This window comes from Anopheles merus, chromosome 2L (assembly GCF_017562075.2).
Source record: "Anopheles merus strain MAF chromosome 2L, AmerM5.1, whole genome shotgun sequence".
NCBI classification, from domain to species: Eukaryota; Metazoa; Arthropoda; class Insecta; order Diptera; family Culicidae; genus Anopheles; species Anopheles merus.
The window spans coordinates 4339565-4411653 of record NC_054083.1 but is presented as its reverse complement, the minus strand read 5'-3'; the positions used below and the strand labels follow the sequence as shown (position 1 = coordinate 4411653).

Here is a 72089-nt window from a genome sequence, read left to right as displayed (position 1 = left end):
TAGTTTGTACATGACGTTGCCGCGCTTCTGAACTACCACTGCGGGAACCCATTTACAACCATTGCGATGATAAAGCTTCGCGTAAACCAGATCGTCCCTCGCAAAAACTTTGCTGGTATTCATAGACGATTCATACTGCATTTTGGAAGGTGGACGAAGAAGCTCAAAACATGTTCTAATGGATCTGCCAAACATTACATCCGCTGGAGACTGATGTTGCGGGTTTTGGAAGTTAGGAGTCGTCCGGTATGTTTGTAAAAATATATCTAGAGCTTCTTGCAGAGACGTTCTATTATTTTTTATCTTGGCCAGAGCTCGCTTGAACGTATCGACAAATCTTTCCGCCTGTCCGTTCGACTGCGGATGGTACGGGGCAGAAGTAAGATGATGAACACCACTACGCAGGCAAAATTCCTCAAACTCACTGCTACAAAATTGTGTTCCGTTGTCACTTACAAGTGTGACCGGCATGCCAAAACGCGCAAATAAACTCCTGAGTATTCCGATGGTAGCAGTCGAGGTTGTGCTTTGTGTCTTGATAATCTCAGGCCACTTAGAAAATGCATCCACCACTACTAAAAAGTATTCGCCATGAAGAGGCCCTGCGTAGTCTACATGGATACGTTCCCAAGGTGTTTCAGTATTTGGCCAATGTACAGGATTTGTGTGATTAGGTGATTTGGCCGCAAGGGCGCAAGGATGGCAAGCATTTACACAATCAGTAATATCATCATTAATTGTTGGCCAGTATACATAACTGCGAGCGATCGCCTTCATTCGCTGTATACCCGGATGTCCTCGATGAAGCTGAAGGAGGCAGCGTTCTCTTAGTCTTTCGGGTATGACCACCCTCTCTCCGAATAAAATGCAGCCTTCGATTGTTGAGAGATTATCTTTCCTATGATAGTATTGCGATAATTCGCCGCTGATGGTAGCATTTCTTGGCCATTCATTTTGCACGTATTCGTAAAGCTTCCTTAACAGGGGATCTGATTTTGTCTCACAAACGACTGCATCGAAGTTTATAGGAAAAGCCCCAAGGTTACTAGCAGCGATAGATTTCACCTCAGCTTCTAAGCTCACTGAAGCTATCAGAAAGTCTTCTTCCGGTTTTTCGTGCGCTCGTATTAATCGAGAAAGAATATCGGCATTGCCAAAAGATTCACTACGGACATATTCTATATCAAAGTCGTACGATAAAAGAGTAAGTGCAAATCGTTGTAGTCGGTTAGCCGTATATACTGGTATGCCCTTTTTCGAACCAAATATTCTCAACAGCGGACGGTCCGTCTGGAGTTTAAAACGTCTGCCATAAATCATTTTATGAAATTTGGTGACCGCAAATATGATTGCCAGACCCTCGCGATCGATTTGGCTATAGCCTTGTTCTGCTTTGGTGAGCGCTCTCGATGCGTGCTGAACTATACGAATGGAACCATCCGAATACTCGTGACTAAGAGTGGCACCCAGACCAACTGAGGATGCATCTGCAGATACTATTATATTCTGTTTTGGATCGTAATGTGTCAATAGCAAATTTGACGAGAGCAGCGTTTTGAAATTGTTAAATGATTGCCTGCATTCTTTGGTCCAACGGAATGGCGTATCAGCTTTTAAAAGGCTATCTAAGGGGTAGCGCAGTTCCCTCATGTTGGGCACGAATTTGCCATAATAATTTATAGCCCCTAAAAATGAACGAACTCCTGTCAAGTCTGTAGGCTCTGGTAGTCTCGTAATAGCCTCTATTTTTGCAGGATCGGGGCGCAAGCCGTTTGAATCAATTATATATCCTAAATAGTGAATCTGTTTTACCTTAAAAGCGCACTTTTCAGCCCGAATCGTAAAACCGTATTCTTCAATCCGCCTCAATACTTCTGATAGATTTGCATCGTGCTCTTGTTCTGACGAGCCCCCGATAACTATGTCGTCCATGTAACAGGATACCCCGCTGATTCCAGCTAACATAGTGTCTGCAAGCTGCTGGAAGACTGCTGGAGCTACCTTAATTCCCGGTGGCAATCTATTGTAGGTGTACAGTCTACGATGTGTGTTGACGGTGAGTAGTGGACGGTGGCGAGGGTCGACTTCAACCTGCAAAAATGCATCGGATAGGTCAATTTTGCTAAATAACTTACTGTGTGCTAATTTAGCAAATATGTCCTCCGGTAGGGGCAGTGGATATTTGTGAGGCCGAAGCGCTGAGTTCAATCCGGTAGAGTAGTCGCCACAGAGTCGCACATTCCCATTCGCTTTCCTGACGACAACCACTGGAGCTGCCCATTCCGAATAATCTACGGGAGAGATTATTCCTCTTTCCGCCAATCGATCCAGCTCCTTATCGACCATATCCTGCACCGCATATGCGACCGGTCTCTTCGGACAGAACACCGGATGAACACCTTCCTTCAGCTGAAGTTGGACACAAGTCTTGGTACATAGCCCCGTACCATTGAAGACGGCTGGGAATTTTCGCTCGAGCACTTTGGATACCGGTTCCGTAGAGATGCTGTTACAGAAAGCGTCCATCGGAATGGAGCCTAGATCAAAAAGCTCCACTAAATCTGCGCCAAGTAAAAGATGTTCCGCATCGATGACTCTGATGGTAGCTTAGCGAGTCGTATTTCCAATTCTAACATCTGTCTGAAACTCGCCATCTATTTGCAGGTTTGCTCCAGAAACCGATTTAGCTTTCACTGTAGAGTTGGCCAAAGGTGGTTTCCCTAATTGCTTCCACAGACTTTGGCTAATAATTGTGATATCGGATGCGGTGTCAAGTTGTAGTTCCACCGGCTGATCATTGATGACAACCGTGACGAATTTTCGCTTCTTCTGAACTTGGCAGACGTTCACTGTTACGACTCGAATGTTTGCATTGTTGTAGTGGACATATTTGCGACGTCGATTTGCGGTGCTGCAACATCCTTCACGATGGCCGATTTGATCACAGTCGCGACATTTATGATTGGTGAACGTACACTCACGCATCCAATGTAGCTCTCATCACAGCCAACAAGGATTTTTAGACTTGTCGTATTTTGCCTTCTCATTGTTCTCCCATCCCTGCTGTGTGCGCCTTCCATTGGTGCTCGACTGGAAGTGTGAATGAGACGTGCCCTCATACTGATTCCGCGGCTGGTACGGATAACGTCGTTGATGATTGCTTTTTACCGCTAGAACACGTTCACCGCAATCAGCAATCATCGCACTGTCCTTCTTAAGGTTAGCCACTCGCTGGCATTCGGCAGACAGCTACTCGAGAGTGATATCACATTTTTCCTCGATGCGAGACAAAAGGCGAGTACGGCTTTCAGCGTCTTCGTCTTCCCTGAGGCCACACACGAACACCAGGCTTTTGAGTTGATCTTCCGTCATTTTCGACAACTCAAAATCTACACAAGCACGGTTTACGCGGCAGGCGAAGGTCAGCATATCCTCCGAGCGTGCTTTTGTAATGTTGAAACATTTATAACGTTTGCTGAGAAGCGACTCCATTTTGCCAAAAAGCTTTTTTAGTTTGTCCACGATGGCGTCGAAGGTGAAATCGCGTGGCAAGCTAGGCAAAAGAAAATTTGTTAGTCTCTCGTGTTCCGTGGGACCCAACTTACGAATCAGAAGGCGAACTCTGGCAGCATCTTGGAGCCTTGAAGCATCTTTGGTCAGCAACTCTTCATAGCGGGCGAACCAGGCCTCGAATGTTATTCCCGAATCGGGTTCGAAACGGAATTCCACGAATTGGTTCGCAATGGTGTCCAAAATTTGTTCGGGGTTGCTGGGGGTTGGCTGCGGAGGCGGATCAATCTGCTGCGGCTGGAAAGAAACTTGCTGCTGACTCATCAGATGCTCCATTAATTTCTGCTGTTGTGCCATTTGTTGCTTAAGAAGCTGCAACACTTGGACTACCGTGTTTGCTTCATTACTAGATGGCATTGCCCCCGGGAATAAAAATGATGGCGCAGGGGCAACATTCTGCGATGGCGGTCCAGTTCCATTTTGTCCAGGAGGCGGATGATGCTGCTGCGAGGTGCTAGCGCCAAAATCGGTTGGCCAATGTCGGGATGCTCGACGCTGCTCATCCGCAGCGGAGTTTTCGGGGCTGTTCATCCTTCGCCGTTTGCGCTTAATTTTCACTTCAATTCACCAAGGCGTCCGAATTTCACTGCACTGCACTGTAGTTCTATGTGTCTATGTGTATGTATATATATATATATATATATATATATATATATATATATATATATATATATATATATATATATATATATATATATATATATATATATATATATATATATATATATATATATATATATATATATATATATATATATATATATATATATATATGTATCTCTATACTACTTTTTTTTCTCGTCGCCACTGTTGTGTTCGGATGTCCGTTCACTTATTTGAATAAACCACTGAACTAAGCACAACTAAAAAGTTACAAACGAAACATGCAAACTTTATTCCTAACACATTAAATATTTGTTGAAACGTAAAAACCTCGGCGCAGCCGCGTGACGGTTACCGCACTCGTTGATCACCCGAGAACCGAATGCCCCGAGTGAACGGCCGTCGTGCCCTAGCCGCGATGGCGCGGCCCTTTCGCTCCGTCACACGGTCGTCCTCGACGGACAGCTCGGGTGACGTCCAGGGCTGTCGCACTCTGCGAACAACCCAGAGCCACAATGTTGCGCGACGCTGTCCGTCTCCACAACAATAAGGTAAAGTATTCCAAATCCAATTCCATAAGGTAAAGTATTCCAGGGCCAACTTCTTGATAACGATGGAATTAGACCAGGTCCAGAAAAAGTGGAAGCGATAGTGAACATGCCTCCGCCTTATGACATTCCCACATTAAGATCGTACCTGGGTGCAATAAACTACTACGGAAAATACATACGAGAGATGCGTACCCTTCGTCAGCCACTGGACGAACTATTTAAAGAAAATTCTAGCTTTGAATGGTCCGAACCATGCCAAATTTCATTTGATCGATTTAAACCATATTACAGTCACCGCTTATGTTGACACATAACAACCCTCAATTAGATATTGTGGTATCAGCAGATGCCTAAAATATCGGCATAGGGGCTCGTATAGCACATCGATTTAAAGACGGGACAGAGAAAGCTATTTACCATGTACCACGAAGCTTAACTCCAGCAGAAACGAAATACAGCCAGATCGAAAAAGAAGCATTGGGTCTTGTGTTTGCAGTTACCAAATTTCACAGAATGATTTATGGAAGACAGCTTGTTCTACAAACTGACCACAAGCCCTTGCTAGCTATATTTGGATCAAAGCCGGGTATTCCACAATATACGGCAAATCGTCTCCAACGATGGGCGCTTACAATGCTATTGTATGATTTCCGTATCGAATACTGCAAAACAGACAATTTCGGACATGCGGACATTCTGTCCAGATTAATTCATTCACATGTAAAGGAAAATGAGGATTACATCATTGCATCGATCGAAATTGAAACCGTTATATGCAACACAGTGGAGCAAGCCATAGACCATCTACCGGTAACATACAAAATGATAGTAGACGAAACTAGCAAAGACGACACTTTAACAAAAATAATACAGTATGTTAATCACGGGTGGCCTAAAAGCAGCACTCAATCAGAACCACAGGAAGTCATGCAGTTTTTTGCTCGTAGAGACTCGATTTATTCTGCTCAAAAATTGTTGATATACCATGATCAAATAATTATTCCAACGAAGTTGCAGAGAAGAGTCCTACATCAGCCACACAAAGGGCATCCGGGAATTGATCGTATGAGATCATTAGCGCGCACCATCGTTTATTGGCCTAATATAGATCAACACATCACCACACTTGTGCAAAATTGCCATGCATGTGCTTCGGTAGCAAAAACTGACACTAAAACCAAGTTGGAATCGTAGCCAATACCAGAAAAACCGTGGCAAAGAGTGCATGCAGATTTTGCAGACCCATAAATGGCACATATTTTCTTCTAGTAATAAACGCCCACTCCAAGTGGCCGGAAATTATTCCAACTAAAAAAATTACCACATCGGAAACCATTTCGAAGCTTCGCAACATCTTTAGCCGATTTGGAAATCCGGAGGTCTTGGTAACAGACAATGGCCCTCAATTGACAAGCGATACTTTTGAGACATTTTGTGAGACAAACGGAATCATACATTTGAAAATCGCTCCATTTCACCCTCAAAGTAATGGCCAAATAGAGAGATTTGTTGACACTTTCAAAAGGGCATTGAATAAAATTCAAACCGGAGGAGAGGTAAATGTAGACGAAACACTCGACATTTTTCTATCTTGCTACCGGTCAACACCTTGTAAAAGTGCTCCGGATGGAAATTCCCCAAGTGAACTTGTACTAAAACATCCGATGCGGACGTCATTGGAACTTCTTCGTCCACCCACAAATTTTTCAACGAAGCAAAACAACCCGCAAGATCATCAGTTCAACATCATGGAGCAAAGCAAAAACACTTCGAAGTTAAGGATAAAGTATATGCCTAAGTCCACCACACCAACACTTGGACCTGGGTTGCAGGCAAAATTTTGGAAAGAATTGGTAGTGTCATGTACAACGTATGGCTGCCTGAATGCCAGCGCCTTATCCGTTCTCACAGCAACCAGCTAAAGCGTCGATATGACGATGTCAAAGAAGTTCCAGAAGTTGCAGAACAACCCATTCCATTGGACATCCTTCACAGTTCATGAAACCTGAGACCTGCCAGCAATCCAGCAACGTCCAGCATACGCCACCATCAATTGAACCGGAAGCAGATGATTTCTTGCGGCGTGAATTCTTGGGAGAACTTGAAGTATCAACATATCAGCAATATGGTGGGCAACTGCGACGGTCAAGAAGACCACAACATACACCAGCTCGTTATGCGCCGTACTAGCTTTACTAAAAAAGGAATGTGTTGGGTAACCGTCACATCTCTTCTTACCAAGTTTCGACATCTTAGTTGAAACGTCAGTTGTCCATTGTCATTTCGTGTATTCACCTCACTTTGTCTTGCGAACTCAACAATAAAGCACGTAATCAAACCAAACAGCCGGTCTCGTAGTACAGTCGACAACTCGTACGACTTAACAACATGCCCGTCATGGGTTCAATCCCCAAATTGACCGCACCGCCATACGCAGGACTGACTATCCTGCTATGGGGGGGAATCAATAAGTCACTGAAAGCCAAGCTCACAAGTGGGTACAGGCAGGCCTTGACCGACATCGGTTGTTGAGCCAAAGAAGAAGAAGAAGAATCAAACCAAACATATTTACATGTGGCGGAGGGTCTGAATGGCGGCCCTAGTGCATTTAGATTTTCCGCCAAGTCAGTCCAGAATCGAGTTTGATCGCCTTTAAACAATGCTCTGGCGATGTCTGGAGCAGTTTCCATCATATCAACCATTTTTTCATATTTGTTTTGGCACTCACCGATGACAGGCAAGGGTCTTCGGGTGATGTGTGAGTGTATCAGGTCAGGGCAGAGAGAGAGAGAGAGAGAGAGAGAGAGAGAGAACCGAGCGGCAAAGTGCATTATTGCACTGTGGGCTACCGCACGGCCAACAATAGGAAATAGAAACAAGGCATATTCCATATCAGCAGAAAGACGAAGTGTACTGTATTCGATAGAAGGGTGGCAATATCACAACAGTGGCGACGAGTTTAGTTATATTTTTTTTATTTATTCAACTGTTTTATCGAACCGAACGCAGAGTTAATTTATTTTGTTTCGTTATAACGTATTATTTATTCAAAGTGTGTTGGCCGTATACGCGTCAAGTCGTTTTTTTTATTTTTTTATTAATCGTTTGTGGATTGCGCCAAAAGAAATCGGTACAATTCCGCGTAAGCGTAGAAGGATGCTAAACCCGGACAAAATGATGGAGAAGAGCATCGACGCTTATCCCAAAATTGGGGTGGAAATGCAGTTTTTGGTAATGGGCAGCAGCAGCCACCGCAGAGCAACGTAGCGTTACCAGCTCAACCATCATTGCAAAATGTAGTCGGGGTGCCATCGCAGCAAGGTGCATCGACCTCGGGGCAAGACGCCGGGATGCTATCGCAAATGCTGCAATGGGTTGCGGCACTAAACTTGCGGTTGGGAGATTGAACAGTAAACTTGAAATGCCGTCAGGGCCCCTTCGATCATCTGTCACAGGCTCTAAAATTTTGCAAATGATTCGCCAGACTTGGGGCCCCAACGGCCATCCTTCCGGGGGCCCTTGTCGCTAGTACTCTGTCCATACGGCATACTATAACATGGCGATCTACGGGGCCCCTAAATCGGCGGGTCCCCAGGCGACCGCCTAGTCCGCCTACCGTTAGATCCGCCTACCGTTAGATCCGCCACTGAGTGAATAGTGCATTAATTGCCAACGAATCAGGAGAACGGGTCCTTGCAGTGAACAGCGGCGGCTATAGACAGAATCAATTTCAATCTAATCGTCAGCAGTACCAGTCCTACGGTCAACCGACTCAGGCGCATGCACGGGGAAATGATAACACCATGTCAGTACAAAAGCCGTTGAATGCGTGTTGGTTGTGTAGTGGCCCGCATTGGAAGCGTGAGTGTCCTTATAGGCCCCACGAATGTGCGGATTGTGGAAGATTGTATGGGCATCGCGAAGGGCACTGTCAATCGATTCCAGCGGCGTGGATACAATAAAAAAGGTACAAATGTGGCAACGCGCGTCGTGAACATAAATGAGTGCAACGTAGAAGCAAGGCAAAAGTATGTACATATCTTGATCAACGGAAGACCAATTAAGTTGCAGCTAGACATGGCATCAGATATTACGGTGATCAGCGAGGGCTTGTGGAAGGATATCGGACAGCCATCTCTGATAAGGGCTACGGTAAAAGCTAAGGCGGCCTCGCAGGAGTATCTTGAACTAATGGGTGAGTTTGAAGCGTTGTTGGCACGTTTGCCATGCGGTTTGTCAGCACATAAAATATTTGTTTATAAAGATCGGTTGTCACTTGACCATTCGCGATAATCCGGGCTGGTTATCGAACCGAGCACCAGGTGGCGTTAGACAGGAGGATAACACCGACAACAGAAGATAAACAAACAGGGGGAGATAGAAACAAGGCGAGAGGGAAATGAAGTTACGTCCGATAGAGAGAGAGAGAGAGAGAGAGAGAGAGAGAGAGAAAGAGAGAGAGAATACGAGAAATTAGGTCATGGTCGAGAACAGGGGTCACCAAGGGTCATGCTATCTCGGTACGCATTCAAAGAGCAGTACGCAAACGATCAGCTGAGAGACCGGACTATTTTTAAACCGCGCCTACACCCGAAGACTATTGTTCGCTTGTGAAATCGCCGTTACAAAAACCCGGAATAAAATTGTTGTGAATTCTAAAGCTTGTTGTGAATTCTAAAGCAACAAATTTTAAAAATAGTCAGCATTCAAAGAATATTCGATCCGTTTGCAAATCTACATTGTGCAAAATGCCGAAAGCCGCGAAAGGACACGATTGCATTGCATGCGATCGCAAGAATAGTGCGTCGAATATGGTGCAGTGCGATAAGTGCAACGGATGGAGCCATTTCGACTGTGCAAATGTTTCGTGGAGCGTAAAAAACGAAAAGTGGTCATGTGAAAAGTGCAAAGCCGCGGAAAAGGTCGACGAGTATCGTGCTGAAGGTGAAAGTAAAATGGTGCCCGGGAGTAAGCCTCAAGCTAGCTGCGATTTGGTTCATCAAGAAGAAACCAAAGCAGCCCATGGCGATGGCGATCAGGAGCCGACAAGGAAACCAATCCACACCGAGCAGCAAGAAGCGACCGTGCGAGAATCCGAGCAACGAGCACCAGAACGTGGATCGCGCCACACAGTTAGTGAAATGTCGAGAAGTTCATCCAAATGCACGTTGATGAAGCTTCTGACCGAGCAAAATGAAACGGTGAAGCGTCTCCTTGCGGAAAAGGAAAAGATGATGGCCGACCATTTGAAGCTGCAGATTGACTTGCAGCGTAGAATGGATGAACTCGAGAAACGGTCCAATCGGAGCGATGGAAAAAGTGCCTCTGAAATCTCATCGGTCGTTAGAGGTGAGATGAAGACCGCGAATTGGGTGCAAAAGCAAAATGCGTTCCTACCACATGCCGCTAGTAGCTGGGAGCCCCAAGCAACTATGCAGGAACACCTTACACCTTCGGCGAGTAACCAAGAAAGGTACAGTGATATGGTGAGAGACAAGTTACACAGAGAGAGGACAGTGAACTGTCTTAGACCAACTGCAGATCCGATTGCAGCCAGACAAGCATGGCCACGGAAATTACCTACGTTTAGCGGAACGCCTAGGGACTGGCCACGATTTTATAACAGCTACGTGGAGTCAACAGCAGCATGTGGATTTTCAAACGTGGAAAATCTAGCTAGACTGGAAGAGTGTTTGTTTGGCGCAGCACGGGATGTGGTTGAAGGCTGGTTGGATTCACCTTCATCCGTGCCGTTAGTAATTAAAACCCTCCAGCGTCTGTTTGGCAAACCATCCCTCGTGGTAACGGATATGGTGCAGAAAATCCGACAAGTGCATCCACCTAGACCCGAACGCTTGGACGACTTAATTACATTTGGGTTGGCTGTTCAACACTTATGCAGCCAGCTTAGTTCCGATGACCGAAAGCACTACTTAGCTAACCACGAGTTGCTGGATGAGCTTGTCGATAAGCTACCAGCGTCAAGGCAGTTGGATTGGGCCACATACAAACGAGCAATCCAAGCCAAACGCCAAATAGAGCCTACGCTATATGAATTTGGCCTATTTATGGAAGACCTGGTAGAAAAGGCTAGCGATGTAACAAAGTACATTCCTCCTAAATCCAACACGTCAAGGCCTGCAAGGAATTATGACCGTTCGCACGTCCTCCTACATGCACCAGCAACCAACAGCATCGAACAAGACAGGAATGTCAGTCCTTCAAGCTTCACCTCAAGTGCTAGAAACCAACAACAAGGTCCAGAGAGAGTTTCCTATGGGACAGGTGAATGTCTAGTCTGCCACGATCCAGCACATCGCGTTAAACACTGCGATAGCTTTAAACGCATGAGCCTTGAAGCACGACAAGCCTCCGTGAGGAAGTTCAAACTGTGCTATGTCTGTTTGGGAATGCATGCGTCCAATCTATGCAGATCCAGATACGTCTGCCAAGTTTCGGGTTGTCGAGAACGACACCACACGCTACTTCACGAGGGTCCACCAGATTCCACACCCACGGTAGCTGACTGCAGAGTCCATCAGATGAAGGAGAAGCCGTCTGATACCTTATTCCGGATTGTGCCTGTTTCAGTATACAACGGCACAGTAACCGTCGAAACCTTGGCGTTCCTGGATGAAGGATCGTCTCTAACACTGGTGGAAGCAGCGTTAGCGGAACAACTTGGGCTGAAGGGGGATCCGGATCCGCTAGAGCTTCATTGGACTTCCGACGTCAAAAGAAATGAAGCTACTTCTCGTCGCGTCAGTCTGCAGATTTCGGCAAAAGGGGGTGAGCGGCGCTATTCAATAGCGACCGCTCACACTATCAACAAGCTAAGTCTTCCACCACAAAACCCAAATTTAAAACATATGATAAGAAACCTTTACTACTTGCAGGACATTCCACTTCTCACCGTCGACCACCCCGTTCCACAACTGCTCATCGGGTTAGCAGACGTAGAATTGCTAAAACCGCTGGAAACACGTTCGGGGCAGCCTGGAGAGCCGATCGCCGTTCGCAGTGCGCTAGGGTGGGCCATTTATGGAACGATAAATGCAAGTAATAAGGAGAGATGTCAAAGCGCTCATTATCACAACATCCATCTGATTGAGGATAGCCACCGATCCTCCAGCAACAAAGAAAACAATGATCAAGAACTGAACGAGACCATGCGGCAGTACTTTGCGTTAGAGGAAAGTGCTGTGTGTTCCTTTAACAAGTTCCTGTCAGAACCTGAAGATGTGCGTAGAGCTAAAATAATATTAGAAACCACTACAACTAAGTGCAATGGCCGTTACACTACGGGCTTGTTGTGGAAAAGCGATGATTTCCGTTTTCCAGACAGTAAACCGATGGCGATGGCAAGGCTTCGATCCCTCGAGAGAAAATTAGAAAAGGACCCAGACCTGAAAGAAAACGTACATAATCAGATACGATTGTATGTTGAAAAGGGTTTCGCACATAGGGCGGAGGAGTCTGAGTTGAACTCGATCGAACAAGAAAGGGTCTGGTACTTACCGCTCAATGTAGTTGGGCATCCCCGAAAACCAGATAAAAAGCGTTTAGTGTGGGATGCAGCAGCCAAAGTAAGAGGAGTATCGTTGAACTCGGAGCTGTTGAAAGGGCCCGACCTGTTAGTGCAGCTGCCCACCGTTCTTTGCAAATTCCGCCAACGCATGGTGGCATTTGGTGGAGACATTGAGAAAATGTTCCAACAGATCCGTATAAGAGAAGAGGACAAGCACTCACAAAGATTCCTCTTTCGTTTCGTTCCAAACCATGAACCACAAACCTACATCATGGATGTCACAACATTTGGAGCTTCTTGTTCTCCATGCTCAGCCCAGTATGTTATGCACCGAAATGCGGAAGAACATGCCAACATATATCCAGAAGCGGCAGCCGCTATCAAACAAAGCACATACATGGACGACTACTTTGATAGTTGCGACACGTTGGAAGAGGCAATTAATAGGGCAAAACAAGTACAGCACATTCATGCGCAGGCTGGATTCAATATGAGAAACTGGGTGAGCAACAACAATGCTGTCCTCGAAGGTCTGGAGGAATCAACGAGCGATCGTGATCTGTTTATAAACTTCGGTCAAGAGGGTAAGCACCCACGCGTGCTTGGAATAATATGGGACCCCGTATCAGACTCATTCAAATTTTCTGCAAATTGGCATGAAGAGCTGAAACCATACATTGATGGCACCAAGAAGCCTATTAAGCGCATAGTTCTGCGAATCATCATGAGTCTGTTTGACCCATTGGGACTTGTGGCGCCAGTGCTCATCCATGGCAGAATGATGATGCAAGATCTCTGGCGTGATAACCTAAAATGGGATGATGAACTAAATGAAACACAGTATAACAAGTTTAAACAATGGACGGCACTCCTTCCCAGTATCCATTCCCTAAGAATCCCGCGATGCTACTTTGGAGTGAACACGTCAAACATCCATGCTCCCCTACAATTGCACATTTTTACCGACGCTAGTGAGTTGGGGTATGGCTGTGCGGCCTACTTCAGAAGAGAGACTCCTAGCGGTATACGTTGTGCGCTAGTTATGGCACGAAGTAAAGTAGCCCCCTTACAACACCTGACGATCCCCAAGCTAGAATTACAGGCAGCGCTACTGGGCGCAAGACTAAAACGCATGGTATGCGACAGCCACGACCTGGAAATTCGAAACGTACTTCCACACAGATTCTGAAGTAGTGCTTTTGTGGATCAGAACACCTACCCATGAACTAAAGCAGTTTGTAGCATGTCGAGTAGGCGAAATATTGTCACTATCAGACTCAAAGGAATGGAGACACGTCCCTACTAAAGAAAACCCTGCCGATTGTTTAACAAAGTGGGGGAAGGATACTATGATAGATCCACAAGGCAGATGGCTTAACGGACCTGCGTTTCTGTATCTGAATGAGAACAACTGGCCTGCGCAAAAACCGATTGAAGCTACAAACCAGGAACGAAAAACATGCTACATCTCAGTGCACTCAAGCCCAGCGTCACTTCATAGAGAGCTAGTAGTAGATGTATTCAGAATTTCCAGTTGGAAAGTTTTAGTACGAACTGTCGCAAATCTTTGGCGTTTCGTTTCCAATTGTCGGCGTAAAGCAAAAGGTCTGCCAATACAATCCCTTAAAGCCACCAAAAGGCAAATCGGCAGTATCAAACAAAAAATAGCAGCAGAACATACACCCCTAACCAGCGAAGAATACAAGAAAGCCGAACGATTTCTGCTGCAAAACGCACAGATGGATGCTTTTGAGAAAGAAGTTCAGGTGTTAGCTAAGTCCAACTTGACTCACGCCCCACATACCACTCAAAACGAAACTGCACCTCAAGTACCACGCAATAGCACGCTTTATGGCTTAAACCCCTTTTTAGATGAGTTTGGGATCCTGCGAATCGATGGGCGCACAGCCAAAGCTCATCACATTCCCTTCGATACAAGATACCCCATCATCCTACCGAAAACACACTACGTTACAACACTTATTTTGAGGGAGTATCATCAACGCTTTGGTCACGCTAACAACGAGACTGTGGTAAACGAAGTACGGCAACGATTCTACATAAAACACCTGCGATCCAGCGTGGCCAGAATCGCCAAAAACTGTCAACGATGCAAAATCAAGAAGACGCAACCATCAAAGCCACGAATGGCACCGTTGCCAGAAGCAAGGCTTACTCCATATGTACGTCCGTTTTGTAAAGTGGGAGTAGATTATTTAGGGCCGATCGAGGTGGTTAATTCGAGGCGCAAGGAAAAGCGTTACATTGCAGTATTCACCTGTTTGACGAGAGCGGTGCATTTAGAAGTAGCGCACAGCCTTTCTACTGAAGCCTGCATTATGGCGATAAGACGTTTCGTTAGCAGACGCGGGGCTCCCAGCGAGATATTTTCCGACAACGGGACCAATTTCGTGGGAGCCAATAATGAACTCACGAAACAACTGGCGGACATCAACTACTCTTGTGCCGAAACATTCACCGGTGTTCAGACGAGATGGATATTTAATCCCCCTTCGGCACCCCATATGGGAGGCGCATGGGAACAGATGGTGCGAAGTGTTAAGGAAGCTATGCTAGCACTGGATGACGGTAGGAAACTGAACGACGAGATACTTCTAACCGCATTAGCCGATTCAGAAAGTCTGATCAACTCCCGACCGCTTACCTATATGCCGCAAAGCTCGTCAAATGCAGAAGCGCTTACACCCAACCACTTTAGCCGATGCGATGTGGGACCGTTGGTTGAAGGAGTATTTGCCAGCCCTGAACACAAGGTCCAAATGGCGAGAAGATACGCGTCGGTTGAATGTTGGCGATCTTGTATTCATCGCTGAGGGTCCGCGGAAGAATTGGTTGAGGGCGAAGGTTGAGGAGACGATAGCCGGTAAAGACGGCAGAATAAGGCAGGTGGTAGTGCGGACGGCAAACGGCAAGTCACTAAAAAGACCAGTAGTTAAAATCGCTGTTCTTGATGTTGAGTGCGATTGCGATACAGTATAGGAAAGTTACCACCCTTCAAACACTTCATCTTTATCGTCACAGAGCAAACGCGCTGTTTATTTAGTAAATCCTTGAAAGCGTAAAGGATTGACGGGGTGGAGTGTTGGCACGTTTGCCATGCGGTTTGTCAGCACATAAAATATTTGTTTATAAAGATTGGTTGTCACTTGACCATTCGCGATAATCCGGGCTGGTTATCGAACCGAGCACCAGGTGGCGTTAGACAGGAGGATAACACCGACAACAGAAGATAAACAAACAGGGGGAGATAGAAACAAGGCGAGAGGGAAATGAAGTTACGTCCGATAGAGAGAGAGAGAGAGAGAGAGAGAGAGAAAGAGAGAGAGAGAGAGAGAGAGAAAGAGAGAGAGAGAGAGAAAGAGAGAGAGAATATGAGAAATTAGGTCACGGTCGAGAACAGGGGTCACCAAGGGTCATGCTATCTCGGTACGCATTCAAAGAGCAGTACGCAAACGATCAGCTGAGAGACCGGACTATTTTTAAACCGCGCCTACACCAGAAAACCATTGTTCGCTTGTGAAATCGCCGTTACAAAAACCCGGAATAAAATTGTTGTGAATTCTAAAGCTTGTTAAGTGAATTCTAAAGCAACAAGCGTTATTAACCATTGCTTCTAGGACCCAAAAGGCAGAAGTTCGAGTCGCATATGCTAACCTGTTGCTACTAGCAGCAGACGTCGTGGAGTCCTTTTCACTCGGATCTATCAAGATGGACCATTATTGTAGTAGCATCGATGCGGAAAGTGCAACTCAGATGACATGGGAGGAACGTTTTCCAACAGTTTTCCGAGGGATGGGTCTTTGCACCAAATCAAGCATAAAGTTGAAAGTGAAGGAAGGCAGTCGACCCATATTTCGTCCCAAGCGGCCGGTGGCATACACAATGCTGAAGACTGTTGATGAAGAGCTAGATCGATTAGAAACCTTGAACGTGATCACGCCAGTCGATTATTCTGAGTGGCGCCCCATAGCGGTCGTGCGCAAAGCGAACGGGAAAATTAGGATCTGTGGTGACTATTCTACTGGACTGAACGCGTGCGAACAGACGGCGTCCACGGGCCTGCCCTCGCCCGAATGCAGAGCCGATTGTATACGATTCTATCTTCTCCATTAACATGAGAGGGACAGAGCATATACCACGAACGTACCCGAAAGGTGTGCATGCTTCACCCATCAGGATCTAAAGGCAAGGACAAGGCAAAAGAGACATAGAAAAGTTTTCTCACGGCTACACATGTCCTTTTGATGCGTTGTCTATGCGTCTCGCTCGGTATCACAGCGGCATACGGCAGGTAAGCAGTACAAATGCTGTTACCTGATACGCACACATGTTTAACAAACACAACTATTCGGGTTGGCTCGGTAAAGGTCGGGTTAACCCGACGGAGTAGTTGGAACGTAAAGGCGCAGACTTTTTCATGATTCATGTATGACTTCGGCTGTTTTGGACTACACGTGTAGGCGCTCGCAACGATCTTCTACAATCACATTAGTATCCACTCCCTTTGCCTGAGGATATCTTTGCTAAATTGTCTAAATGCCGCATATTCAGCAAAATTGACCATTCTGATGCTTTTCTACAGGTCCAAATCAATAAAGAGTATCGCCCGCTGTTGACGATCAACACCCTCCGGGGATTATACCACTACAACCGTTTGCCTCCGGGAATAAAACTTGCCCCAGCAGCATTTCAACAGTTGATCGACACGATGCTGGCAGGACTGTCAGTAGTTTGTGGTTATATGGACGACCTTATAATCGGTGGCTTGACAGATGAAGACCACGATAAGACTTTGGGTCAAGTACTGAAGCGTACCCGGCAAACAATGCGAGGGTTGGTGAGGTACCTCTCGCTCTAATTTCTCTAGTCTAGTCTAGTTGCCTCGCTTCCTCCTATAGCGATTCTGTCGAGCTGAGCTTTCACGTCCCTCACCACCGATCTCCTTCCTACCCCTCGCCTAAGATCGTCTGACGTCTTGCCTGACACCTTTCGTTGTGTTGGTGCTCTGCGGCTGCTGTCACTGTAGAAGTTAGATTGTGTGTGTAAAAAAAACGTAAACAGTGTTGTTGGCCGATCAAGTGTGGTAAGTTTTTTAATAATTAAGTTCTTAATTTTACGTAAGTAAGTGCCATTTTAGCTAAAGTAAGTAGTTGAAGTCCTGCCCAATGCGTGCTGGCTCCGTCGGAAGCGGTACGTGCATGTACCGGCATAGAAAAGTGGTGTGGTGGACAACACAGCACAAGACAGTGGGTAAGCGTTATCCAGCGATTATGGTGATAAAGAAACATTATTTTAATAGACTATGACCTCTTTTAACTTGCAGATATAATACAGAAATGATATGGGCCTGCCGCCGGTGTTTGCCACTGTACGATGCATTGTATATGATTCGGTATGTTCGGTATGTAAGCGGACCACGAAAGAAGAAGAAGATTGTTTGGTGACGCTAGCGACTAGGATGCTAATCGTGGTGTTTATTCTTTTTTGCTGCTAAAAAAGAGGGAAATGTCGTTGCATGTGGATGGAATGATGAGGTTATGGGTGGTTCGGGTGATGAATGGTTGGGAACGGAGATAAATGAATTGGCGAAGCCAGTTTACCTCTTTCCATGCGTTGTATGAGGAATCAATTAAAATAGTCAAATCGTATTGAATTATTGGTCAATTTTCGACAATATCACGAAAGAAAAAAAAGCGACATTTTTTAACACATGAGTACATTATCTCATATGGCCGTTAAAACCAGCTTACATTGGGTTGAGATCAACATTGGAGTATCACACTTGATAAAAAATCAAATTTCCGGTACAAAATTATTCCTTAACTTTCGCTCGTTTGAAATTGGCTTCATAACCGTTGATCGTCATGGCCATCAAATGGCCACATTAGAAACAGCACGGAACGGTAACCACCAGCATAGCACAAATATTGCTTCAACCCCATAATTGATCGGCTCTCGCATCGTCAAGGTCACAGGTAAAACCAAATACACTACATATATATGTACTAATCGCCAATTCAGAGATACAACTACAACCCTACCATATACCAGTATCAGCTGTTGATCTATCGCACATAAGCGAGCGGCGCGTGCAAATAAGAGGAAGGGGCCTGAAGGAAGAGACGACAGGGGAAGGTACCGGGAGAGAGAGTGTGTGTGGTCAAAATTTTTGGCCATTTAAATTTTGTCCATCAACACCGTTGCATTTCGGAGCTTTTTTCTTGCCCGAAAGAGATAGCCATACACTTGACATACAGCTGTCTCGCTCATATGACACTTCCAAGGCTCGCAAGCTCTTTATTGCGAGGGCCCTGGAGCAGTGAACTTGTATGGCGTGCGAGCCCTCGCGCCCCTTCGCAAATCGCTGTCACTTGCACTGCGGGTATAGAAGAATTCGGATTTACACTACGGGCTGATAAATGCGTTTTTAGAATGTGTCAGATAAAATATTTAGGGCATGTAAATGATGGTAGAGGAATACGCCCTGATCCGGAAAAGATAAGCGCCATACAAAACTTACCGGCACCCACTGACATCGCAGGAGTTCATTCTTTTCTTGGAGCTATGAATTACTATGGGAAGTTCATACCGATGATGCGGGATCTAAGATTTCCACTCGACAGCCTTTTAAAAGATGAGAAGCAATTCAAATGGACAAAGGAGTGTGAAGCGGCATTTATGAAATTTAAGGAAGTACTATCATCAGAACTTTTACTAACGCATTACGATCCATCCGCAGAAATAATAGTGGCAGCAGACGCTTCATCCGTTGGAATCGGAGCCACTCTTAGCCACAAGTTCTCCGACGGTAGCATCAAAGTTGTGCAACACGCTTCAAGGGTACTGACAATGGCGGAATCCAACTATAGCCAAATAGACCGCAAAGATCTGGCCCTTGTTTATGCGGTTACAAAATTTCACAAGATGCTGTACGGCCGTCATTTTCGACTCCAAACTGATCATCGTCCTCTACTTCGGATTTTTGGATCGAAGAAGGGCATTCCGATATACAGGCGGTCCCCGAGATACACGGTTAATGGGGACCGAAAACGGCCGTAAAAAACCGCGTATCTCGAATTTCCGCGTAAGTCGAATCTCGTGATTTCTAGCCAAAATATCACTAATTTTCGAGTTAATTTGCAACTAGGGGGTGGTTTTAGCCACTTAATCAATTATTTTATATGATTCTGAATGAAATAACAGTTTCAAACCTTTTGAAATAGTTTTTAACATCCGATCAAAACAGAAATTATTTGGCATTTTACAATAGATGTGTCAAATCAATACAATTTGCTCAAAGAACTGTCAAATTTAGGAAACCGCGTATCTCTGAATCCGCGTATAAGAGGTACCGTGTATCTCGGGGACCGCCTGTACACGGCTAGGAGACTACAGCGATTCGCCCTCACCATGATTTCACAATAGAATATATACTGTTGGCACGATATCTACCTCGTGCAGATCAATGGCCGTAATGTTTATCAAAACAACGAGCTGTCAAGGACAGCTCGAATAATTTATTATAAAAACATTAGATGGCGCTGCTGGACAGACAAGGGCAGAAAGATAACCCTTAACATGAGACAACTATATTAGCGATTTTAGGGCCAATTAGAAACAAGTTCGGCAGCGGTCACAAAACAGGGTCAAGCGGGGTCAAGACTGATCAGCTGACCAAGAATAGGCGCCATCGAGGAAGTTGGTAGCAAAATATAAAAAAGAAAGAACAGACTAATTTTTAAACTGTGCAATAAATCCTACAAAAGCCAGTTCTAAGAAAGTCTACCCAGCTACTCATTTACTGTTACACACGTAACAAAATATACAATCCGGAATGTTTGGAAATGCAGATATCCTTTCGCGACTCATAAGGAACCACGCAAAGCCTGAAGCCGAATATGTGATTGCCAGCCTAAACCTAGAGGAGGATTTAAGGTCAGTAGTGTAGGAGGCGAGCTGAACTTAGGGACATAAGGACGTAAGGACGGCAGACACAGATTCACGTGTTTTTCTGTTCACAGTTCAGCGTGAATTAACTTCTTTATTATTTTTGACAGTTCACATCTTTTTGACATTTGTATAAATGCAAAGGTATGTACATATGTGTCGTTTGACGTTTAATGCCTACACATGACAGTTCGGATTCTGTTTGTCTACAACTCGGCTATCCTGAGTATTTAATTGCCCTCAATTAAATCTAATTTTAAGTGAATGTTGCCGTTAAGTTTCGTTGGTCTCAATAACCTCGGAAGGTTCTATCCATTTTCTTAATTTATTAGCTTCTAAAACTCCATCGTATGGAATTTGGGTTGTCTGACAACCTTCTATATCCTTAATAACATAGCGATCGTTAGGTAAAATCTTATGTACAATGTATGGCCCTTTAAATTTTGGAATTAACTTTTTGTTTTGGTTCACAGTGGTGTCAACGTTTCTTATCACGACAAAATCACCTATTTCAAATTCGGGAGCGGGTTTGTGGTTTTTACGGAAGTAGGTTTCATTAATTTCCTGAGAACTTTTTATGTTTTCTGACGCTTTATTACGAATTTCATCTAGGTCTCGAGCTATATCGGTATTTTTTTTTCTCATCAAGAAACTCGGTCAATTCGTCAACATCATGGCCTCTTTGTTCGACGCCAAAAAGGAGAATAGAAGGGGCGAAATTTGTAGATGCGTGCTTGGTATTATTCAATGCATATTCGGCTGCGCGTAAATGTGAACTCCAATCACAATGATCAGGACTATTTGAGAGTTTACTAAGAATTGGGCGAAGAATGCGATTAACTCGTTCGACCTGTCCATTCGCTTGAGGTGAACATGTTGCATTTAAGACGTGTTTAATGCCATTATTTTCAAGAAAGTTTTCAAAAAGATTGGAAGTGAAGCATGTTGCTCGATCGGTAATAATTCGCTTCGGTCGACTGTAATAAGACATATATTGATTGAGAATGTTACACACTTCTTGAGCATTTGTCGAGCGAGTAGCATAAATTTTAGTAAATTTTGTAAAAGCGTCGATGATCACCAAAATATATCTCCTCTGCGACCTTACTGATGGCAAGGGACCCAAATGGTCAATATGAAGTGTATCAAATGGTGTTCCTTCCTTAGGGATGCTATGCAGGTTTCTATTATTGATGCGAGGAGGGGCGGAATATACTATACATTTCAAGCAATTTCTTATAAAATGTTCCACTCTAGGCTTCATACAAGGAAACCAATAATGATTGCTTATCTTGTCACATGTCTTATCTACTGCTAAGTGGCCGATCTTTTCATGGGTATGTCGAATGATGTTATCTATCATCTCATGAGGCACATACAGTTGAAGTCCCTTGGTTGGAGATTCTCGATACACTAATCCATCTTGCAATGTATAACCATCAACAGCTCCAAGCTCCAACTTGGACTTCATCTGTTCAATAGCATGATCTCTCGCTTGAGCTAATTGCAATTGAAAATCTAAATCAATTTCATGAACAGCACAACTAGCTTGCAGTCTGCTCAGGGCATCGACATGACACATTGAAGCACCAGAACGATGTTGGATGGAGTATTCATAATTTTCGAGAAAAAGCGACCATCGAGCAATTTTTGCAGAGGAATTACGATTTTTAAGGGTTTCTACAAGTGAATTACAGTCTGTTATGATTTTGATCGGAATTCCGTGGACATAAACGTGAAATCGTTTTAATGCGTATATAATGGAAAGCGTTTCCAATTCATAACTGTGAAGCTTAGCTTCATCTTTTGTTGTGTTTTTAGAGAAAAATGCTAGAGGATGGAATTTTCCATCATCTTGTTTTTGTAATATAACTGCTCCAAAACCAGAAGAACTGGCATCGCAGTGTAGTTCCGTTTCACGCTTCGGATCAAAAATTGCCAAGACTGGAGACTGTATAAGTTTGTCACGTAACGAACAGAATGCTTCTTCACAAGATGAATCAAACTCAAAACGCTTATCATTTTGCAATAAATTGGTCAAGGGTTTTGCTATGTTGGAAAAGGAAGGGACAAATTTGCGAAAATAGGAGAAAAGTCCCAAGCACCTTCGTACTTGTTTGGTATTTGTTGGCATAGGATAATTTTTTATAGCCGTTATATCCCAAGTAGCACAATTCTGTTAAGAAACCGTTAAAAGTATGCCTAAAAGTATTACTTTTAGCTTTCCATACAGCAGTAATTTCAGGGCTTACAACACTGCGTAACGCTTTCCTGGCTTCGTTAAAAATTCAAATTTCGCCGGTATTTTTAACGAAAAATATCAAACTCAACGAACAAATCGACAGAGATGGCTGTATTGCTCTGTCTCATTCTATATGCATTTGCTAGATCTTCGTTAAGTTACAACAGAAGGTGTTAATATTTCATGGAATAAATGCATAAATTCACCACAAATACTTTTATTCGACATTTCATCGTTTTGTCACTGCATATTGTCACTGTATCACATAAGTTTCTTTCATTCCATGGGTTTCTTCCATTATATCAGCATGGAGGTCAGCTGCAGCCGTGTACGAAAAGCATGATGTCCAAACGCTATCCAAATCAAATATGCTGCGGAATATAAAACTTATGTAGCTCATGTGAAGATAATGGTAATATCGATACACTGACCTGTTATAAAATCATGATGACACACAAATTAAACAATAGCTGATAAAAGTTGTCGCAGACGCTTGGTTTTGTTGCCATCTACACACAAGCTACACACACGAAGCTTGACGAACTTTTTGACATAAGAAATGGAGGCGCCATGTACGTGACCATGTACAGTATGTCTCAAAAATTATCGTCATCAAGAGCATATTATTTTGCCCAAGAAAATATACATTTTTATGAAAAAATTTCTCATTTGCAAATATTTCATACCCTTTATCAAACTCTTCACATGTATTATTTGAAAATATGAAATATTAATTTTTTATTTTTAAATTCTTTTTTTATTATCACCGCAGCTTCAAATAGAGGAATAAAAGAAAACACATAGTTTTCAAACAGTTAATAAAAAAATAGTTTGGTGTAAAAATAAATACGCATTATTACATAAATAAGAATGAAAAATGATTTTCCGAATATTGAATAAATTGGAAATGGTGTACATAAAATTTGAAAAACACTGTGTGTTATAGTAACCCGAATCGAAAAAAAACGAGTGTAACGGAATACGTCGTTATGATGTAACGCTGGCAAATGTCATATTCTCTTAAGAAACTCTATTTGATTTTTAAAGGCTTTAAAAAACTGTTAATAATCAAATAGAGTTTCTTAAGGCTACTTGGGATGTCTATCGCTAGGGCGTATTCCACATTAATTTGCTCTATACCCCAAGTAATCCAGTTCTTGTTGAGCAAACTGACATTTGTCTAGTCGAAGCTCCAACCCATTATGTCGTATTTTTGTAAGGACGGCACTAAGTGTGTTCAAATGAGACTTAAAATCCGTTGAGGCAATTATAATATCGTCTAGATATACAACTAGTTTATCTGCTTCGATAAATTCCCGGAGTATCGTGTTGATGAAACGTTGAAACTCAGAAGGAGCATTTTTCAAACCGAAAGGCATTTTAAGATACTCATACTGGCCATCAGGAGTCACAAAGGAAGTATACTTAGTGGAATCATCGTGCATTTTTACTTGGTGAAAGCCGCTTTTTAGATCCAGCAGAGAAAAAACTCGTTTATTACTCAAATGCTCTAGACATGTCTCGATCAACGGCAAGGGGAAATTATCTCGGATCGTAATTTTATTAAGAGGTCTGTAATCAATGCACATACGGATTTCTCCGTTCTTCTTTCTTACTAAAACAAGTGCCGAGGCATATGGCGAATTACTGGGACGAATAATTTGTTTTTTCTAAAAGATCGTTTACTATTTCTCGTACTTGATTCCGTTCTCCGTAAAACAATCGGCGAGGTTTTGTATATAGAGGCATATCATGAATGAGACTAATTTTCATTCTATGATCGGGTGAAATGATTTTATCAGGCGGGTAATTAATGTAATTTTGATGAATGGAACTGAATAGAGCAGTATTCTCATCGCTACTAATATGTTTGCCTATTTTTAATTCTTCCACGTCATTCACGTCAGGTAAATCAATAGCACAAATTTCTGCAAATGCCTCACTTTGAGTGTCATGATACTCTCCAGGACATAGTCTTTCTAGCTTAGTCGGTTTTGATTCTAGTGGATATTGAGCCAACGAAATACTGTGAGCAGGTGAAGACATGCATACATCGCTATTAGGATTGAGATTTTCTTTATTGAGTTCATTGTACAAATTGCGTTGACAAAGAAAAATATTAAAAAATTTTAATAGATCACGACCTATGATCATCGGCCAAGCAATACTTTCACTGGGTAGGATAATAAATGGATGTTCTAATTGATTCTTCTGAAAATTGACTTGGCATGACACCTCCCCACAGACGACTAATCTCTGGTTTCCGAGTCCCTGATATAGTGAAATTGAAGGTGGTTGCAAAAGATTTTTGGGCACTAAAGCAGAATCTATAAAGCTCACTGGGCTTCCTGTATCGAGAAGAGAACGTATGCATGTCATCACACTACTCTGACCTTTTTGATCTTTAAAGGCAACACTCACCTGTTGAAATTCTTCTAGATCCGTATTAAATGTTTCCTGCTGTACGTTATCCTGAACTGAGTGATGAGCTGCTGCCGATGGAATGATTATGTTGTTCGGGCAATTACGAGCAGCGTGTCCAGCTTGGTGACATTTGAAGCACGATCCTGGTGGTCTACGCGGCATTGGGCAGGAACTTTTATAATGCCCGAATTTCGAACAGTTGTAGCATCTTACTTCACTTTGTTGGTTGCTCGATGATCCTAACGGCTGGCAGATGGACCCTGATGATGATGGTGTGGCAGCATTACGTGGACGAATCTCCTCATATCTTTTCAGCAGTTGTTTTAAATCGCCCATAGATTTTGCAGAAAATCTAATCCATGCCTCGTTGATGGGATCACCGAGTCCATCGATGATAATATTAATTAAATCCATTTCTGGGATGGGTACATCGCATGCCATAGCTTGCATGTCCAAAATATACCTTATGACGGGTTCGTTTCGTGCAAGACGTCGTCCTCTCAGTTGTTTGTACACATTCTCTAAAGATGTGGTTGTGCCGAAATTTTGTATCAGATTGTTTTTCAACTCATGATATGTTGTAATGTCTAGGGATTTAGCAAACAAAGCAGCAGTACCGGTAAGCAATTGGCGTGTACTGTGGAACTTCATAGTACCATCCATGCGATAGGGGAGAAATGTACGCTCAAGTTCCTTGAACCATCGGTCAACATGCTCTCCTTTGTCACCGCTGAATACATCGACAAATTCATTGAACTTGATGAATAATGGTTGTTGCGTTGTATGTGTAACAACCGGAGCTTCGAGGAGACTAATTCGCTGCTTTAGTTCAAGTATTTCGAGTTTTTTCTTGAGAAGCTCTATCTCTTCATGTACACTTGGAGCGGTGTTTACTGGGTTTGGAACCAAATGTGTGGCATTTTCTAGGGTTCCGACTGAAGTTGAATCATGCGATACCGCATTGTTCTCAGCATGCCTTACAGCACTACGCAAAATGGCGGCGCCATTGTTCTCAGCATTGACCAGCTCGGTCGACAATGCTAATTTACCTTCTGCTTTCGAGGTTTCAATATCCGTGGGAACATTACTTAACACGCCTGGTTCATCGATATTTCCAACGTTTGCATTGTACAATTTACGTAATTGTGAAATTGTAGCAGTCGTTGGTACATTTACTTTGGCGTACTCGAGCGCGCACAGCATTTCCTCTTTCGTGGCCATTTCGAACCGCAGGATTTCAAACACAATCACAAACACAGAAACTGCGTGGAATTTTATCTAGTTATCGTATCCCACTTCTGAGATGTAGGAGGCGAGCTGAACTTAGGAACATAAGGACGTAAGGACGGCAGACACAGATTCACGTGTTTTTCTGTTCACAGTTCAGCGTGAATTAACTTCTTTATTATTTTTGACAGTTCACATCTTTTTGACATTTGTATAAATGCAAAGGTATGTACATATGTGTCATTTGACGTGTGTCATTTGACACATGACAGTTCGGATTCTGTTTGTCTACAGTAGATATGAACGCGATTTCTAATTCCTCTCCTCTTTGTTTTAGAGATTTGGAGAAAAGTACGCAAGCGGGCCCATTACTGCGGAATGTCTATCTATATATTCAGGAAGGCTGGCCACGGGATGCTAGTTTTGGTTCAGAGTTGGCACGTTTTCCCGTCAGGAGAGAAGCGCTATCGACCGTCGAAGGGTGCATCCTCGTTGGCGAAAGATTAGTGATACCGGAAGATATGCGTGCGCATTGTCTAGAACAGCTCCATCGAGGCCACCCAGGCGTTGAACGTATGAAATCTCTCGCACGAAGCTACGTGTACTGGCCAAGATTAGACGACGAAATAGTGCAGTACGTGGCCGCTTGTAAGGCATTAGCGGCAGCAGCAAAGACACCGCCTCAAACAAAACCGACACCGTGGCCAAAACCTTCTGGTCCATGGCAAAGGTTATACGTGGACTATTCGGGGCTAATTTTAGGCGACTACTTTCTTGTGGTTGTGGATGCCTTCTCAAAGTGGCCAGAGATTGTGAAAACCTCCACAACAACTTCACGGGCCACGGTAGCGATATTACGTGGATTATTTGCACGCTTTGGCATGCCCCTGAGTATTGTCAGTGACAACGGGCCACACTTTACGAGTCAGGAATTCAAAAACTTTTGCGAGTGCCATGGGATCCGACAAGTAACTACGGCGCCATTTCACCCGCAATCCAACGGACAGGCGGAGCGTTTCGTCGACACATTGAAGCGGGCTCTAAAGAAAATACAAACGGGAGGCACATCTATGGATGAAGCGTTGGACACATTCTTGCAGGCGTATCGCACCACGCCAAATCCAGCGCTTGAGGGGAATACAACAACGGCGGAAATCATCATTAAGTACCCCGTAAGGACTCACTTGGAGCTATTAAGTCGGCCTCCTGTTGTTGAAGAGGAAACAGAAATCACCACTGCAGGGCTCCAGCCAGGAGATGTTGTTGCAACCAAGCAGTACTACCGAAACACATGGAAATGGGTCTCCGCTGAGGTGCTACGGAGGCTGGGAACGGTGATGTATGAGTTAACCAGCCGAGACGGTCGAATGCTGTGGAGACATATAGATCAGATCAGGAAAAGATCAGTTAAAGAACTTCATCAGTTGGTACAGGATAGTGAGAAGCCCACACAACTACCCATCGACATTCTGTTGGGTGAATGGAGTTTACCAGTGCCGAACGAGCCTTTGCCGCTAAGCAGTACAACGGAGGAATTGCGCACGGTTCATTCACCCCAGCCATTCTCCCCGGCACAGGTTGCACCTTCGGGAAGCAATCATCGTAAGATACGCTCACCTCGCCGTTCGTCTAGGAATAGAAAACTTCCGCGAAGTTTCGATGCATTCATACTTTAACCGTAGAGTTGGCAACCAGATTTACACACGTAAGTTGGCAACCGGCATACCCGGGTATTCCACACGTTTTGATGCAAAAAATTAACGATTTTCATAGGTAAACAATGTTTTCTATATTTTAATGCTGTATGCAAGTAATGCCGACCATATATTCTCTTCTACTTCATTTATTCATACATTTTTTTTCATTTTATTATAAAAATAACGGTCGAATTGAAATTTGGAATCGCCTGAATTTGATTAAAAAATAAGCACAATACGAAAAGAGGAAGAAGAGAAACGTCATTCTCCATACAAAATGTATGGAATACCCGGGTATGCTGGTTGCCAACTTACGTGGTAAAGTTAAAAAAAATCAAAATAAAATACTTACAGGCTGTTTAAAATTACAACTTATGCACCAAAAAATCATAACTTAAAAGTTGGAAGGCTACGGAAAATTTCAGGTCAATAAAAGCAATGAATCAAAAGTTATTGCAGTTCGAAGTTGAAAAAAATACCCGGGTATCCGGTTGCCAACTTAAAGGTTAAAGGGGGCGATGTTATGGCCCAACCTGCCCACGCAAACAATGAGAGCCCAAATTTTGAGCGATTCAGGCCGAGGGATATGAGGAAGCTTGAGGAAGCCAGGAGAAACGCGCTGCGATGAGAGTTCGCATTCTGTTTTACACGCGCGCTTCACTAACACCAATACAAATACCGTGCTTTGACGAGCCGTCTGTGAATGTGTGTGTCTTCTTTCAGCGAGCTCAACAACTTGGAGCTGCTCGTCACATCGTGTTGTCTCGCTTACACTACAGCATCGAACCATCGCTCCGTGTGTCTCCCCTATTACGCGTACAAAATAGGCTTGGGCAATTTGATTCTTTTCAGTGAACGCGTGCGATGTAGTTCGTTCAGTATGATGAACTGAACGCGTGCGGTAGGTCAGTCGCTCAATTGTAGCTAAGTACCATTTTTTTAAATATTATGTTTAATTTTATCGAGATTTTAATGCAAGAACAAAAAGTTATTGCTTTTAAGGCTGCATTTTTAATTATAAATACCGTCAGTCCGAGATACGCGGTTCATACATAACTAGGTAACTAGGTTTTTACATTAAACCATTTATGTATCACAATTCATGCAGAAAATTTGAAAATTTCTGGTTTTTAAGAGGCTCTAAAATTTTTGGTAAAACAGTAATTTATCTTGCATTTGAGAATCCTTTGAGCCAATTATACTAATTGCACACAAGAACTTAGAAAACGTAGCTCGAGAACAAACTGTATATACTTAAGTTGATTTGTAACAAAAGCTAATATAAATGAGTAAAATCTACAAGCTTTCTTTTTTATGTTGCTGTGCGCGTAACGAGTTCTTTTTGTGCGACTGAACTAACTGAACGCGCGTGCGGTAGTGTGCGGCAAGAGTTCTTTTTGTGCGACTGAACTAACTGAACGCGCGTGCGACAGTGTGCGACAAGAGCTCTTTTTGTGCGGTAGTGTGCGACTGACCCCACTGAATACGAGTGCGGCAGTGTGCGACTGAACTAACTGAACGCGCGTGCGGCAGTGTGCGATAAGAGCTCTTTTCGTGCGGTAGTGTGCGACTGACCCCACTGAATACGCGTGCAGCAGTGAGCGACCGAACTAACAGAACGCGCGTGCGGCAGTGTGCGACAAGAGTTCTTTTTGTGCGGTAGTGTGCGACAGACCCAACTGAACACGCGTGCGGCTGTGTGCGAATGACCCATCGGCTATGAGTGTTCTTTCTCACTCAGAATGGGGTCTGTGTGCGGCAGGAGTTCTTTTTGTGCGGCTGTGTGCGATTGATCAATCTGACCACGCTAGCAATATGTGCATTCTTTCTTGCGCAAAGTGCGATCGATCTTCTTGTGTCGTTGTGTGTGACAAATTCTGCCGACCCAAAACGAATGTTTTTTTTTCGTTCAGTCTATGACACCGACAGTTATCTTGCATCTCTTTCAGAGCACATTTCAGTTAGTTCTGTATGCGTGCGGAAGACCTACCCGTTCACTTTTTCGCGTGCGGCGATCAACCGCACACTATAATGAACTGAGTGTGCGGCATAGGTCTCGCACAATTGTCCCATGCCTAGTACAAAACCACCAGTACAGCGCGACGCTTTGCCGGAGATGGTTGTGCGCGTTTTGTTCTAAGTCCCGCGCGCAGTGTTTGTGCGCTGGTGCGTATTTCGTTCAAAGTCTCGTGCGCCGGTGTATTTTGGTAAAGTGTGAAGTGAATAAACAGTGTGCACAGACGCACATGCAGTGCGTGCATCGACAGGTAAGAATTTGCTGAACAGAGGCAACGCAGATTGTCGACAAGTTTCCCGCAGCCTGGCTCGACCCGGTACTTTACAGTATGACGCCATTCGTGAATATGATAGATTCTGAATGTGTTGTGAAAGTGTACTTTATGTTGGAATAAAGTGTTTGATGTAATAAAAAATGACTGTGTTTGTGTTTGTTGTTAGAATAAGTGCGTATTTGCGATCGTGGGAATGCATGAAAGCAAGCGAAAAACGAAATGAACAACAAGCTTTGGATGGTTGGTAGCATGGCTCGAAAGAACACGAACACATTGAGAACAGCGGAGCGCACCGTGCGTTACGGGTGGGGAGGGGGAGGGCTCGCGCGAGGGTGTAACTCATTGGTCGAAGAGACACTGCCCGTCCGGCAAAATGAGTGTATTTTTTGAGTGATTTGAGTGACGCTAGCGAAATACAGTCGGCCTCAGCACAATTTTTCGATTGAAAAAATTCGATAGGCGCTCACGTAAAACTGACAGTATAACTATTTCTTTCATACTCCTGCATGAAGTCGATTCCCATCGAGTTCAGTATTTAATGTAGGCAAACCATTTTTGTGAATATTTAATATATTATTTTTTATCACCCAAAATATTGAAAAAGAACCAAAACATTTACCAACTTAACGTTTTTCAAAACCATCAACCTTGATTTATGGAATTGTTCTAATATTCGAGAATTTCCGCAGCTCAATGCGTCGCGGATTTTTCCCCATACAAAGCGGAACGATCGAATTTTTGTAGCATAGTCAAGGACCGTAAAGATATCAGGTCAAGTTATAAGCCCGTTTTGACAGCTAGGTGGAAGAAGAATCGACGAAGAAAACTGACAGTTAGTTTTCCGAGTTTGGCGAACGCTTCTTGTTCTCGAAGGAAAATTTCCATTTTAAATCACGGGCTGTGTTCTTATAAACGAAAATATTCACCCAAATTGATCTCCACCAAATATTGACCATGCAAAACGTAAACAATCCATCAATACATATGCAAGCGGAATACCATCTGTCAAAAGCGGAGCCCAGGGGGGGGATCGCCAAAAGCGCTATAACTACACCTCATTATACATTCCACCTTGAGCATAGTCTATTTTGCTCGTGAGTGTCATGGTATACCAGTTTTCAAAAAGACCTGTAAAATGAACACTTTGGCGACGAAATGAGTGTCACATGCAAGGTGGATTAAAAATATCAGGTGGTGGATAAGGGCGTTTGGGGGGTCGCCATAGTTGAGGGACTTTACGTCATTTTTGAACCGTTAACCATTGGTTTCCGCACACAAAGCTTAGCAAATAGAACAGATTTCTTTGTTATTATGTGCATTTTTGTGTGTCTATTGATTTTATCGAAAAAATGAGATATATTAACAAAAGATTTGATGATTTCTTTGTCCACGAAATTTAAAATCATGTGGGTATGAGTTCTAATATCACGTAAATTGTCCACGCGGCTCGTAGATAATAAGGAATCAATATGAAAATAGAAAAAAAAAATGTTTTCTTAATTTTTATCACCAAAAATGTCAAAAACACAATGAATTATGGAATAAATTCATGGAATAAAACAAAATAACACACTTTAATCCATGTTCTAATGTTTAATAAGAACTCGCAAAGTCCAAAATATATTTTTAAAGAATATTTAATCGAAAAAAAGGGGTAGATAAAATATATGAACAAGTATAATAAATGTAAACAAAGTTTGAATCTTGGGGACCTTACGTCAAGTGACGAATTGTCAAAATGCAATAGATTCCATCACCTGATATTCTTAAATCCACCTTGGAGGTCGCCATGGTTGAAGGACTACGTCATTTTAAAATCGTTAACCAATGGTTTCCGCACTCAAAGCATAACAAATACAGTCTGTTCCCGAGTTACGCGGTTTCTGCGTTCCCGACGAATCCGCGTAACTCAAATATCCGTGTAAGTCGAATTTCACGTTTTTTGGCTGATATACTATTGATTACCAGTAGTTTTTTTTATTTAATTTAGTATTTTTAATACACTTTATCATTTATTTAGTATGATTCGTGCAGAAAATTCTAATATTTCTGGCTTTTAAGCGGCTGCAATTTATTGGAAAAAATGCAATTTTTACCGAACTTGAAGCAAATTGTACTGATTTGACATTTATCCTGTCAAATTTAGAAAACCGCGTATCTCCGAATCCGCGTAAGTCGAGAACCGTGTAACTCGGGAACAGGCTGTATAACATATCTTTATTATCTACGATCATTTTTGTGTGTCTATTGATTTTATCGGCAAAATGAGATATGTTAACAAAAGATTTGATGATCTGGTTATGCACGACCCAAGTGCCACAAATCCACTAAACGACCACTAAACGGCTTCTAAACGACTCAAGTTCTCTACCTAAACGGAATATAGAAAGACTTCGTTTAGCAGACGGCAAACGACTCATTCATTCTAAAAATAGCAAAAAAGCTGGTGGCGCTCTCTCTCTGTTGGTGGCATACACCAACCAATTGAGCTTCATCGCTTGGAAGAGAGCTTTCTCATTTCCTCTGTACTGTTGTATGGTTGGTTTCGCATTGAAGTTATGCATCGCTAGAACTAGAACGGCGATACAATTGTTTAATTACTAACTCCAACGGAAACCACCAGTACTGAAGCAAGTGAGAATTGAGTTATGGTCGTTGGTGTTGATACCCACGTATCTGACCACACGACCATTCACATAGATTTTTGCTCAGAAAGTTATAAGGCTATATAGGTCATGATAAGATGAAACTTGTCGAAACACATTGCAAGAACAGGATAGCAATATAATGATGAGTTGTAATACGCCATCTATTGATCAAACCAATGAAGCTGTGGAGCTTTCATTTTTTTATATGGATATTCAATTTTCCAGTCGTTTAAGCTTAATCTGTGGCGCTTGGGGAATTTAAAATCATGTGAACAATGTGAGCTGATAATATACAGGCGGTCCCCGAGATACACGGTACCTCTTATACGCGGATTCGGAGATACGCAGTTTTCCAAATTTGACAGTTCTTTGAGCAAATTGTACTGATTTGACACATCCATTGTGAAATACCAAATAATTTCCGTATTGAACGAATATAAAATACTGTTTAAAAAGGATTAATTCAGTAGAAACATATCATATATTTAATTTAGTGGCGAAAACCACCCCCTACGTGCAAAATTTCACGAAAGTTTGTGATATTTTGATTGGAAATCACGAGATTCGACTTACGCGGAAATTCGAGATACGTGGTATTTTGCGGTCGTTTTCGGTCCCCATTAACCGTGTATCTCGGGGACCACCTGTATTAGGTGGGGTTATCGAGTGCAATTTGACGTCTAAAAACGAAAATAGGAAGAAAACCTGGTTTGACAGTTAGATCCATAACAAACTGGATGCTTTGATGATTTTTCTATGGACTCACTCTATGCACTCATCACACCACTAGCAATATATGACTGACAATATATGATTTCGCTCTCCAAGCCCAGCGTTGAAGCAAGTCATTTGTATTTCTTTTTGACTATTATGTTTAGTTTGCATTTAAATCCGTTGAGTTTTTTCGTAAAGTATCATTCATATAAACATCAACAATGTAAAAACTATTTAATCTCAAAATGTCTAATGCTAGACATGCAACGAAGATAGCAAACATGGCTAACACGCGGTTGAAGTTATGTGCCGAAAAAAGTCTGAATCTCGTACACTGTTTCGTTTGTGAAATCGTGCACGAAATATCAATCGAAAACACAACCGAAAAGTGATAAATTTACTCGCTTGGGACACAATTGAAAGAGTCCTTGAAAGAGAACAGGTAGAAGCGCTTAGAGTAAATTGACAGAAAGCCCCCAACCAACAAAATCGACATGCTTTCTCATTCTACCCAATAGGTCAGTAAACCTGTGAGAGCGAGAAAACATGTCGATTTTGTCACTTGGGCCATGGGAAAATTTTGACAGTTAAAGTGAACATTGTTTATGTTTAGCGATGGACGTTGCTATGGAGTGAATGAGAGTTTTGTTCAGCATTTTACATTCAATTCCTGGTAGAATATTTGAAGAATTAGAAACAAATTAGAATATTACATGACTGATATAATCCAAGGATCTCATTTATCATTCGTAGCCGGGTTATAAGTAAATGACGGTATGCATATTGTACCAGTGTGTGTCGATTGGATGTTTCATTTTACTCTCAGTGTTCAATTGAAAGTAAAAAGGACTTCTTTAACCCAGTGGAACATGTTAAACATTTCGTTTTTCCAGCAGGACCGTTGCAAACGGTAGTGGTTTGTGGTCACGGAATGGCAAACAATGAAAAAGGTTATCAATGTTTCTGAATGCAGAGTAGACTGCAATTACTTCTCCTTTATTCTTCAGAAGTGATTGACCGCAAGAAATTTAACCAATATAACCTTCCTAATAGTAAATTCGTCCACTTTTGTGCGTTAACTATTAGCCATTTGTTTGTAAACACTTTTTCATGAAACTGTCAAAAACGAGCTGAAAATGGCAACCTAGCAATGGGCTTTGCATCGACCTGTTCTCCTTAATAGATCTTGATTGTTATGTCAAGTCGTGAAATGTCAATTTGCTCTGAAGCACTTCACCTCCTAATATCCATACACCTTGTACGGGCCTAACTAGCTGTCAAATCAATCTATTAATCGCATATTCGTGTTTTTTGCGCTCAGCGTAACTTATACACATTAAAATTCTAATAAGCACACAATGAGTGAACAAAAGAAGAGAAAGAAAAAATCCGTATGTTATAAGTTTCTTCCGTTGGATCTTACGTAATTACTCAAATTAAATGGGTTTATATGGAATTCGCTTGTTACTTACAGAAAGAGGAAATAGCTAAGGAATTCGACTTGCCTGAAAGGAAAAGCAAGATTGCCACTATTTATAAACAAGATGGACAAGCTTACTGCTTGTGTAGATCTTCCGATTCTTCGCGATTCATGATGTATGGATAAATGTTCGAAACGGTTTGCGTTGTTTAATACAATAATATATGCTCTTGTTCCTTTACGTTTTAGTTGTTGCGATGCATGCGAAGAATGGTACCATGGAGATTGTATTAATGTGTCAGAAAAGGAAGCCAAGCATATCAAGCATTACTACTGTCAGCGATGCAAAGAAGAAGACCCTTCTTTACAGACCGTTTTCCGCTTGGTCCCAGCGCCTGGTCCAATCCCGCTCCCGGAAGAAAAAAAGCCTAAAAAAAAAAAGAAGGAAACTCCCATTGGTGGTTTATCTGAGAAGCGTTGCGGTAGCTGCGACGGTTGCCTTGCCGAAAATTGCGGTAACTGTGAAGGTTGTTTGGGTCTCACTAAGAACGGCCGAAAGCAGCGTTGCGATATGCGTATTTGCAGCAACTCAAGTACCCGGAAGAAGGAGCGAGCAGCTATAAAAGCAGGAGGAAGAAACAAAAAGCGAAAACGGTCTGTTACTCCAGAGGTTTTTTGTAACCCTGCATTGGAAGGCGAACGACAATGCTACGGTCCCGGGTGTATTATGACCGCCCGACCCCAATCAAAGTACTGTTCGGATGAATGTGGCATGAAGTTAGCAACGAGCCGAATCTATCAGGTTTTACCTCAACGTATTCAAGAGTGGTCTCTTAGTCCAGCTGTTGGTGAAGAACAAAACAAGAAGGCACTTGAATCAATTCGTATGAAGCAAGCGATAGTTAGAGCTACTCTGGCAGAGCTGGATAATCGACATGCTGAGTTGGATCTGCTGGTTGAACGTGCAAAGAGGTGCACGTTGGATCCAAATGCATTGGAAAATGCTGATTTGGAGGATGAAATGTCAATGTACTGCATAACGTGTGGTCATGAGATTCATTCAAAAACTGCAATTCGCCATATGGAGAAATGTTTCAACAAATACGAGAGTCAGGCAAGTTTTGGCAGCATTTTCAAGACACGAATTGACGGCAATTCAATGTTCTGTGATTTCTACAATCCGGCTAGCAAGACATACTGCAAACGTTTACGAGTGTTATGCCCAGAACACTGCAAGGACCCAAAAATCAATGATACGGACGTCTGTGGTTGCCCTTTAGTACGAAATGTATTTGAACTAACAGGAGAATTTTGCCGGTAGGATTGTATAAATGTTAAGATAAACAAAAACAAAAAGAAAAACAGTTATGCTCAAATTTTCATTTCATTTTCTTACAGGGCACCAAAGAAATCTTGCTTCAAACATTATGTATGGGAAAAAATACGACGTGCAGAAATTGATCTTGAACGAGTTCGACAGTGGTTAAAAATGGATGAACTCGTCGAACAGGAACGTCAAATTCGTCAGGCAATGGCATCACGAGCCGGAGTGCTGGGACTAATGCTGCACTCAACGTACAATCATGAAATCATGGAAAAGTTATGTTCTGGTAAATTTTAGCTTTTTAAATGCTTGTATTAAAGAAAGATTAGATTTATTTTATTACATTTTTTGTGATACGTGTGGTACTCAATAAAACACGTGTGTTCAGTCTGGTTGATAATCATCAAGTTATATCTTTATTATCTGTGCGTACGCTCCGGGATGTTATCTGTGTTAGATGGCGCGGTACCACTAATGATATCTAACTATCGCTGTTGTTAGAATCTCACTACTACAATACGAAACTCTTATCAGGAGTTATGGTTAAGGTTATACCACATTAAAAATAGGGCAACTAATCGACTCAAGTTGTGTATTGCTGTGATTATGAATTAGTTTGAATAATCCAGTACCAATTGATGCAGGCATTCCCAAAATGATACGCTCCGAAACGCCATCCACTGAATCCGTTTGGCCATAGTATGCAGCATCAAACAAGTGATCCGCTGTTTTTTCAAACTATAGAACATTGATAGAATTTAGTTAAGTTTAAACTCACGCTCTAAAAAAACAATTGCGTAGAAATATCACAATTTATGTTTCTTACCGATGCAAGGTTAAACACGGACTCGCGCATTTTCGCCAGACCGTGACGGGTGATTCCAAGCACTTCACCCCTCGATGTCATCTGGCCAGAGAGTAGCATGATGTGTCGATGATCTACGCTCATACCATGCCCCTCCATTACTTCAGTAATTTCAGTCATAATGGTAGTACGCGCTGCTTCAATACCTAGCGTTTGGTACACCTCCAAAATGTTGTTACTCTTAGTTCTGTTTCCGATCACTCCATATGTGCCCATCACATCACGTAACCCACAGCCTTCCACGCATAATCGATACTTGGGCGTGCCGCGGGAATCATCGACGGCAATAACTGCGCGAGATACTTGCGGTAATCCGGCAACCACTACGTTTGGTATTGCTGTGATGAGCCGTTGCAGTTCCGCATTCAAGCTGTGGCTGTGCTTGCTGCTGTCAGGCCGAATGATAATGAGCGATGGTCCATATACTTCCACATTCTCTTGCTTCAGCTTTAGTTTTGATGTGCAAATTCTGGGAACAATTATGTTTAATTAGCCTTGTTTAGCACCGTTAAATAGACAACAGTTTAAGCATACTTACGAGTAGCGTATGGTGTCAGCATTAACTTCCAAGCCCAGCACTCTAATGCGACCAAGGTCGAGCTTAATGAGAAGAAAACACTCATTCATTTTATACACCTCCTCGATATAAGACGAAATTTCTCCCAGTGTCGTTTTTTCAATACGAGCCTTTACTTTGCGAGCAAACTCCATGTTGGTGTTGTTTTCGATCTCCGCTGTTATTATTGGTGTAGAAATGGCTTTAGTAGCGTTAATAATCTCGACAATACGAGGCACTCCCTGCGTGATGTTCATTGATGCAACTCCAGCAAAATGGAACGTTTTCAGTGTCATTTGCGTACCGGGTTCACCTATACTTTGAGCCGCCAATGCACCTACGGCTGTTCCTGGTTCGGTTACGGCCTTGTTGTATTTATTTCGTACTTGCAACAAGAACTGTTCCAATTGACCAGCTGTGGTCCGCTGAACTTCCGTCGTTACCCTAGGACCGTTACGATAAAGCCGTTGCAGTGTACACAAACGTCTGCCGAATTTTTCCAGAAAATCTCTACAACACCACGTCATACCACGAAATAAAAAGTGTGATACGATAAAACGTCATATTACTTACCATACTATGTTTCTGCATAGTACCATAGTATGTATTCACCACCCACAGTTCCATAGTAGCTCAACCATAGTCATAAGGTAAATACTTACAAACATTCCTTGCGAAAATCTTGACGGCAGTTAGAAAATTGTGGTTTGGAAAGAATGCGTTCTCCTTCGCTTAGCACTTCCTCCCCTCGTAAAGGAATCTCATCGCGACATGGAAGCATGTTTCGTACATGCATAAACTGTCTTTCAATATCCACCGGTTTGTTCTTCACTTCCATGTAGACCGGATCCAAGCCATCAGCACCGTATGAAAATTCGACTACCTCCCCAATAGCGTTCCGTACGGTTCCGTCATATTGTACTACTAAATCTTCAAGGCATTTTACCAAACGTCGCTGCAAGTAACCCGTTTCGGCAGTTTTCACTGCAGTATCAACCAGACCCTCTCGGCCAGCCATGGTATGAAAAAAGAATTCCGTTGGTGTTAAGCCGGAATAAAAGCTGTTCTGTACGAAACCACGAGCCGCAGGAATTTTGGCTATGGAAAATATTAAAAGAAAAAATGGGAACATTACACAGTACTACGATTGCTACAGTAATATTAGAGACATACAGTTTCCATATTTGGTGGTTTCATGCTACTTTACAATACTTACAAAACTTTTCAAAATGAGGCAACGCACGGTCCTCGAATCCGTTCGGTACTCTTTTGCCGTTGATGGCTTGTTGTCCAACACAGGCAATCATTTGGGAGATATTGATGTTCGATCCCTTGGAGCCCGATTGCGCCATGATGAGTGCACTGTTTGTCGGATGTAGCTCTCTGAAGCAAGCCTTTGCTGCAAGCTCGCGGATACTAGACAGTTCCTTTAGCATAACCGCTTCGAGTGTTTGCTCTGCCGTGCAACCCGGTTGACACTGCAACGTTCCCTTCTTCATTTCTGCAATATATTCATCACATTTTCGATATCCATTTTCTAAAAGCTTTTGTTTTTCTTCAAGCAGCTTCCGACTCGGTGTTACGTCGCCGATACCAAATGAAAACCCATGGTTCATCATAAAGTACGATGCCATCCGTGCTAAGCGCCACATCGATTTAATGGCATATTCTTCGCCAAAATCACGCAATATTACATAGAATATACAATTTTTTGTACCCGAACCAAGTGTACCTTTGTCCATTGCACCACACAACAATTGCGAGTTTCGTATTATAACCCAAGAGTCCTTTACACACATATCGTTGTCTCTAGTGTAGTTGCGTCCTTTGGTATACAGGTTCGCGTTTACACAGGACTGACTATTTGGTTTGAGGATGAGACTGAATATCTGTTTCCCGGTCCACAATTTTCGTGGTTTAAGAATAGCTGGTCTTGGCAAATCAATCACCATGTTTGAGTCTGGCCCGGATAACATGCAGGCGGCTAATTGCATGACCTGTTCAAGTGTGAGGAATTGATCTCTCTGTGTCAGTAGATATCCACCAGTGATAAAATCTTGCGTTGCCGCGATCAGCAGCTCTCCGTTGCGTGGAGTCACCAAATTAGATTTGTTGCCCATCAGTACAAGCGCTTCAGCGCGAGCCTCTTCAGTTTGGGGTAGGTGCAGATTCATTTCATCTCCATCAAAATCAGCGTTATACGGAGTGCAGGCACATTCATTGAAGCGAAACGTACGTTGCGGTTGAACCTTTGCCACGTGACACATAATGCTTAATTTGTGCAGGCTCGGTTGGCGATTAAACAGCACAACATCGCCGTCAATAAGGTGTCGTTCTACAATATCACCGCACTTCAGGTCCTGTGCCACTTTATCGCGATTGCCATACGCTAAGTATTTTTTGAACGCACTACCTTTTTGTTGAACATAGTTTGCTCCCGGATGTTTTTCCGTGCCGTTGCGGATTAGTTGTCGCATTCGCTGGCAAAAAAACATAAAAAATTAAGTAATAAGTAGTAAAATTAAATATGAAAAAAAGTAAAAGTAAAATGAGCCGGTCTCATGGTACAGTCGTCAACTCGTACGACTTAACAACATGTCCGTCATGGGTTCAAGCCCCAAATAGACCGTGCCGCCATATGTAGGACTGACTATCCTGCTATGGGGGGAAATCAATAAGTCACTGAAAGCCAACCCCACAAGTGGTGGGTTGGCAGGCCTTGACCGGCATCGGTTGTTGAGCCAAAGAAAAAAAAAAGTAAAATTAAATAAATATCATACATACCGTTATGTTGGCCGAATTCACTTTCTCGGGAAAGGTTAGAATCTTTGCCACACGGTCCGGTACGCCCACTTGGTGGATCATCAAATTAGGATCAGGTGAAATAACGGTACGTGCTGAAAAATCAACTCGTTTTCCAGACAGATTACCCCGAAACCGGCCTTGTTTACCTTTCAACCGTTGGACAATTCCACGCGTGGGTTTCTTCGGCTAGAAAAAAAATGAACCATGAATGCTCTGCAGGATGTACGAAGTATATGTACTTTAGTTCCTAACCTACCATAAGCGAAAGTGGAATGCCAGAGAGCTCACTGTTGAAATACAGTGCACAATGAAGTTGCAAATAGTCCCAATCTTCTTGAATAAGTTCTATTTTACCATTAGTCATCATATGTTTTGTAATGACGTCACTGATGAGCAATATCTCGCTCTGTTTCATTGTTAAATCGTCTTCAGTAGTGCCTGCTTTTACTTCTGACACTACGGAAGGTCTAATGCACACCGGCGGTACGAAAACTCGCGTAACAATTAGATCGGCCGGGTTGGAGTACGTAGATGTCATACCAAGCAGTGGGACATCGCTCTTTGGTATGTTTCTAAATAGATCCAAAACTTCTACCGGATTCAGTTCTTTGGACAACGAAGATGGTCCCACGACGGTTTGGGCAAGCTCACGATTCGATTCAACTGCAGCTTGCATCTCATGTAGCGCATTTGTGACCTGTGGATCAGATGGTTTCTTTCCCCGAAACGGTTCATGCACTATTTTCATTAGACCCGGGCCTTTTTTCACAGGGCCGTTAAGACTGTTGCAATAGGGACATTTGGTATTTTTTTTTGCCTTTTTTAAAACTTGGCTATGGATAGATTTCTTCGCAAGGTATGACAAGTTGGGATTTACCAACCGAGTGCTAAAATTTTTCTTTTCTTCTTCTTTCAACATCACTCGCGAACATACTTTACATATTGATTGGAGGATTGTAATTGTGGCTCGAAAGTGTCCAACGTGAAATACTGGTAACGCCAGATCGATGTACCCAAAATGTCCCACACAGTCATTTAAACCTTTTTTGCATGTTTCGCAAATGGCGTCCTTTTGGCTCACTCCCATACGTCTGTCTAATACTCCATACGCCACTGGAGTTCGATCTGCATTTTGGTTGTAGAGATTCTTTGCTACGACATGAATGTGTGCCTCCTGTTGAATCTGCTGGGGACTGTCGATATTGAACGATACGTGGGAACTATTGGAAGAATGAAAATAATGAGAATAATGAGGAACAGTTCGATTAGGTATTAAATTCAAAGAATGTTTACATTTTTTTTATCACATCCGCTTCACGAAACTGTTCTTTAGGCATTCTGAAAACATGGAACTTCCTAGGATTTTTTTCTGTATCTTTTTGTTTTTAATTAATGGCACAGCATGTAACTAAACCGCACAACATCGAAAAACATGTGGGAAATGAGGGCTGTGGCATTGCTTCGTCGGTTGCGAATTTCAAGGTAGATTCAAGGTGGATTTTAAAATATCAGGTGGTGGACTCTAGTGCATTTTGACAATTCGTCACTTGACGTAAGGTCCCCAGGATTCAAACTTTGTTTACATTTATTATATTTGTTCATATAATTTATCTACCCCATTTTTTCAATTAAATATTCTTTAAAAATATATTTTGGACTTTGCGAGTTCTTATTAAACATTAGAACATGGATTAAAGTGTGTTATTTTATGTTATTCCTTGTTATTATTTATGTGAATTTATTCTATAATTCATTGTGTTTTCGACATTTTTGATGATAAAAATTAAGAAATCATATTTCTTTCAATTTTCACATTGATTCCTTATTATCTACGAGCCGCATGAACAATTTACGTGAGATTAGAACTCATACTCACATGATTTTAAATTTCGTGCATAAACAAACTATCAAATCTTTTGTTAATATATGTCATTTTTTCGATAAAATCAACAGACACACAAAAATGCACATAATAACAAAGAAATCTGTTCTATTTGCTAAGCTTTGTGTGCGGAAACCAATCGTTAACGGTTAAAAAATGACGTAAAGTCCCTCAACTATGGCGACCTCCCAAAGGCCCTTATCCACCACCTGATATTTTTAATCCACCTTGGGTAGATTAATGATATCAGGTGGTGGAATCTATAGCTTTTTGACAATTCGTCATTTGACGTAAGGTCCCCAGTATTCAAACTTTGTCTACATTTATTCAATCTGTTCGTACAATTTATATACCACATTTTTTTCAATACAATATACTTTAAAAATATATTTTGGATTTTGAAAATTTTTATTTAACATCAAAACGTGCATCTAAGTGTGTTATTTTGTGATTTTTTTGTAATTTTTTGTGTGTTCTCAACATTTTGGAGAAAAAAAACGAACAAATCATATATTTTTTCATATTTTTACATTTACTCCTCATTGTGTACCAGACACAAGGACGATTTAACCTTCATTTCTATAACCACTTACCCGGGTATGTTTAGCTTACTCTTTTTATGATAACTTTTTATTGGATAATCGAATCGATCCAAAAAAATTAGAATGCATAGAGAAACATGTTTTAAAAAAGTGGTAAAAAATTCAGAATTTTTTAATTTTTTAAATGTGCTTTAAAAAATAAAATCAACTTTTACCCCTTACTTCTATAACCACCTACCCGGGTAGGTAATACATACAATAAAGGATTTTGGTTTCGATTAGTCGCTAATTTTGTAATGATAGGTATAGCAATGCATGTAGTTATATTTATAAAATCTTTTTCAAAAGTTTTCTAGCTCTTAATATTCTTCTAAAGCCACATAGATTGAAATGATTGCCCCGACAGTCGGGAAGACATGGCGGTGTATTAGTGTCAGTTCATCTAATTGCTATGCAATGAATTTATGTAACTAAAAGCCATACTCCATAAATTTATAACATAAAAAGAAGTATTGTTATTATAGCTGCATAGACTAAGTTAAATACGACATTTTTTTACCAATAAAAATACGAATTCCCTTCTAAAATGTATTACCTACCCAGGTAGGTGGTCATAAAGATGAGGGTGTATTTTTGGTCATAGAAACGAAGGTTAAGGGCGGTGGCAACGCTAATCGGATGCGATTTTATCGGACGAGATTTATATGGGATTTGACAGATATCGTCGGACGACGAAATCGCACGTCCGACGTTATCTGTCAAATCCCATATAAATCACGTCCGATAAAATCGCATCCGATGAGCGTTGCCACCGCCCTAAGGCCCGTGTCTGTGCTCCATCGGATGCGATTTTATCGGAAGGCCTGTCAAAATTTTATATGGGATTTGACAGATAACGTCGGACGTGCGATTTCGTCGTACGACGGAATCAAAAAATTTTGATTTCGTCGGACGCCGCATCCGATTTTATCGGTCAAACTAAATGTGTGGTGTTTTGTAGGAACAATCTCAACTTAATTTTTCATAATCGTTATATTATTAAAATCATCCAAATCATCGCAATATTATACGAAAAAGCGTTTGACAGCACGTGCGATAAAATCGCATGCGATGGAGCACAGACACGGGCCTAAGTGAGATAAAAACTCTTACCCGGCGGTCTAGCACCAATCGAACAAGACATCGAACATGAAATATGCCCAACTAACAAAATCGACATACTTTCTCATTCTACCCAATAGATCAGTAAACCTGAGTGAGCGAGAAAGCATGTCGATTTTGTCGCGTGGGTGTATGGGATTTGGCATGTTTGTCTTGTTTGTTTGTTTGTGTCTGACAGTGCACCCCGACCAGCCAAAATCGTTAATACCCAGTCAGACAGCCTTCAGTTAATTTACCCATTCGAGCAGTTTTGTGTCTGTCATAACAGTAATTTAAGAGCAATTTAGCGGTACGAAGTGTTGTCGTTTGTTGCAGTAAAAATATATAAATAAGAACAAAAAAAATATTGTTTTAATGATCTTTTAGTGGAAGAAGACGTCGGCGGTGTGTTCAAAACTGTTAAATGTAAAAAAACAGCCGAAAAATTGCGTTTATTAGTGCTATTGGTACATCACCTTCTCCAGGTGAAGCGGCTGTTCAAGTCGAGTTTGCTAAAAAATACATTTTAATCGTTGGTATAAGTTAAGGAAAATGATTGAATTTAACCATGTAACTATAATATAATAAATTTCGTGTTATTTATTAACAATTTGACCGAAAAAAATAAAAACAAAATAGAGGAAGGAATAGGATCTGTCAAAACTGCTCGAATGGGTAAATTAACGACTGCTAATTTACCATTAAATTACTCTTAAATTACCGGTAATTTAGCGGTAAGATAGGTGTAAATTAAGTCCGATTTGTCTGACTGGATGTCTGTCTGTTAGGCATCTATTAGGTACACGAATGGAAGTAATTATTAGACAGTAAATATCAAAACCATCAGCAGAAAAAAATTGTAAGGCCGCAAATACACGACGCGCGTTTCCGCGGGCGCGTTTAAACGCGTATAACAGTTCCGCAGAGATATCCAGCTGGGTATCTCTGCGTTTCCGCGGTAGCGCGTTCGAATGACATTTCATTTCTATGGCTGGATTGTTATACGCGTTTCCGCGGGCGCGGAAACGCGCGTCGTGTATTTGCGGCCTAAGGTTCTACGCCGTCACATTTGTAGCGCTTTGCGGATATGTTTGATGTGAACAACTTTTTTCGTGTTTATTCCAGATCATTGTTGTGTGTGTAGAAGCGTTTCGAACTCAGTTCAGTGATGATGAAAACTTGTACATCTGCAATGAGGGATAATCAGAATTATTCACATTGGAACGCTAAAAACAGATAAAATGCTTCAGGTTTATGCTTGTGATAGTTGTGATACAAATGTTTTTATACAAACAAATTGTTTGTGTTGTGAAGGCTCATTGAATATGCCAATAATAATCAGATCTGCTATTGTTTTCTTAAACAATATTCATGTGTTACTGTGTGTTTTGCAGAGTCTTTGAATACTTGGCGTTATATTCCGCTTCCTTCTTAAAAGTTACTCTTCATCAAATTAGACAATGTCATCCATGTAGATGGGCAATCTTTCTAAAAAAATTGCTGAAAGACTGAATTTAAACACTTGTTGGGATATATCATCTAATAACACCTGTTAGACAATTATGAGACAGGTTTGTGACAGTAAGTCTAATAAGGCTTATTAGACACTGGTTAGACGACTATTAGACAAGAAGTCTAATAAATCTTATTAGACATCAAAAAGACAACAATTCGACGAGTCGTCTAGTTACACATAAGCTGTCAATTAATAGACAGTTATTGGGATCCGTTACCTTTTTATTTCGATTTTGGCTGCTAGGGCCTCCATATGATTATATGGTTTTGTTCGAGTTGGATTTCTTGTTCGATTGGTGCCAGAGCGCAGCCTTAGGGCGGTGGCAGCGCACGTCGGATGCGATTTTAACGGACGAGATTTATATGGGATTTGACAGATAACGTCGGACGGCGAAATCGCACGCCCGACGTTATCTGTCAAATTCCATATAAATCTCGTCCGATAAAATCGCATCCGATGAGCGTTGCCACCGCCCTTAGGCCGGAAATAGACGAACTGAGATCATCGCGGTACCGCGAAAATCGCGTATGATTTGAGCTGTCAATTTTTTTATAAAATTTGACAGATAAGCGAGATAATCGCGGTTCGTGTATGGGACCATCCGTGCTCTGGTGACGATTGAATGTGCCAAGAAGCAATATTGATTTATCAATTTGCGAATCAAATTATTTGCACCAGTTTAAGGGAATTTCGAAAAAGTACTGTAAAATCATCTGTGATGTGACTTTTTCGTTGCTTTCTTCCAAATTTTATCGGAAATGATGTTTCCTATCGTTATAGTGAGTCATGTAGCAAAGCATTTAATACTTAAATAATGTCGATTTTTTATATAATAACGTCACACAAAATTCGATTTTGTTTTTCATGAAAAATTAAACCTACAAATTTAAATGAGCTCGATGGCATAGTCCATCGATAGAAGAAAGTCTAATTTACGAACACGTCAACTCTTAGTGCTTTCAACACACTTGATCACACACAAATCCACAATTGCAGGCGTATCGAGTACTAATCGAGCAGATATGTAAAAACATTATCGAGCAAATGCCACTTGGGTAAACAAGCCATCAAATTCGCGGCGACCACAGAGTAGGACTTATTCTTCTTCTTCTTCTTTGGGTGATGGGGTTTGTCCTCCTATGATGTTGTGGGACACCATAATGAGAGGTTGACCATCTTGATTGTACCGTATTAATACACGATGCGCAATCTCAGATTGCGCATATATTCGTTTTATCAAAATATATGTCAATTCGCGTAGCCAACCCTGAGCTATAAACGTCATTTCCGTACACTTTCAGATTGCGCCAAGATTGCGCATAAATTTTCAAAATTATATGTCCGAGATGTATAAATTTTTTTGACAGATAAATATATCAAACCGATCCGTTTGACAGATAAATATATGCGCAATCTGTGATTGCGCATCGTTTATTGATACGGTTAAAGAGACCTTGCAGTCGAATAATCTTTAATTTTCTTTTTTTTCTCTTCTTTCATTCTTTGGTTGTCACATCGTTTATATCACAGGGTTTGATACTCAGATTGTTTTGTGTGTTGTTTTTGTGTCCGTTTTTTAAATTTGGTGTGCATGTGTGTGTGCCCAGGAGACAACTGTTCTACATTTTTAGCTTAAACTCCTTGTGAACAGCTCGATTTAACCCATTGTCTCATATAAACGCTTGAAAACATGTTTATGTCAGAACTTCGGTAGAAGCCAGACAAACAAGAAGCTGGCAGTTTCGTCCTCGGTGTTCAACAACCAAAACACTGAGTAACAAGAAATAAACGATGTATCCAGGAGTATCAGAATAGTGGAGAAACGCAGGGAAAATAACAAAACAACGTGAAGCGTGTTTTATAATAAACTTTTTGTTTGATACGGATTGAAGAGTACGCATGTTTTGTTTTGGGCTAGTAGCTTGTGCACAACGTGATGACAATTCTCAAAATGACACCAGAAAAAAAACGCTTCACTCTGACGTTTCAACTGTTATAATAAGCTTAAACTCTGCAACATCGCTTGCTCTTTAAGCCAGTTTTAAGCCTGCTCTTTAAGCTTCCAGCAACTCGAAAAACGCTAACAATCTGCTCGAAAATGTCACTTGGGTGGGTATCTATACTGGGTTTTGAAAACAAAATTCCGTTAGTTTCCATTTGTTTGTGTTGTTCTTTTTATTTCCCTAGTCAATTATAGTTATGTATGCTATTGTTTTTTTTCTCTAGTTTGTTTTTTTTTTGTTTTTTAGAGGTTTTAGGGAGATTTTTTTTTTAATTTTTCTTTAGGCCGAAAATACACGGACCGGAATTTCGCGGCCGCGGAAATCCTGTAGGACAGTTATGTCAATAACTGCATTTTGACAATCAATAACCTACAGAAATTTGACTCGACCTGGACGTTTGTTTATAAATATTGAGCATCGCTTGTTACTCGAGTCGGATCTAATTTACTCTCAACTCACTTCCGAATTATTATAAGCAAACAATGTTTCGTATAAAAAGAGCAGCTCCATTACGATGAACAAGTGCGTGGGCAAATTTCATTCGTTTGCATACGATTTCGCTTCAGCAAGCTCCTCCAGCTAGAGAATGGATGCGCCCAATGCTTCGTGAAAGGAATGAACAAGCGAGTTGGTTGCTAGCGTCCATTTTACAAGAAGAATTGGATAATACCTAATGCTGCTGGCGGATGTGTTGCTCCGTCGCAGCGCCCAACGCCGGTGCTTTACACCGAGTCGGGTAAATTTTTCCTTCGTCGACCGGAGAGTGCCTCCGACTATTAAGAAACGAGCGATTCTGAGGTTGTGTTCGAATGCGCTTCCTTTATTTAGGTTCTCATCTCTCATATGCTATTTAGTTGCTGACCGCATATAGGTCAGCTAACTATAACTATGACTATTTTGATAACAATTTATTTAGTTATACTTGTTTTATTTATATGTTTGTATGTTTTATTTATACTTAATGCGACATGTACCTATGGTTTATGAATTGCGTGAAGTTACTTCCTCGTTTGAACCGTGAGAACGGTTGACTACCTGTTTATGTTTGTTGCGTTTCTGAAGCGCGCACTATTGCTTGAGGCGTGTTTTGCTTGAACTTTGTTTTAACTTGAGGTGTTTTAACTTGAAGTGTTTTACTTCGCTACATACGCATATTTGCTTTTACTTCATAATGAGGTCGTACGCAACAATACCATAATTAATTTTATGAGATTGTCTAGAAACGATTTTGATTACCTTCTTAAACAAATCGGACCAAAGATTCAAAGAATGGATAAGCTCCGCCAGCTAGAGAATGGATGCGCCCAATCCTTCGCGAAAGGAATGAACAAGCGAGTCGGTTGCTAGCGTCTATTTTACAAGAAGAATTGGATAATACCACAATTAATTTTACCATAATTAATTATTATAATACCATAATCATCATGTTGATCTGTTGTTTTACAAGAAACTAACAGTGGGATGGGTAGATCTTGAAGACGTTCCAATAAGTGGATAGAAAGATAATTCATCGAGTACTTATAACAAATATAAGTTAATATTTTGAAATTGTTCAGGTGTTTGTGTACGAGAACGCTGATTAGGAATTAGGAACGTGGCGGCTTTAAAGATGGATGCTGTAAGCGGTAGTCAAGGTAAGTGCAAAGAAAGGGAACTCCGTATATAAGTAAACTGCTCCGTACATGAGTGTATAAGCTCCGTATATGAGTTACTTGTATGTTAACGGTCTAATGTAGACGCTGGCTAGTTTCTTGCATGCATACAAGTCTAAGTCTGTGAACTAACAATGATTAAAATATTGGAATTTAAATTCAATAATTCATTGTATATTTCATATAATAATATATAATTAATGTCTTTGCATTGAATGCATTTTACTTTACTTAAACTTAAAACATGTTAATTCACGTCTGGAGAAAGCGCCACTTTACATAAACTGTAAAAGAAAAGAAAATTTATTAGTTTTCATGCCAAAGTCGCTGATAACTAGCTATGTACAAATAACGCTTGCTAACTTAAAGAACGGGTCTGAAAACCACGACTACTTTTTCCTTCCTACCTATTCTATCGCCACACCGGGTATCCGAAATTTTCCTGGAAATACTGCAGTTCCTCCTCTTGGACCACCATGCGTAAGCGCATTAGGCATCGCATCCGGTTTTCGAGCGGCCAATCTCGAATGATGTGGGCAATCCCGGATTGAGGCATCACCCATCGTTCGCAAAGCTGCAACCACCTCCTCATTGTATGCAAGATTAGCCTCTTGCTAACGTCTTTTATACCGCCTTGACGCTACATTTGGCGAAGTAAATGGACGAGGCGGTGTGGCATAATGTGACCGTCCACGTTGCGGTGACGGCACACGCGAGGGTCCAGGTCGAGATGTGGCACACGCGACGGTCCAGGTCGCGGAGACGGTACACGCGACGGTCCAGGCCGCGGAGACGGCACTCGTGATGGTCGAGGTCACGGAGACGGCACTCACGATAGTCCAGGTCGCGGAGATGGCACATGCGACGGTCCAGGCAACGGTGACGGCACACACGACCGTCCAGGAGAAGGCGTGAGGGCCTCGTCCAACACTTCTATTTCCAAATGAGAAACCTCAACAAAAAGATGCTTTAGTTTAAATATTGATAGACACTTTCTGATTGGGAATACAGTCATTATCCGATATACGCTATCGTACGGGACCGAGCGCAATAGCGTATCTCGAGTTTTCGCGTATAGCGGATTCCTATGGAAAAATAGTTTACACTACCGGTTCGAGGGTTGAAAAATATCGCCACAGAGTTTTGCATTAAAGTTTTTTGTTATACAATAGGTATCTTTTGCACAAATTTAATGAAAAATGCATTAAGAACATTAAAGAAATTCAAAAAGAGCTTAACATATTTCAAAAAATTAAAATATTTGCAAAAAACACATGGAGCTGTTAAATTTAGAGGAATCGCGTACTGCGAATTCGCGTATATCGAGTATCGCGTACTGCGGATAATTGCTGTACATTCTTTTATTTCTTTTTTTTTCTTTTCGCAGTTACCCTCATGCTCCGACGAATGGAAACGAATCGCGCAAGGCTTTCAAGACAAATGGAATTTTCCACATGCAATCGGAGCAATTTTTTGGAAAACACGTTTTGATTAAGTCTCCTCCACATAGTGGAACCGACTATTTTAATTACAGAATGCATTTTAGCATCGTTCTGCTGGGTGTAGTTGATGCCCACTGTAATTTTATGTATGCTGACATTGGCGCAAAAGGTCGAATATCTGATGGAGGGGTTTTTAAAAACTCAATGCTATACAAAAAGCTTGAAAGAAATGAATTGGGAATACCAAGCCCAGCACCATTGTACCAAACACCACGAATCCTCGTCCCCTATATGCTGCAATTTCATTAGAAGAGATGAAGATGTACGGAGTCAGGATAACCGTCAATTTCTTTCCAATGAAGAAGAGGAAATAAATAACATGCGTGCACTCGACACAAACAGGTCGCGACCTAATTTGAATATGATGCAAATTCGGATGCATATTGCAAACTATTTACGAGAAAATTGAATTCAACAATAAATTTTTATAATGATATTTTTAATAATCATACAATTTAATTTGAATAAAGAGATACTACTAATTGGCTATTAAAGAGTTGTTGTCTTTTAACATGTTTTTTAATATGTAAAATAAAAATATAACTCAAACCATATCCAAAAACCTTTTTCCCTTGTTCATGATTTTAACTTACGGTGTTAACGGTATTTCCACAATCAGTCGTTACGTCTAGGAACGACATCGCACCAAAAGCGAACCACCGTGGGTGATCAATTTCATCAGCTCCTGAAAATAAGATATTAAATGTCCATTATAAAGATATTGTTATTACTTTCACTTATGTATTTTTAAGGTCTTAGGACTTAGGACTTTTAAGAATGAAAAATTGAACCCTGCGGCACAGTGTGTAAACAAAACAAATGACAGCTCTACAGTATAACCGAACATGTCTACGCCTACTTCCGAACAATTCTATATCTCGCTGAAAGAGTCTATTATATGCCTGAACGAATCTACAACTCGCTGAACATGTCAATATAATCCTCGAAAACCCTGTAAATCTTCGAATGCAATATTTACCCATTTTCCGTCTGGATTTGCTCAAATTTAGGGCAACAGAATTCGAAGTGCACAATGTTTACTTTTTCAAACCGTACACAATAACGCAATGATAACAGAATTTTCCTGCCGCGAAACCGCAGAATTACTGCATGTGGGTATCTTTGCGAAACAGCAACCGGGATAGCCGGCGCGGAAAAGTGACAGTTTGATTGTTATACATCTGTTATACGCAGGCGGAATTCCGCGGCCGCGAAATTCCGGTCCGTGTATTTTAGGCCTTAAATGATATTCCATTGCTGGAAGAGATAAAAGATGTTTCTCCTTTTCCTCTCTTTTTTCCTATTTCTATGTGGTTTTGTTTTATGAAATTTATAATTTGCCTTATTGTTTTTCCAGGGGGTTCTCTCCATGTTTTTCGGAAATCTTCAAATTTTGTTCTATTGTTATTGTTATTATTATTGTACAGGCGGTCCCCGAGATACACGGTACCTCTTAAACGCGGATTCGGAGATACGCGGTTGTTGTGGATAGACGTGCCGAGCCCTGGATTCGCCGTAGCAGTTGCGCTGCTGCTGGTCGACATCCAGGAATCGACACTGCGCTCACGCACACTAATACGCCGCACTTAGCAATGCGCGCTAAGTGTGTGCAGAGCGCACCTAACGCAGGAGTGGTGTAACAGGCTACCGGTCGAGCAGGGCTCCCGGTAGGGCTCACGGTGCGGTACGTGCGCGCGGCCCCATACATCATTGTATTGTGTTTTGTGTTATTATTTATTATTTAATTCAGTTAATAAATGTGTAAATGTTCAAACATAAAAGTGGCGACGAGGATAGGATCCTCTTGCGCAAGGAGGATCCTACAGAACCCGCGGCAGCCATCGCGTTTCGTCTGGCCTTTCTGCAGCGTCAGTGTAGCGGCCATCGCGATGGCACGGTTCCCTGTGCCTTTGGATACCGCGGAACATCGGGCCGCCGCCACCGCAGACACCGTGGCCCCGGCTGCTATCCCATCACTGGCGACCGCTGCAATGGGCAGCCGGCTACACACCACCCACTGCACCCGCATATCAAGGACGACGGCACATTCCGCCCCGGCTCGAGCCCTGCAGCACGTCATCGGTGAAGCAGCAATCCCGCCGCAGCTCGGGCCCCGCATCACCAACGGCGACACGTAAGTCGCCTCGGCTGCAACGCAGCAGCCTCGCATCATAGGCGACGACACATTCCGCCTCACCTGCAGCAAACCCAGCACGTCCAGCCAGAGACGCCATCGCTGTGGCCGGCCATTGCTGTCGCCGGTCATGGCCCTGCCGGTGCAAGGTTTCATCGCGGCACCACCCTCACCTCCCGGCAGGCGTAGCAGCGACGCTACAACCCGAGGACGCGAACGCGGCATCATCGCCGCCGCCCGGGAACATGAGCGCAGCACCATCACGGGCCCCACTACGTACCATCGGTCGAAGGGTGTCACCACGCTGGTATTCCGTTGTGGAATATCACCCGCGTCGGTTCGATCCTTCGGTTATTAAAAGGGGGAGATTGTGGATAGACGTGCCGAGCCCTGGATTCGCCGTAGCAGTTGCGTTGCTGCTGGTCGACATCCAGGAATCGACACTGCGCTCACGCACACTAATACGCCGCACTTAGCGATGCGCGCTAAGTGTGTGCAGAGCGCACCTAACGCAGGAGTGGTGTAACAGGCTACCGGTCGAGCAGGGCTCCCGGTAGGGCTCACGGTGCGGCTCGTGCGCGCGGCCCCAGACATCAATATATTGTGTTTCGTATTATTTAATATGTGTAATAAAAGGTGTAAATAGTTCAAACATAAAAGCGGTTTTCCAAATTTGACAGTTCTTTGAGCAAATTTTACTGATTTGACACATCCATTGTGAAATACCAAGTAATTTCCGTATTGATCGAATGTAAGATACCATTTCAAAAGGGTTAAAACATTTCAATTCAGTTGAAACATTACGTACTTACTTATCCGGCGCTACAACCGCTTTGCGGTCTTGGCCTGCCTCAGGAGTGTCCGAAACCGCTCATGGTCTCGCGCCTTCGTCTTCCAGTCCGTTATCCCGGCCTTAATGGCGGATGCCTCCACGCCATCTTGCCACCTCAATTTGGGCATATCACGCCTCCTCTGTCCTTGTGGACGGCCTAAAAAGACTTTACGGGCTCATCCGTTTTCATGCGTACAACATGGCCAGCCCACCGGAGCCTGGCAAGCTTGATACGTTGTACGACAGTGAGGTCGCCGTACATCTCGTATAGCTCGTCATTATAGCGGCTCTTCCATTGTCCTTCCACACATACGGGGCCAAGTATCCTTCTGAGCATCTTCCTCTCGAACGCGGCTAAGAGGGTTTCATCAGATTTGGACAGTGCTCATGTCCCTAGAGGCGTATGTGAGTACCGGAACTATATGTACTATATAGTCCCAGCTTCGTCCGTCGCGACAGGTTCTTTGAGGTGAACTGATTTTTCAGGCTGTAGAATGACCGGTTGGCAGCCAGCATCCTTGCGCTCAACTTAGCTTCCATGCTATTGTCGTTGCTGACCTTTGACCCCAGACAGGTGAATTCTGGGACGACTTCAAACGTGTGTTCACCTATCTGTACATCACGCCTACGTGGATTCTGAATATTTATTGGTAGGTCCGCTGATGTTGCCACCATCAGTTTGGTCTTTGCCTCGTTTATCTGCAATCCGAGGCTCTCTGCCGCCTGCTCGATTCCTTGGTAGGCTTCTGCTACATAGGAGAGCTGCAGACCAATGATGTCTATATCATCAGCGTATGCCAGGATCTGGGTTGACTTATAGAAGATGGTTCCCGTAGTCTCCACCCTCGAGTCGCGGATGGCCCTCTCTAGCGCCAAGTTGAATAGGAGACAGGCAAGCCCGTCCCCCTGGCGCAGACCCTTGGTGGTAGCAAAAGGTCCTGCGAGTTTTCCATCCACCCTCACCTGGCATGTGACGTTGGTCATAGTCATTCTAACTAGCCTTATCAGTTTGGCCGGGATTCCAAATGAGCTCATAGCGTCGTACAGTTTTTCCCTGGCTATGCTATCGTATGCGGCTTTGAAGTCTATGAAGAGATGGTATGTGTCGTTTCTGTATTCAGCCATCTTCTCCAAGATCTGCCGCATGGTGAAGATCTGATCAGTGGTTGATTTTACGTTTCGGAATCCTCTTTGATAGTTTCCAACCATCTCTTCGACGTGCGGGACAAGGCGATCCTGAAGGATCAGGGAGAATATTTTATAGGCGGTATTCAACACCGTAATACCCCTGTAGTTGTTGCAGTCCAACCTGTCTCCCTTCTTGTATACGGGGTAGATGATGCCGAGATTCCAATCACAAGGCATCGATTCGCTATCCCACACCTCAGTAACAATTTGATGAATCTCGTTTTCTAGTCGTGCACCTCCATTCTTGACCAGTTCAGCTGCAATTCCGTCGGTTCCGGGTGCCTTGTTATTTTTCAGCCGACGGATAGCCTTTCGTGTTTCTTCTATGCTAGGTGGCAGTAGCATGACACTATCTGCTAGTGGCGCTTCTAGCTTTTCGTTTAGCTGGTCGTTGAGTAATTCATCAAAGTACTGAGCCCACCGCGAGAGGACCTCTGGCTGGTTACTAACCAGATCTCCATCCTTGTTGCGACAGCAGGTTACCTTAGGTACAACGTGGTTTCGGTGACCTGCTATCGCTTGGTAAAACTTTCGTGTCGGTCCGTACGCCTCTCTGGTTTGCTCGAGTTCCTGCATGTTTTGCTCTTCCAAAGCATGCTTCTTGGAGCGGTGAACTCGTTTCTCTTCGCGTCTGAGCCGTGAATATTCCTCTGCGCATGCCCGCGTTCTATGCAGTATGCAGTATTCTTACGTTCGGTCACTTGTCTGCATTCTTCGTCGAACCTGCCAGATTTGGTGTTGCCACGAAGTTGAAACATATAAAATAATTAATTTGATGGCTAAAACCACCCCCTACTTGCAAAATTGCACGAAAATTAGTGATATTTTGGCTAGAAATCACGAGATTCGACTTACGCGGAAATTCAAGGTACGAGGTATTTTGCGGCCAATTTCGGTCCCCATTAACCGTGTATCTCGGGGACCGCCTGTATTTGGGACAATCAAAAATCATGTGCCATCCTGTATTTGTTATTCTGCAATTTTCACAATCGCCTTTTTGGATTATTTTCACTTTCGTTAGCCAGTAATATGAAAAATCATGCCCGGATAATATTCTGTTCATCATTTTTATATGTTTCCCGCTAATTTTCATATTTTTGTGCCAAATTTCAGTTTTGAATTCAGTATGAAAATTTAGGAATTTCTTCTCTTTAGTAATGGACTCATTTGTGTACCATTCTGTAGCCTGTTTTTCCATTTCCTTACGGTGAAAATCTATGGCATCAGTAAACCTTATTTTATTGTCTAATTCTACACTTGTTTGGCATCCTTTATTCACTAATTCGTCTGCTACTTCGTTTCCGTTTATTCCTACGTGTGACGGTATCCAAACAATTTGTGTGTTAGTGCTGGTGCATTTTTGTAAGATGTTATGTATAATTCCTTCTGTCGCTCATGCGACGTGAGTACCAGTGAGCGTACCACGCAAACAATGAGAGCCCAAATTTTGAGTGATTCAGGCCGAGGGATATGAGGAAGCTTGAGGAAGCAACCCAAGTAAAGGGTGGCCACTCAACCGGGAAAACCGGGAAAACCGGGAATTAGCCGGGAATTTAATTTCCTTTAATCCGCCCGAGTGACTGGGTTCCCACACTGGCACTGATGGTTGAGATGGCGTCGCATCTGCAGTCCGATCGTTGCTCCTTTGTTTTATTATCACATAAAATACAGTTCCCGTAAAACATAGTCAAGAAAGGGTTCCAAAATTAAGAAACCCACTAAAATCTCCTGTATCTATTCGTGAGGTGCATCATCAGCCTCGTGCGAGTAACAGCATAATGAATGGCTATTGTTTAACAGGAAATCCGTTCTTCGCAGATTTGTATGCTTTCTCCAGTGGCTGGTTGGTCCATGACTTCCGGTTACCCTTTTTTAAGGTTATGTGATTGTGGTGATTTCCGAAATATTTTTTTATTAATAACAACTTTTTATTCCGTCCAATCGAATAGTCGCGTCCATGCTTGCTAAGATCAATCACAAGACTGACGATTCTCCTCCTCTCCTCGAAAAGCCTCCTATTTTGACATTTCCATACGAACGGATGTATCGCCTCTCGCTATCTCACTCTCTCTGCGATTAGCCTGATTTTTATTTTGAATGCGCCGATACTTTTCGTTAATCGCTATTCTATCTTAACTGTTTTCATGTTTCTACTTAATAAACTTATATTTGTATGTTCTTATCTGATTATCTGATCATTATTATATGATTGTTACTTGCCTTATTCGAATCTATGATATATATTTATTTTCTTGGCTACTCTCGATCCCTACAGTGATGACATCTGTAAATCAATAATTGATAGCAGATGAAAAATATCTTGGCCACGGGGTAAAGTCTTTACACGTTCGTGTCATGATGCAAAACCATCAAAAAGCAATATTTGTAATGTTTTTTTTGTAGTTTTTTCATCAGTTTTTTGCTCATATAAAACTTCCGAAAATATAAAGAATGCATATTTAAATAGCTTAAGATCCATAGTAGCCAAATTAGATCCACAAACGAGCGCATGCTTAAAAATTAGTTTGTACAAATTTGATAGCAATCATGCCAAAAATGGTTCTCAAATGTTTTGTCACACCTCCAGATTGGATACTATATTTTTGAATAATTCACTAATAAATTTTATCCAGTTTTCATGACAAGTGTCCATTTGTCCCGTAATGCCCGTGCTTACTTACCATCCTCTACAAAACGATTTTTGAAAACGTATGATATAATAATTTGGAATTGAAGTATCGATAAAACCGGCACACATAGTGAACCGGGAAAACACCAAAAAAATCCGGGAAAAACCGGGAAAAAACCGGGAAATTAAAATCCTGATTCGTGTGGCCACCCTGCAAGTAGCAGAGCCGAAGTTGTTGAGAGATTTTTCTGTGTGCCAAAGCGAGAGGCCCTGTCTTCTCTCTCTAGATTTTGAACGGCAAACCGCCGCCCGTGTAGAGGTGTGTGCGTGTGACGAAAAATGATGGAGGAAAAAGGGGGAAGCGGGTGAAGTCTTTAGTTCGTCACACACACATGCATCTACCAGCGGATTGCGCTGGACCGAGTCTACCCATCTCTCTCGATCAACCATGATTTTTCTGCTATCGCTCTCATCCGAGTGTGAGGCATCCTCAGTGTGTCCAAAACTTTCCCTGTGGAAGGATGCACTGAAGTGAGGTGCGATTTCTTGTGCGACGTACTTTGCTCGTCTACGTTTTGGGCCGTGTTCCTTCTTCTTCAGTTATGGAATGCTTTATCCTAGCAAATTGTTGAGGTAAGTTTCTTGCTCACATGTGTGGTTGTGCAGGTACATTCAACTTACCCTTGGCATCTAAAAAGTTACAGGTGTGTGCGTTATTTATCAAAGACTACATGCTGGCCTCGTCAACAATGTTCAAAGTGAGCGACGGAAAGAAAACGTTTTCCAGTTTTAAAATATTAAGGTAAATGTTGATCTAATCCTATGCGCAAAACTCTCCATAGTAATACGTACTACTTACATTTATTATTGCTTCATTCAGAGCGGTAGGAGGAAGGAAGAACGAGAGGAGGAAGACCGGTAAATTTGGAAGGGGGAAAGCGTTTTGCCGTCTACACAACGGGAGTATGCCGAAACACCCCAAGTAGCAGAGCCGATGTTGTTGAGAGGTTTTTCTGTGTGCCAAAGCGAGAGGCCCTGTCTTCTCTCTCTAGATTTTGCACGGCAAACCGCCGCCCGTGTAGAGGTGTGTGCGTTTGACGAAAATTTATAGATGAAATACGGGGGAAGCGGGGTTTGAAGTCTTTCGTTCGTCACACACACATGCATTTACCAGCGGATATCGCTGCACCGAGTATAGCCATCTCTCTCGATCCACCATGATTTTTCTGCTATCGCGCTCATCCGGGTGTTAGGCATCCTCAGTCTGTCCAGATCTTTCCCTATGGAAGGATGTATTGAAGTGAGGTGCGATTTCTTGTGCGACGTACTTTGCTCGTCTACGTTTTGAGCAGCGTTCCTTCTTCTTCAGTTATGGAATGATTTATCCTAGCAAATTGTTGAGGTAAGTTTCATGCTCACATGTGTGCTTGTGCAGCTTCGTTCAACTAACCTTTGGCGTCTAAAAAGTTACAGGTGTGCGCGCTATTTATCAACGACTACCTGCTAGCCGGTCTCATGGTACAGTCGTCAACTCGTACGACTTAATAACATGCCCGTCATGGGTTCAAGCCCCAAATAGACCGTGCCGCCATACGTAGGACTGACTATCCTGCTATGGGGGGAAATCAATAAGTCACTGAAAGCCAACCCCACAAGTGGGTTGGTAGGCCTTGACCGGCATCGGTTGTTGAGCCAAAGAAGAAGAAGAAGACCTGCTAGCCTCGTCAACAAACTTCAAAGTGAGCGACGCAAAGAAAACGTTTTCCAGTTTTAAAATATTAAGGTAAGTTTTGATCTAATCATATGTGTTAAACTCTCCATGGTAATACATACTACTTACATTCATTATTGCTTCATTCAGCTCCCTGTGAGGACGTCATTACTTAACAGAAGCCGGTTCAACACGCGCAGCTCCTGTTCATGACGTCATCACTAAACTGAAGCCAGCTGAACACGCGCCGCACGGATGGTAAATTTGGAAGGGGGAAAGCGTTCACACAGCGGGAGTATGCCAAAACACATGTGGGAAGGGAGAGCTATATTATTCAATAAACAGCATGCGAATGTGTGCTTAAAGCAAATGTGAACAGCCTCATAATTTCTATAAGCAATCCGAAAAAGGGGGTGGAGCAAACACATTGGTATGCGTGAGCGGCTGACGAAACCAGAACGTTTAGATGTGTGCGTGACGGATGGTTCGGGCGCCTTTAGCGATGCTCTCGACAAGCCTGCAAACGAGAGCTTCGTAGAGAGCTTTGTAGAGAACTCAGATTACACAGGCCGCCGTCGGTTTTTGCGTCCTTGAGACACGTGGGAAGGGAGAGAGATATTATTTTATAAACAGCTTGCATGTGTGTGTAAAGCAAATGTGAACAGCCTCATCATTTCTATAAGCAATCCGAAAAAGGGGGTGGAGCAAACACATTGTTATGCGTGAACGGCTGAAGAAACCAGAACGTTTAGATGTTTGCGTGACGGATGGTTCGGGCGCCTGTGGCGAAGCTCTCGACAAGCCTGCAAACGAGAGCTTCGTGGAGAGCTTTGTAGAGAGCTCAGATTACACAGGCCGCCGTCGGTTTTTGCGTCCTTGGGTCCGTATGTCCCCCCTCCTACGCGTACAAAACCACCAGTACAGCGCGACGCTTTGTCGGAGATGGTTGTGCGCGTTTTGTTCTAAGTCCCGCGCGCAGTGTTTGTGCGCTGATGCGCATTTCGTGCAACATCTCGTGCGCCGGTGTTTTTTAGTAAAGTGTGAAGTGAATAAACAGTGTGCACAGACGCACATGCAGTGCATGCATCGACAAGCAAGAATTTGCTGAACAGAGGCAACGCAGATTGTCGACAAGTTTCCCGCAGCCTGGCTCGACCCGGTACTTTGCAGTATGCATTCGTGAGTATGAAGGATTCTAAATGTGTTGTGAAAGTGTAATTTATGTTTCAATAAAGTGTTTAATGAAATAAAAAATGACCGTGTTTGTGTTTGTTGTTTGAATAAGTGCGTATTTGCGATCGTGTCTATGCATGAAAGAAAACGAAAAACGAAAGAAATAAATATCTTTGGATGTGTTGGTAGCATGACTGGAAAGATCACGAACACTTTGAGAACTGCAGAGCGCACCAAGCGTTCCGGGTGGGGAGGGGGAGGGCTCGCGCGAGGGTGTAACTCATCGCTACGTGTGTCTCCCCTCCTACGCGTACAAAACCACCAGTACAGCGCGACGCTTTGTCGGAGATGGTTGTGCGCGTTTTGTTCTAAGTTCCGCGCGCAGCTATGAAGCAAGAAAGACGGGATATTTGGCTAATACATATTCTTATAGAGAAGCTAGATCCTGAAACAAAACAGCTGTGGTGTCTTAAGCAAGCCGAAGAAGGTGATAATGTGATGAAGTTGGACATATTTCTGAAGTTTATCGATGATCAAAGCTCAGCGTTGTTTATGGCAAAACCACTTCCAGAAAGACCAGTAGTAGCAAGATATGAGAGACGTGAAGCATCTAAAGCATTGACAGTTGGCGTTGTTGAGAACTCAGTTAAAGTTTGTGGCATTTGTCAAGGCGCACATAATACGTCAAATTGCACTAATTTCAAATCGATGAGCGTAATGGAAAGATTAGGAGCAGTTAAATCGTTGGGCCTGCGTTTCAACAGCTTACAAAAGGGGTACAGAGTACCACAATGCAAGGCAGTGCAAAATTGTCACCTATGTCACAAACGCCACCACACATTTTTGCACATAACAGATCTAAGAAAACAGCCATTTGATAGAACGATTGAACGACCCAATTGCTTAGTCGTGTCCCAAGAAAAGGAACAGAGACAAGATAATGTTATAACAGAAGAAATTAGTAGAAGTGAAGAACATGTACAAACAATTCTTAGTGCGAGCACTGTTCCAAAATCGAAGGGGCAAATTTTATTATCCACTGCTATGGTTGATATTTACGATGATTCGGGAAACTGATTTGCATGTAGAGCCCTTTTGGATACAGGGTCGCAACATAATTTCATCACGACTAGAATGGCAAATATTATGACACAAAAAAGAAGAAATATTGACTGCGTAGTAAGTGGCTTTAATGGAAATGAAGTGCGTATTGTACAAGATATGAATATCATCATAGCATCACGCATAGAAAAATGTATGTTGAATATTAATGTGCTCATCACTCCCAAGATCACGAACGAATTGCCTGAAAGATCCTTTGATATTTTTGAATGGAATATTCCTACCGATATCGAGCTAGCTCATCCTACCTTTAACATGAGAGGAAAGGTAGATATATTGATCGGGTCAGAATGGTTTTGGAATCTGGTTAAGCCTAATCAGTTTGAGATGGGAAAGAGTCTTCCTATACTAACCAAAACATCGCTTGGATGGATAGCTGGAGGAGTCATTAAAACTAATGTCCAAGTAATAGCGCAAACATTCTGTTTAACGAATAACGATACACTAGCTGATATACTTACAAATTTCTATTTTGGGTTCGCCTTCCATTCAAACCCAATTGCGAGAAGTTAGGTGATTCAAGGGAGATAGCCGTGAAGATGCTAAGTACAATAGAAAGATGCCTAGCTAAACAACCAGAACTTAGAGAAAAATATTCAATAATCATGTGTGAATATACAGAATTGGGTCATATGAGAAAAATTTCGAAACATGAAGAAGGCGATGCGAATGATGACTATTACATACCACATCATTATGTGTTGAAGCCGTCGAGCACAACCACGAAGCTAAGAGTAGTTTTCGATGGATCAACAGCTATGTCGAATGGTATAGCACTTAATAATATTTTACGAAAAGGGCCGACGGTTCAAAGAGAACTATTTACAATAGTATTGAGTTCGAGAAGTTTTCGATATGCCATAACTGCTGATATACCCAAAATTTATCGGCAAATTCGAGTGGTGCTTTCACCAGATACTCGATTTCAAAGAATTCTTTGGCGATATTGCGCTGAAGATCCAATTGACGTTTACGAATTGGAAACAGTAACGTATGGCTTGACACCATCCCCCTTTCAAGCAACTATGTCATTGTTGCAGACAGCATTAGATCATAAAGATGAGTTCCTAGAAGCAGCAAGGGTGCTGGAACAAAATACATACGTAGATGATATAATCGCTGGTGAAAATGATTAAGATCGTGCATGCAAGCTACAGAGAGTCTTAGAAAAGATTCTAGCAAAGGTTTGCTTTGGTGCTCACAAGTGGTGTTCAAATAGTAGAGAAGTGTTAGAAAATATCGCGGAAGGAGATCGGGGCTTCAAATTAGAGGTGATAGATAAAAGCTCATCAATCTTAGTGAAAACGCTTGGCGTAGTGTGGAATCCTGATAAAGATTGGTATTCATTTGACTTGCAGTCAGTAAGAAGCGAATACGAGACGTAAAATATTGAGTGAAGTCGCAAAAATCTATGATGTGTTAGGACTGGTAGGCCCTGTAATAACGTTGGCAAAATTAATACTTCGAGAAGTAAGTGAGCTCAGAACTGGGTGGGATGAGATAGTGCCGCAAGTTATTATTAATAAGTGGATTTGCCTTCGTAATGAACTGTTTCATTTGAACCATTTGAAAGTGCCAAGCTGGATTTTTGCGATTAATACTAAGGTGATTGAGCTCCATGGGTTTGCGGACGCTTCTGATAATGCGTATGCAGCTTGTGTTTATAGTCGATACATCAATGACGATGATAGTGCAACAATGAATCTAATATGTAGCAAATCGCGCCTATTGCCAACTAAAATAGAAAAACGAAAGGCTATCACAACACCACGTGCAGAGCTACTTGCTGCACAGTTACTAGCTAGATTGGTTGTAAAAGTGATTGAAGCAATTGATGTGTCATTTAACAAAGTGTATTTGTTGACAGACTCACAAATTGTAGAAGCGTGGATACGTCACCCTCCAGAACAATTACAAACCTACGTTGCAAATCGTGTTAGAGAAATTCAAGGGTTTACAAAGGACTTTATATGGCGTTATATAACTTCGAAAAATAATCCTGCCGATATAATTTCGCGTGGTGAAACCCCCAAACGATTGTTGACTAATGAAGGGTGGTGGTATAAGCCCTCCTTCTTAAGAACAAAGAGTGTAGTTGAAATGCGTGTGAATCCAGAAAATGATTTTGAGGTTCCTGAGTTAAAGGGCAAGGTGACGTTGATTGCTGCAAGTATGAAAGGAGTAAAGTTGAATTTTGAATTTACCAGTGACTGACAGTGTATAAAAGACTGTTACGAATGATGGTGTATATAGTGCGTTTTGCGAAACACAGAGTGTCTAAAGGAAGCGACTTAAAGAAAGATCTACCAACGAGTGCAGATTTAGAGGACAGTTTGAAGGTAATAGTGCGGTGTATTCAACGTGAATCATTTGCGAGTGTTTTTCGAGCGTTGGAAAATGGTAATACGAAACATGAACTATTGAGCTTGAGACCATTTATTGATCCAGTGGATAAGTTATTCGAGCCGGTCTCATGGTACAGTCGTCAACTCGTACGACTTAATAACATGCCCGTCATGGGTTCAAGCCCCAAATAGACCGTGCCGCCATACGTAGGACTGACTATCCTGCTATGGGGGGAAATCAATAAGTCACTGAAAGCCAACCCCACAAGTGGGTTGGTAGGCCTTGACCGGCATCGGTTGTTGAGCCAAAGAAGAAGAAGAAGGATAAGTTATTGAGGGTTGGAGGACGGTTGAAAAGTGCATTTATTCCGTATGATAGTCGACATCAGATGCTGTTACCAGCAAACCATAGGTTTGTGGAGATTCTTGTGCGACATTTACATGAAACGAACCTACACCAAGGACAAAAGGGATTGTTAGCAGTGGTTCGTCAACGGTTCTGGCCGCTAAGAGTAAAAGCTACTATTAGGAAAGTGATTGCGAAGTGTGTTACTTGTTTCCGAGCAAACCCTACTACCATTGAGCAGTTGATGGGTGATTTACCGTCCTACCGGGTACAACCAGCCCCAGTGTTTCATCGAACTGGTGTAGATTTTGCTGGACCATTTCTAATCAAATCTAGTGCTACTGGAAGAAAGCCATCGATTATAAAGACTTATGTGTGTTTGTTTGTGTGCATGATTACTCATACAATACACATCGAGCTAGTTTCCGACCTATCGACCGATGCATTTTTGGCGGCCCTGCGTCGTTTTATAAGCCGTAGAGGCCTTCCTCTTAGAATCTTTTCAGATAACGCAACAAACTTCGTTGGAGCCCACAACGAGTTGGAAGAACTGGCTAACATGTTTGCTGAGGAAGAAAATGCTAAGAGAATCGTTTACGAGTGTACCAGCCGCGGAATCGAATGGTCATTTATTCCTCCGAGGAGTCCCCATTTCGGCGGGATTTGGGAAGCTGGTGTAAAACAAGTGAAACATCACCTTACTCGCGTCGTAGGGGGCCATCGATTATCCTATGAGGAACTGAATACGACTCTTATTCAGATAGAAGCAGTACTCAATTCAAGGCCTTTATCTCCTTGTTCTAACGATCCTTGGGATTTAACAGCCTTAACACCCGCACATTTTGCACCCTATCAAGGGCGTGAAATGCAAACAGCAGCTGAAACATCATATTTAGATTTAAAATTATCCACACTGTCTAGATGGCAACTTGTGCAAACAATGGTACAGCAATTTTGGAAGAGATGGACTGTCGAATATCTTCCTGAGCTTCGGAATAGGACAAAGTGGAAAAATGAAGTAACAATTACACAAGGAGCATTAGTATTGTTAACGGAAACCAATTGTCCTACATTTCAGTGGCCATTATGTAGAATAATACAGTTACATTCTGGAGCAGATGGTATTATCAGAGTGGTTACAGTTAAAACAGCAAATGGAGAATATAAGCGAGCGGTATCAGAATTATGCGTTCTTCCCGTTGATGATTGAAATACCTATTTCAATGCGGGGAGTATGTTAGATGTAATCAGTGAGTAGTGCACCGACTGGTATAGACGCACATCGATCATCCTCGCAGGATGCTACGACAGCGAGATCGATAGGACCGGTGTACGCGTCAGACCGATAGCGAGAAGAATGTATGTGTGCATTAGACGTAAGAAAAAAGCGAAGCACGCGGTTCAGGCAAATAGCAACTGAGAAGATTAAAGATAAATTAAAAGTGAATTTAATTGAAATATTATCAAACACCTCTGTTCAGCAAATTCTTACCTGTCGATGCACGCACTGCATGTGCGTCTGTGCACACTGTTTATTCACTTCACACTTTACCAAAACACACCGGCGCACGAGATGTTGCACGAAATGCGCATCAGCGCACAAACACTGCGCGCGGGACTTAGAACAAAACGCGCACAACCATCTCCGACAAAGCGTCGCGCTGTACTGGTGGTTTTGTAGACGTAGGAGGGGGAACACACGGAGCGATGGTTCGATGCTGTAGTGTATGCGAGACAACGCGATGTGACGAGCAGCTCCAAGTTGTTGAGCTCGCTGAAAGAAGACACACACATTCACAGACGGCTCGTCAAAGCATGGTATTTGTATTGGTGTTAGTGAAGCGCGCGTGTAAAACAGAATGCGAACTCTCATCGCAGCGCGTTTCTCCTGGCTTCCTCAAGCTTCCTCTTACCCCTCGGCCTGAATCACTCAAAATTTGGGCTCTCATTGTTTGCGTGGTAGGCTACGTGAGTAACACAGTGAGCGTATGCGTAGGCTACGGTGAGCGTAGGCGGAGCTTAGTAGTACCACTACTACTAAACCGATAAAACTGTTTCTTTGCGGAACATATGCATCAGTGCTGCGCGGCAACAAGCGCAAATTGACGAACTTGCACATAGGAAATCTGGTTCGATTTCGCGTAGCGATTACTATTTTCGTCGTTACTTTCCAGAACAGCATTACACTAAAATACGGGAAAAACGGCTCTACTAAAAATAATTATATTTTCGCGGAAAATGCTCTAGGCAATCGCTAGTGCAGCATGTTGCTTGTAAACGACTCCAGTGGAAGAAAAATAAAATAATCAGTAGCAAGAGGAGAAATTTAGTGCAAGAGATTATTACTTTTCGATTATTGTGAAAGTATTTAGATCCGTTCCATACAAGCCCTGAACTCCCTTCGAGACCCTACCCAAGGTAATCTTGACTGGACACTACTTGGCGAGAAGGCGTGGTCACCATCCTCTCCTTAACTACCCGGGCTCGTTCCCTCGTGTCAACTGACCAAGGTGTTCGACATTGGCAGGATTCCCCTTCCGTCCGCATAGGTCCCCGCAAGCTTGGGGCAACTAGCTGGAAGGCAGCCGTGAGGCGCGAATCTCTGTCGGTGAAGACGCTGCGGGAGGAAGGCACTTGGTGCAAGACCGTGGTCGGCGGGTCCGCTTCGTTCATCCGCTTCGACAGCACGGGAAGGCAGCGGGCATATATTTGCCGCACGGAAGCCGACGGCATCGCCAGGACCAGCCACCTGCGCGGCTGGTCGGTGCACGACGGAGGCCGGGCGACATTGGTGGCTCCAGAGAGGACTAGCAACCGCTAGATTCTACATCGTGAGGCGTACAGATACGGACTGTATCAAAGCGCAAGGGTGCTTCGAGAAAGTGCTTCCATCGGACCGGTGGACGTTCGAGCAGGTTTTCCGGAAGGCGGAAGAACGCGCCAAGTGATCGCGTTATCTGGCCTGCGGAGAAGTACCATCGCGTGAACCGACTGGTTGCAACTCGGCAGCAACAGGCGGCGACGTGAGACGTTTGGCTCAATCTGGTTCAGCAGATAGGGGAAGAGAAGAGAAGACCAGAGCGACGAATCGCAGCCGCTGATATGGAAACGAGAGGGAAGAGTTCGGGAAAGCTCTTTGTAGTAAACCCGAACGGGGCGTGCAGGTTATGCACGAGGAAAGATGAATTGGACCAAATGGTGCAGTGTGATGACTGCGACACCTGGTTCCACTTGGGCTGTGCAAAGCTATCCAAGCTACCGACGGAAAGCGAGCCATTTTTGTGTGTTGAATGCGATAAGCGCCCAATGGAAGAAGTTCCGGGGCCTTCGAAGGCAAACGAGCCGGTAGCGGGAATGAAGATAGCGCCCGAACAGTCGCTAATCTTGCAGCTTGTGGAAGCATTGAAAATGCTGCAGGGTGAGCCAAAAATCACCACCACGCCAGCTGTAAAAAAGACGAACTGGTCGAACTTCCTGTGTTCGACGGAAGGCCGAGAGATTGGCCGTTATTTAAGCAAACCCTGAAGGAAACTACCAAACAAGGTAGATTTACTGAGCTGGAGAATCTCCACAGAATCCAACGATATGTGCGAGGCAAAGCCGCGAAAGGCATAAGACCACTGCTACTCGATTCGAAAAATGTTGCTGCTATAATCGATCGGCTAGAAGAAAGCTTCGGTAGACCTGAACTGGTGTACAGGGAATTGTTGAAGGATGTGATGAAGGTGCGTGTTGATCATGCAACAAAAATACCGGAATTATCAAACGCCATTGATAATCTGGTCACTAACATGATCGTACTAAAGTGTACGTCATACCTAAACGACGCTAGATTGATCGATGATATAATAGCGAAATTAAACATGACGTACCAAGAAAAATGGCTTGATTACAAAGACAGCGTGAGAGACGACGTTACATTGGAAGATGTAAATGACTGGCTGAAGACAGCGGCGCGAAAAATTCGCCGCATAACCTCGCTACCTGGCCGTGAAAGAGTATTGATGCACGGAGATGACGCAAAATATACTGTCACTCCCCCAATTTACCGAGAGAGCATTCGGAAGCAGAGGAAATTGTGTTTAGATTGCAAGGGCGATCATTGGCTAGTAGATTGTTCCACATTTTGCGAACGAGATATTGGTGCAAAATGGACGATCGTTAGAAAGGCAGGTATTTGCCACGGTTGCTTAAGGTAGCGGAATTTGGGGCAAGGGTGCCATACGGGGCAAGAGTGCCACCAAGCATTTTTCCTTAAAAACTTTAATTTAATGATCAATTGTGTATACAGTTGGTTGCTTTCCAATGACTAGGTATTCTGAGCCTAATTTCATATAGACCAATCGATATTTCCCATTGTTTTAAACTGATTTATATTGAGTTTCAAAAGTGAGCAGAATATTATAATTTTTTAATCCAACCAAATAAGCTCTCAAAAATCGTGCGAACAATCAACCGAGAAAATATTTACACCACCGTATAGCTGAGAAAACGTGAAATTTTTTGTGGGGTTAGTTGAAAAAAAAATTCTTTTTGTCACTGAAAAATTCAATTTCAAAAAAGTTACAACTTTTGGGGCAAGTGTGCCATCTCTGTTTGGGGCAAGTGTGCCACCATCTTTCATAGGCGCGAGCTGTCAAAAATGTAAACATTGTTGTAGCGTGCTGCAGAATGGTGCGCTATTGTGAGCGGATTCCACCCCGGAAAAACAGAACAGTAACAAACCATATTGTGGTACAGTTGGTGGTCAAAAAGGGTTCATTGAGGACTAAATACATGTGGGAATACATATACTAGTGGTATAAACGTAATAATTTCCAATTATCTAAGAAACACGGTTATTTTAACCAGGTGGCTGTCTTGCCCCATACGAGTGGCACTCTTGCCCCATAGCCCAAAAAACAACGTCTTTTTGGACCCTTTTTAAAACGCTTCAAAAACTGTTTTGTTTGCACTTTTTTCAAGCGAAACTCATTTATAAGTGAGGAAATAGATGTAAAATGGTTATGAGATTTAAATCGGCTTTTGAAAAACACGTTTTAGTGAGTTATAACTTGAAATGCTTAAGGTGGCACACATGCCCCAAGTTCCGCTACACAAATCATCAAGTGAGAGATTGTCGACTATAGAAGGGTTGCGGGGTGAATGGTTGCAGCCAAAGACACCACTCAATTATGCATGACACGAGAAGAGAGGTACAACACGTTCCCGAACAAGGTGTCTATCACCACGGAGCAGCACCAAAAAAGTGTATCTATTACCAGATAGTACACTGGTGGACATAAAAATAGGAACTTTTTTCTGTGACCGAAAGACATAGTTCTTGTCAGAAATATTTGGTAGCCCTGAAAAGGACTGTTTAAGTGGTTGTTGGGAGGTGGTGTTGGGGTGTTCCACAGAGCGAAAACACATTCTAACGGTCAATGTGTTGACCGTTATTCGCTATCACTTCCTGACAGCGTTTGGCCATATCGCCGATGAGGTTATGGCATTCGCTTCTGGGTATGCGTTTCCACATAACCTCGCAGTGTGTCCATAGATCATCGGCTGAACGTGCAGGCTGGTTCTTAAGCTGATGCTTGAGAGTTGACCACAGATTTTCAATCGGGTTGAGGTCAGGACTCAACGCAGGCCACGGTAGAACTTGCACATCCTGGTTTGCCAAATAACATTTAACTGTTCGCGATGTGTGCTTAGAGTTGTTATCATGCTGAAAGATGTAATGCTCTTCGTCTCCGAATTTTTGTTGGGCGTATGGCAACATTTTACGACTAAGTATTTTTCTATACCCTTCCGAGTTCAGTGTCCCGTTGATATGGAACAAAGGACCCGTGCCGTGCCAGGAGAAGCAACCCCACACCATTACGTGGCCGCCTCCGTGACTAAGGGTTTTTATCGTATTTTTCGGATGATACGCTTGATGAGGAAGGCGCAAGACGTATTTAATGCCGTCCGAACCATCCAGATTGATTTTGGACTCATCCGAAAAAATGATTTTGCTCCACCAAAAGATGGATGCAGCTAAATGTTCTTCGGCAAACCGAATGCGCGCTTCTACGTGGTGCGGCAGCAGCTTACGAACCTTCCGCGGTCTCTGGGCACAGAACCCAGCCTTTCGTAAACGGTGAGACACCGTTTTCGCCGAAACTTGCAATAAAAGCTCCTGCTTGATGCGAGCGCAAGTTTTGAAAGGATCCGCCTTGATTATCTCAACAATCTGCGCGTCAACGTCGGCCGTTGTTTTTCGGGGACGACCTGTCGATTTACCCGTAGTCTCGCTACGAATGGCGTTGTCCACAAAAGTCCGGGAACGGCCGAACGCCTTGCAGGTTGTCTTGATTGGCACGTTCTCACGATATAGCCCCTGAATGTGTTTTCGCTCTTCTGGTGTGCAGTGCTTTCCGCGACCCATGATGATTTTGTGGAATTTTCAAATAGCAACCTTTCACCTTGACCACTGATGGACTTTACTTACTTTTACTTATTTTTATAGAGACTTTGAGGTCTAGCTCATTCGCCTCTTACTGATGGAAGAATGAAGCGCAACACGGTTTGGCTCTCCTTTTATACTACCGCAAAACGCTGCCGGCACTCAAAACTCAGATAAGTAGCGCACCAAAAATGAGAGTATAAAAGGCAAAAATCGGCGATTGCAGATTCAGTACGCCTCGAACTGTTGGCGATGACACACTTAGTGCACGCAAAAAAAACACACAATTTTTTTTTTCTATTTTTATGTCCAGCGGTGTACCAGTAACGTTGCGAAACGGCTCGACCAAAATCAAGACATACGCGTTTTTCGATGCCGTTTTTCAGTGACACTTTTCGAAGAAAGTATGGCAAAACGGATGAAACTCGAAGGTGTGCTAGATCCACTTACTATGAAATGGATAGGAGACATTGAGAGCTGTGAGAGTTTCAGTAGAAGGGTAAAACTCAGAATACAAGGAAGCTCGGAACAGGAGTGCTCGATGGAAGATGTGCGTACCGTCAAGCGTTTAAATCTCCCCGTGCAATCACTAGACACAGCGAGGTTAACAAAGGTATATAGTCACCTCCTGAATTGGCCACGGACGAAGAAGTGGTTAACTGCCATTCGGAAAATGCTGACCCTTTAAACATAGAACGTTACTCCGAATGGAAAAAGCTCGTTCGTCACGGTCTGATGCTACAAAAATTTCCACAGTACGTTGCAGGCAGGAAAAAAATCACAAAAGTTATTCGAATGAGTGACGTAGAGGCAGTTGAAGGGTACCTTTACAAAAAGGCGCAGTGCGAAGTATTTCCAGAGGAGATAAAATGTTTAGAAATGGTGGGAGAAATGGTGGGCAAGACGAGTTCACTGCGAACGCTGACGCCATTTTTGGACAAAGTTGGAATAATGCGCAGCAATAGCCGACTCTGCAATGCGGAGTGTATTCCATCGACTGCAAGATTACCTATTATCTTGCCACAAAAGCACCGTTTGACGTAATTCATCGTACGCGATCGCCACGAAAGGTGTATGCATCAAGCAGACAATGTGGTGATAGCTGAGCTAAGGCAAGAGTTTTGGGTTATCAACATAAGGGCCGCGCTTAACAACGTCAAGCAGTGCTGCCAATGGTGCATCTTACACTCCTGTAAGCCGGTGGCACCCATGATGGCACCAGTACCAGACTGCCGAGTAAAACCGTACACCCAGCCATTTACTCACTGCGGAGTCGATTATTTCGGACCGTTCGAAGTAGCAGTCCGCCGATCAACTGAGAAACAATGGTGAGTGATTTTCGTGTGTATGTATACACGTGTCATACATGTGGAGGTAGCACCGAAACTCGACACAGACAGCTTTCTCTTGTGGCTTAAGAATTTCCAAAACAGAAGAGGGAAGGTTAGTCACATGTATAGTGACAATGGCACTAACTTCGTTGGTGCGGAGAAGGAACTTCGCAACCTA

At 42.7% G+C, this 72089-nt stretch overlaps 3 protein-coding genes and 2 long non-coding RNA genes across 6 annotated transcripts; 2 read left to right on the top strand and 3 right to left on the bottom strand.

Moving 5' to 3' along the window:
- Positions 1–23413: 23413 nt before the first annotated feature.
- On the bottom strand, positions 23414–26262 carry LOC121592984. Its single transcript, XM_041914967.1, has 2 exons — positions 24884–26262; positions 23414–24810 (listed from the first exon to the last, which is right to left on the bottom strand). The coding sequence occupies exons 1-2, from the start codon at positions 26105–26107 to the stop codon at positions 24799–24801; spliced, it is 1236 nt and encodes a 411-aa protein (XP_041770901.1). The 5' UTR covers positions 26108–26262; the 3' UTR covers positions 23414–24798.
- An 8451-nt stretch (positions 26263–34713) lies between these two features.
- On the top strand, positions 34714–36607 carry LOC121592473 (CXXC-type zinc finger protein 1-like). 2 transcript variants are annotated; one of them, XR_006004670.1, is made up of 5 exons: positions 34714–34854; positions 34938–35059; positions 35133–35997; positions 36072–36200; positions 36282–36318. XR_006004670.1 is itself a non-coding variant. In XM_041913944.1 (4 exons), exons 1-4 carry the CDS (start codon positions 34822–34824, stop codon positions 36502–36504), a joined length of 1446 nt encoding a protein of 481 aa, XP_041769878.1. In that variant the 5' UTR covers positions 34715–34821; the 3' UTR covers positions 36505–36607. The 2 variants fall into 2 exon arrangements, 1 of the variants encoding a protein (XP_041769878.1); XM_041913944.1 differs by having other exon boundaries at positions 34715–34854; positions 35133–36200; positions 36282–36607.
- LOC121592472 (DNA-directed RNA polymerase III subunit RPC1) lies at positions 36601–41892 on the bottom strand. The gene is made up of 8 exons (XM_041913943.1): positions 41727–41892; positions 40690–41653; positions 40413–40619; positions 38845–40108; positions 38291–38726; positions 37611–38138; positions 37034–37541; positions 36601–36945 (listed from the first exon to the last, which is right to left on the bottom strand). The coding sequence occupies exons 1-8, from the start codon at positions 41768–41770 to the stop codon at positions 36757–36759; spliced, it is 4140 nt and encodes a 1379-aa protein (XP_041769877.1). The 5' UTR covers positions 41771–41892; the 3' UTR covers positions 36601–36756.
- A 13767-nt stretch (positions 41893–55659) lies between these two features.
- LOC121594387 lies at positions 55660–58726 on the top strand. The gene is made up of 4 exons (XR_006004960.1): positions 55660–55692; positions 57100–58086; positions 58158–58255; positions 58334–58726. It is a non-coding gene; the product is annotated as an uncharacterized LOC121594387 (long non-coding RNA).
- Positions 58727–58814: 88 nt separating this feature from the next.
- LOC121594388 lies at positions 58815–59385 on the bottom strand. Its single transcript, XR_006004961.1, has 3 exons — positions 59294–59385; positions 59166–59185; positions 58815–58953 (listed from the first exon to the last, which is right to left on the bottom strand). It is a non-coding gene; the product is annotated as an uncharacterized LOC121594388 (long non-coding RNA).
- Positions 59386–72089: the final 12704 nt, after the last annotated feature.

Excerpts from the sequence above, each read along its gene's own strand:
- LOC121592984 (XM_041914967.1), bottom strand. The coding sequence starts at position 26,107 with ATGGCCACGAAAGAGGAAATGCTGTGCGCGCTCGAGTACGCCAAAGTA.
- LOC121592473 (XM_041913944.1), top strand. The coding sequence starts at position 34,822 with ATGAGTGAACAAAAGAAGAGAAAGAAAAAATCC. Across the intron at positions 34,855-34,937 it reads AGAAGAGAAAGAAAAAATCC|AAAGAGGAAATAGCTAAGGA; the intron begins GTATGTTATAAG and ends TGTTACTTACAG. Across the intron at positions 36,201-36,281 it reads CTAACAGGAGAATTTTGCCG|GGCACCAAAGAAATCTTGCT; the intron begins GTAGGATTGTAT and ends ATTTTCTTACAG.
- LOC121592472 (XM_041913943.1), bottom strand. The coding sequence starts at position 41,770 with ATGCCTAAAGAACAGTTTCGTGAAGCGGATGTGATAAAAAAAAT. Across the intron at positions 40,109-40,412 it reads TGAATTCGGCCAACATAACG|CGAATGCGACAACTAATCCG; the intron begins GTATGTATGATA and ends TTTTTTTGCCAG. Across the intron at positions 37,542-37,610 it reads GCTGACACCATACGCTACTC|AATTTGCACATCAAAACTAA; the intron begins GTAAGTATGCTT and ends AATTGTTCCCAG.